The sequence below is a fragment of the Eleutherodactylus coqui genome, chromosome 6 (assembly GCF_035609145.1).
Source record: "Eleutherodactylus coqui strain aEleCoq1 chromosome 6, aEleCoq1.hap1, whole genome shotgun sequence".
In the NCBI taxonomy this organism is placed as follows: Eukaryota; Metazoa; Chordata; class Amphibia; order Anura; family Eleutherodactylidae; genus Eleutherodactylus; species Eleutherodactylus coqui.
Window position 1 is genome coordinate 113,143,094 of NC_089842.1, and position 72,089 is coordinate 113,215,182.

Consider the following 72,089-nt stretch of genomic DNA (forward strand, 5'->3'; position numbering starts at 1 on the left):
TCCAGGCCTAGTTACCACTTAAGCCACATTAACCAAAGCGATTCACCTGCCATCTTGGTTGGGCATGGCCAATTTTTACTGAGGTACATTAGTACTGTTGGTACACCAATTTTTTGGGGCCCTCACCTACAGTGTAATCATAGTAATTTCTATGTTCTTCGCCTGCACTCATGGTACAGAAAGGTGTGTGGGGTTGGCCTACAGTTTAGCTACATAAATGTCACTTGTGCCTTGGCTATACTAAGGCTACTGAAATGGAACGAAGACTGCGCTCCCACTATACTGCTGCTTCAGAATTGTTACTGGGGCCTGTCTTGAGTGCTACTATTGCTTACATGGAACGAAGACTGCGCTCCCGCTATACTGCTGCTTCAGAATTGTTACTGGGGCCTGTCTTGAGTGCTACTATTGCTTACATGGAACGAAGACTGCGCTCCCGCTATACTGCTGCTTCAGAATTGTTACTGGGGCCTGTCTTGAGTGCTACTATTGCTTACATGGAACGAAGACTGCGCTCCCGCTATACTGCTGCTTCAGAATTGTTACTGGGGCCTGTCTTGAGTGCTACTATTGCTTACATGGAACGGACACGTGGAGAGGACACGTAGTGCCTCAAAAACATCCCCCTCCTCCTCCAACAGGGAAAACATTGTTGGCAAATGCCTTTGCATTGGTTCGTCTGGCGGCAGTCCAAGAATTTCACCTTTACCGACACTACAAGAGAGCCCCCCCACCATCCCCCCGCCACGGCCCACTTAATCCTGGCCACATTCCGAAAACCAACAAAATACAACCGTGGTACTAGGTCCGCAGTCACCACCACATTACCACCAACACGGTTACTGTTAAGGTGCATATAACCACGGACACGTGGAGAGGACACGTAGTGCCTCAAAAACATCCCCCTCCTCCTCCAACAGGGAAAACATTGTTGGCAAATGCCTTTGCATTGGTTCGTCTGGCGGCAGTCCAAGAATTTCACCTTTACCGACACTACAAGAGAGCCCCCCCACCATCCCCCCGCCACGGCCCACTTAATCCTGGCCACATTCCGAAAACCAACAAAATACAACCGTGGTACTAGGTCCGCAGTCACCACCACATTACCACCAACGCGGTTACTGTTAAGGTGCATATAACCAGTCTGACTGGGGCATGCAGACACCTTGACAGAATGAATAGTGTGTGGCACATAGGTTCCCCATTGCTATGCCCACGTGTGCAGCTCCTGATGGCGGTGGCACAGGATTCTATTTCTCATTGCTTCTGTACAGCATTGTGGGCTATCGCCCCGCCCCTATTAAAGAGGGTCGCTACCTAGCCGTGCCAACCCTGTGCAGTGTGTGCCTGCGGTCCCTCGTCGTGGCAGACGCACTTCTAAATAGACATGAGGGTGGTGTGGCATGAGGGCAGCTGAAGGCTGCGCAGGGACAGTTTGGTGTGCGCTGTGGGGGGGAGGGGGTGCGGTTGGGCAGCATGTAACTCAGGAGAAGTGGCAGTAGAGTGTCATGCAGGCAGTGATTGTGCTTTGTTGGAGGTAGTGTGGTGCTTAGCAAAGGTATGCCATGCTAATGAGCGCTTTTCAGAAGTAAAAGTTGTTGGGAGGGGGGGGGGCCCACTCTTGCCGCTATTGTGGCTTAATAGTGGGACCTGTGAACTTAGGATGCAGCCCAACATGTAGCCCCTCGCCTGCCCTATCCGTCACTGTGTCATTCCCATCACTTTCCTGAATTGCCCAGATTTTCACACATGAAAACCTTAGCGAGCATCGGCGAAATACAAAAATGTTCTGGTCGCCCATTGACTTCAATGGGGTTCGTTGTTCGAAACGAACCCTCGAGCATCACGGGAAGTTCGTTACGAATAACGAACACCCGAACATTTTGGTGTTCGCTCATCTCTAGTCATAATGCAAAATTACATTATGATGTCATAATGTAACATTCCATTATGATGTCATAATGCAACATTCCATTATGATGTCATAATGTAAAATTCCATTATGATGTCATAATGCAACATTCCATTAAGATGTCATAATGCAACATTCCATTATGATGTCATAATGCAACATTCCATTAAGATGTCATAATGCAACATTCCATTATGATGTCATAATGCAAAATCCCATTATGATGTCATAATGTAACATTCTATTATGATGTCATAATGTAACATTCCATTATGATGTCATACTGTAAAAATTCCATTATGATGTCATAATGCAAAATTCCATTATGAAGTCATAATGTAAAATTCCATTATGATGTCAAAATGAAAAATTCCATTATGATGTCATAATATAAAATTCTATTATGATGTCAAAATGCAAGATTTCATTATGATGTCATAATGTAAAACTCCATTATGATGTCATAATGCAACATTCCATTATGATGTCATAATGTAACATTCCATTATGATGTCATAATGCAAAATTACATTATGATGTCATAATGTAACATTCCATTATGATGTCATAATGCAACATTCCATTATGATGTCATAATGTAAAATTCCATTATGATGTCATTATGCAACATTCCATTAAGATGTCATAATGCAACATTCCATTATGATGGCATAATGCAAAATTCCATTATGATGTCATAATGTAAAAATTCCATTATTATGGCATAATGCAAAATTCCATTATGATGTCATAATGTAAAAATTCCATTATTATGGCATTATGTAAAATTCCATTATGATGTCACAATGCAACATTCCATTATGATGTCATAATGCAAAATTCCATTATGATGTCATAAAGTAAAATTCAATTATGTCATAATGTAAAAATTCCATTATGATGTCATAATGCAAAATTCCATTATGATGTCATAATGCAAAATTCCATTATGATGTCATAATGCAACATTCCATTATGATGTCATAATGCAATATTCCATTATGATGTCATAATGCAACATTACATTATGATGTCATAATGTAAAATTCCATTATGATGTAATCATGCAACATTCCATTATGATGTCATAATGTAAAATTCCATTATGATGTCATAATGCAACATTCCATTATGATGTCATAATGTAACATTCCATTATGATGTCATAATGCAAAATTCCATTATGATGTCATAATGTAAAAATTTTATTATGATATCAAATTGCAAAATTCCATTATGATGTCATAATGCAACATTCCATTATGATGTCATAATGCAAAATTCCATTATGATGTAATAATGCAACATTCCATTATGATGTCATAATGCAACATTCCATTATGATGTCATAATGCAAAATTCCATTATGATGTCATAATGAAACATTCCATTCTGATGTCATAATGCAAAATTCCATTATGATGTCATAATGCAAAATTCCATTATGATGTCATAATGCAACATTCCATTATGATGTCATAATGTAAAATTCCATTATGATGTCATAATGCAAAATTCCATTATGATGTCGTAATGTAAAATTTCCATTATGATGTCATAATGCAACATTACATTATGATGTCATAATGTAAAATTCCATTATGATGTCATAATGCAACATTCCATTATGATGTCATAATGTAAAATTCCATTATGATGTCATAATGCAAAATTCCATTATGATGTCATAATGCAAAATTCCATTATGATGGCATAATGTAACATTCTATTATGATGTCATAATGTAACATTCCATTATGATGTCATACTGTAAAAATTTCATTATGATGTCATAACGCAAAATTCCATTATGAAGTCATAATGTAAAATTCCATTATGATGTCAAAATGAAAAATTCCATTATGATGTCATAATATAAAATTCCATTATGATGTCATAATGCAAAATTTCATTATGATGTCATAATGTAAAACTCCATTATGATGTCATAATGCAACATTCCATTATGATGTCATAATGTAACATTCCATTATGATGTCATAATGCAAAATTACATTATGATGTCATAATGTAACATTCCATTATGATGTCATAATGCAACATTCCATTATGATGTCATAATGCAACATTCCATTATGATGTCATAATGTAAAAATTCCATTATGATGTCATAATGCAAAATTCCATTATGATGTCATAATGCAAAATTCCATTATGATGTCATAATGTAACATTCTATTATGATGTCATAATGTAACATTCCATTATGATGTCATACTGTAAAAATTCCATTATGATGTCATAATGCAAAATTCCATTATGAAGTCATAATGTAAAATTCCATTATGATGTCAAAATGAAAAATTCCATTATGATGTCATAATATAAAATTCCATTATGATGTCATAATGCAAAATTTCATTATGATGTCATTATGTAAAACTCCATTATGATGTCATAATGCAACATTCCATTATGATGTCATAATGTAACATTCCATTATGATGTCATAATGCAAAATTACATTATGATGTCATAATGTAACATTCCATTATGATGTCATAATGCAACATTCCATTATGATGTCATAATGTAAAATTCCATTATGATGTCATTATGCAACATTCCATTAAGATGTCATAATGCAACATTCCATTATGATGTCATAATGCAACATTCCATTAAGATGTCATAATGCAACAGTCCATTATGATGTCATAATGCAAAATCCCATTATGATGTCATAATGCAACATTCCATTATGATGTCATAATGTAAAAATTCCATGACGATGTCATAATGCAAAATTCCATTATGATGTCATAATGTAAAAATTCCATTACGATGTCATAATGCAAAATTCCATTATGATGTCATAATGTAAAATTCCATTACGATGTCATAATGCAAAATTCCATTATGATGTCATAATGCAAAATTCCATTATGATGTCATAATGTAAAATTCCATTATGATGTCATAATGCAAAATTCCATTATGATGTCATAATGTAAAATTCCATTATGATGTCATAATGTAACATTCCATTATGATGGCATAATGCAAAATTCCATTATGATGTCATAATGTAAAAATTCCATTATTATGGCATAATGCAAAATTCCATTATGATGTCATAATGTAAAAATTCCATTATTATGGCAATATGTAAAATCCCATTATGATGTCATAATGCAACATTCCATTATGATGTCATAATGCAAAATTCCATTATCATGTCATAATGCAACATTCCATTATGATGTCATAATGCAAAATTCCATTATGATGTCATAATGTGACATTCCATTATGATGTCATAATGTAACATTCCATTATGATGTCATAATGCAAAATTCCATTATGATGTCATAAAGTAAAATTCAATTATGATGTCATAATGTAAAAATTCCATTATGATGTCATAATGCAAAATTCCATTATGATGTCATAATGCAAAATTCCATTATGATGTCATAATGCAACATTCCATTATGATGTCATAATGCAAAATTCCATTATGATGTCATAATGCAACATTACATTATGATGTCATAATGTAAAATTCCATTATGATGTAATCATGCAACATTCCATTATGATGTCATAATGTAAAATCCCATTATGATGTCATAATGTAACATTCCATTATGATGTCATAATGCAACATTCCATTATGATGTCATAATGCAAAATTCCATTATGATGTCATAATGCAACATTCCATTAAGATGTCATAATGCAACATTCCATTATGATGTCATAATGCAACATTCCATTAAGATGTCATAATGTAACATTCCATTATGATGTCATAATGCAACATTCCATTAAGATGTCATAATGCAACATTCCATTATGATGTCATAATGCAAAATCCCATTATGATGTCATAATGCAACATTCCATTATGATGTCATAATGTAAAAATTCCATTATGATGTCATAATGCAAAATTACATTATGATGTCATAATGTAACATTCTATTATGATGTCATAATGTAACATTCCATTATGATGTCATACTGTAAAAATTCCATTATGATGTCATAATGCAAAATTCCATTATGAAGTCATAATGTAAAATTCCATTATGATGTCAAGATGAAAAATTCCATTATGATGTCATAATATAAAATTCTATTATGATGTCATAATGCAAAATTTCATTATGATGTCATAATGTAAAACTCCATTATGATGTCATAATGCAACATTCCATTATGATGTCATAATGTAACATTCCATTATGATGTCATAATGCAAAATTACATTATGATGTCATAATGTAACATTCCATTATGATGTCATAATGCAACATTCCATTATGATGTCATAATGTAAAATTCCATTATGATGTCATTATGCAACATTCCATTAAGATGTCATAATGCAACATTCCATTATGATGTCATAATGCAAAATTCCATTATGATGTCATAATGTAAAAATTCCATTATGATGTCATAATGCAAAATGCCATTATGATGTCATAATGCAACATTCCATTATGATGTCATAATGTAAAAATTCCATTATGATGTCATAATGCAACATTCTATTATGAAGTCATAATGTAACATTCCATTATGATGTCATAATGCAAAATTCCATTATGATGTCATAATGCAACATTCCATTATGATGTCATAATGCAACATTCCATTATGATGTCATAATGTAAAAATGACATTATGATGTCATAATGCAACATTCCGTTATGATGTCATAATGTAAAAATTCCATTATGATGTCATAATGCAACATTCCGTTATGATGTCATAATGCAAAAATCCATTATGATGTCATAATGTAAAAATTCCATTATGATGTCATAATGCAAAATTCCATTATGATGTCATAATGCAAAAATTCTATTATGATGTCATAATGTAAAAATTCAATTATGATGTCATAATGCAAAATGCCATTATGATGTCATAATGTAAAAATTGAATTATGATGTCATAATGCAAAATTCCATTATGATGTCATAATGCAAAATTCCATTATGATGTCATAATGCAAAATTCCATTATGATGTCATAATGTAAAAATTCCATTATGATGTCATAATGCAACATTCCGTTATGATGTCATAATGCAACATTCCATTATGATGTCATAATGCAAAATTCCATTATGATGTCATAATGTAAAAATTCCATTATGATGTCATAATGCAAAATTCCATTATGATGTCATAATGTAAAAATTCAATTATGATGTCATAATGCAAAATGCCATTGAGATGTCATAATGTAAAAATTGAATTATGATGTCATAATGCAAAGTTCCATTATGATGTCATAATGTAACATTCCATTATGATGGCCTAATGCAAAATTCCATTATGATGTCATAATGCAAAATTCCATTATGATGTCATAATGCAACATTCCATTATGATGTCATAATGCAAAATTCCATTATGATGTCATAATGTAAAAATTCCATTATGATGTCATAATGCAAAATTCCATTATGATGTCATAATGTAAAAATTCCATTATTATGGCATAATGCAAAATTCCATTATGATGTCATAATGTAAAAATTCCATTATTATGGCATTATGTAAAATTCCATTATGATGTCACAATGCAACATTCCATTATGATGTCATAATGCAAAATTCCATTATCATGTCATAATGCAACATTCCATTATGATGTCATAATGCAAAATTCCATTATGATGTCATAATGTGACATTCCATTATGATGTCATAATGTAACATTCCATTATGATGTCATAATGCAAAATTCCATTATGATGTCATAAAGGAAATTCAATTATGTCATAATGTAAAAATTCCATTATGATGTCATAATGCAAAATTCCATTATGATGTCATAATGCAAAATTCCATTATGATGTCATAATGCAACATTCCATTATGATGTCATAATGCAATATTCCATTATGATGTCATAATGCAACATTACATTATGATGTCATAATGTAAAATTCCATTATGATGTAATCATGCAACATTCCATTATGATGTCATAATGTAAAATTCCATTATGATGTCATAATGCAACATTCCATTATGATGTCATAATGTAACATTCCATTATGATGTCATAATGCAAAATTCCATTATGATGTCATAATGTAAAAATTTTATTATGATATCAAATTGCAAAATTCCATTATGATGTCATAATGCAACATTCCATTATGATGTCATAATGCAAAATTCCATTATGATGTAATAATGCAACATTCCATTTTGATGTCATAATGCAACATTCCATTATGATGTCATAATGCAAAATTCCATTATGATGTCATAATGAAACATTCCATTCTGATGTCATAATGCAAAATTCCATTATGATGTCATAATGCAAAATTTCATTATGATGTCATAATGCAACATTCCATTATGATGTCATAATGTAAAATTCCATTATGATGTCATAATGCAAAATTCCATTATGATGTCGTAATGTAAAATTTCCATTATGATGTCATAATGCAACATTACATTATGATGTCATAATGTAAAATTCCATTATGATGTCATAATGCAACATTCCATTATGATGTCATAATGTAAAATTCCATTATGATGTCATAATGCAAAATTCCATTATGATGTCATAATGCAAAATTCCATTATGATGGCATAATGTAACATTCTATTATGATGTCATAATGTAACATTCCATTATGATGTCATACTGTAAAAATTTCATTATGATGTCATAATGCAAAATTCCATTATGAAGTCATAATGTAAAATTCCATTATGATGTCAAAATGAAAAATTCCATTATGATGTCATAATATAAAATTCCATTATGATGTCATAATGCAAAATTTCATTATGATGTCATAATGTAAAACTCCATTATGATGTCATAATGCAACATTCCATTATGATGTCATAATGTAACATTCCATTATGATGTCATAATGCAAAATTACATTATGATGTCATAATGTAATATTCCATTATGATGTCATAATGCAACATTCCATTATGATGTCATAATGCAACATTCCATTATGATGTCATAATGTAAAAATTCCATTATGATGTCATAATGCAAAATTCCATTATGATGTCATAATGCAAAATTCCATTATGATGTCATAATGTAACATTCTATTATGATGTCATAATGTAACATTCCATTATGATGTCATACTGTAAAAATTCCATTATGATGTCATAATGCAAAATTCCATTATGAAGTCAAAATGTAAAATTCCATTATGATGTCAAAATGAAAAATTCCATTATGATGTCATAATATAAAATTCCATTATGATGTCATAATGCAAAATTTCATTATGATGTCATAATGTAAAACTCCATTATGATGTCATAATGCAACATTCCATTATGATGTCATAATGTAACATTCCATTATGATGTCATAATGCAAAATTACATTATGATGTCATAATGTAACATTCCATTATGATGTCATAATGCAACATTCCATTATGATGTCATAATGTAAAATTCCATTATGATGTCATTATGCAACATTCCATTAAGATGTCATAATGCAACATTCCATTATGATGTCATAATGCAACATTCCATTAAGATGTCATAATGCAACAGTCCATTATGATGTCATAATGCAAAATCCCATTATGATGTCATAATGCAACATTCCATTATGATGTCATAATGTAAAAATTCCATGACGATGTCATAATGCAAAATTCCATTATGATGTCATAATGTAAAAATTCCATTACGATGTTATAATGCAAAATTCCATTATGATGTCATAATGTAAAATTCCATTACGATGTCATAATGCAAAATTCCATTATGATGTCATAATGCAAAATTCCATTATGATGTCATAATGTAAAATTCCATTATGATGTCATAATGCAAAATTCCATTATGATGTCATAATGTAAAATTCCATTATGATGTCATAATGTAACATTCCATTATGATGGCATAATGCAAAATTCCATTCTGATGTCATAATGTAAAAATTCCATTATTATGGCATAATGCAAAATTCCATTATGATGTCATAATGTAAAAATTCCATTATTATGGCATTATGTAAAATCCCATTATGATGTCATAATGCAACATTCCATTATGATGTCATAATGCAAAATTCCATTATCATGTCATAATGCAACATTCCATTATGATGTCATAATGCAAAATTCCATTATGATGTCATAATGTGACATTCCATTATGATGTCATAATGTAACATTCCATTATGGTGTTATAATGCAAAATTCCATTATGATGTCATAAAGTAAAATTCAATTATGATGTCATAATGTAAAAATTCCATTATGATGTCATAATGCAAAATTCCATTATGATGTCATAATGCAAAATTCCATTATGATGTCATAATGCAACATTCCATTATGATGTCATAATGCAAAATTCCATTATGATGTCATAATGCAACATTACATTATGATGTCATAATGTAAAATTCCATTATGATGTAATCATGCAACATTCCATTATGATGTCATAATGTAAAATCCCATTATGATGTCATAATGCAACATTCCATTATGATGTCATAATTAGAGATGAGCGAACACGTTCGGCCCCGCCCCTTTTTCTCCCGAACACCGAACTTTGCGAACACTTCAGTGTTCGGGCGAAAAAGTTTGGGGGCCGCCGTGGCAGCGCGGGGGGGTGCGGCGGGGAGTGGGGGGGAGAGGGAGAGAGAGAGGGCTCCCCCCTGTTCCCCGCTACTGCCGCCCGCGCCGCCGCGTATCTCCCCGCCCCCCGGCGGCACCCGAACTTTTTCGCTCCGAACACTGAAGTGTTCGCAAAGTTCGGTGTTCGGAGCGAAAAAGGGGCGGGGCCGAACGTGTTCGCTCATCTCTAGTCATAATGTAAAATTCTATTATGATGTCATAATGCAAAATTCCATTATGATGTCATAATGTAACATTCCATTATGATGTCATAATGCAAAATTCCATTATGATGTCATAATGTAAAAAATTTATTATGATATCATAATGCAAAATTCCATTATGATGTCATAATGCAACATTCCATTATGATGTCATAATGCAAAATTCCATTATGATGTAATAATGCAACATTCCATTATGATGTCATAATGCAAAATTCCATTATGATGTCATAATGCAAAATTCCATTATGATGTCATAATGCAACATTCCATTATGATGTCATAATGTAAAATTCCATTATGATGTCATAATGCAAAATTCCATTATGATGTCGTAATGTAAAATTTCCATTATGATGTCATAATGCAACATTACATTATGATGTCATAATGTAAAATTCCATTATGATGTCATAATGCAACATTCCATTATGATGTCATAATGTAAAATTCCATTATGATGTCATAATGCAAAATTCCATTATGATGTCATAATGCAAAATTCCATTATGATGGCATAATGTAACATTCTATTATGATGTCATAATGTAACATTCCATTATGATGTCATACTGTAAAAATGTCATTATGATGTCATAATGCAAAATTCCATTATGAAGTCATAATGTAAAATTCCATTATGATGTCAAAATGAAAAATTCCATTATGATGTCATAATATAAAATTCCATTATGATGTCATAATGCAAAATTTCATTATGATGTCATAATGTAAAACTCCATTATGATGTCATAATGCAACATTCCATTATGATGTCATAATGTAACATTCCATTATGATGTCATAATGCAAAATTACATTATGATGTCATAATGTAACATTCCATTATGATGTCATAATGCAACATTCCATTATGATGTCATAATGCAACATTCCATTATGATGTCATAATGTAAAAATTCCATTATGATGTCATAATGCAAAATTCCATTATGATGTCATAATGCAAAATTCCATTATGATGTCATAATGTAACATTCTATTATGATGTCATAATGTAACATTCCATTATGATGTCATACTGTAAAAATTCCATTATGATGTCATAATGCAAAATTCCATTATGAAGTCATAATGTAAAATTCCATTATGATGTCAAAATGAAAAATTCCATTATGATGTCATAATATAAAATTCCATTATGATGTCATAATGCAAAATTTCATTATGATGTCATAATGTAAAACTCCATTATGATGTCATAATGCAACATTCCATTATGATGTCATAATGTAACATTCCATTATGATGTCATAATGCAAAATTAAATTATGATGTCATAATGTAACATTCCATTATGATGTCATAGTGCAACATTCCATTATGATGTCATAATGTAAAATTCCATTATGATGTCATTATGCAACATTCCATTAAGATGTCATAATGCAACATTCCATTATGATGTCATAATGCAACATTCCATTAAGATGTCATAATGCAACAGTCCATTATGATGTCATAATGCAAAATCCCATTATGATGTCATAATGCAAAATTCCATTATGATGTAATAATGCAACATTCCATTATGATGTCATAATGCAAAATTCCATTATGATGTCATAATGCAAAATTCCATTATGATGTCATAATGCAACATTCCATTATGATGTCATAATGTAAAATTCCATTATGATGTCATAATGCAAAATTCCATTATGATGTCGTAATGTAAAATTTCCATTATGATGTCATAATGCAACATTACATTATGATGTCATAATGTAAAATTCCATTATGATGTCATAATGCAACATTCCATTATGATGTCATAATGTAAAATTCCATTATGATGTCATAATGCAAAATTCCATTATGATGTCATAATGCAAAATTCCATTATGATGGCATAATGTAACATTCTATTATGATGTCATAATGTAACATTCCATTATGATGTCATACTGTAAAAATGTCATTATGATGTCATAATGCAAAATTCCATTATGAAGTCATAATGTAAAATTCCATTATGATGTCAAAATGAAAAATTCCATTATGATGTCATAATATAAAATTCCATTATGATGTCATAATGCAAAATTTCATTATGATGTCATAATGTAAAACTCCATTATGATGTCATAATGCAACATTCCATTATGATGTCATAATGTAACATTCCATTATGATGTCATAATGCAAAATTACATTATGATGTCATAATGTAACATTCCATTATGATGTCATAATGCAACATTCCATTATGATGTCATAATGCAACATTCCATTATGATGTCATAATGTAAAAATTCCATTATGATGTCATAATGCAAAATTCCATTATGATGTCATAATGCAAAATTCCATTATGATGTCATAATGTAACATTCTATTATGATGTCATAATGTAACATTCCATTATGATGTCATACTGTAAAAATTCCATTATGATGTCATAATGCAAAATTCCATTATGAAGTCATAATGTAAAATTCCATTATGATGTCAAAATGAAAAATTCCATTATGATGTCATAATATAAAATTCCATTATGATGTCATAATGCAAAATTTCATTATGATGTCATAATGTAAAACTCCATTATGATGTCATAATGCAACATTCCATTATGATGTCATAATGTAACATTCCATTATGATGTCATAATGCAAAATTACATTATGATGTCATAATGTAACATTCCATTATGATGTCATAATGCAACATTCCATTATGATGTCATAATGTAAAATTCCATTATGATGTCATTATGCAACATTCCATTAAGATGTCATAATGCAACATTCCATTATGATGTCATAATGCAACATTCCATTAAGATGTCATAATGCAACAGTCCATTATGATGTCATAATGCAAAATCCCATTATGATGTCATAATGCAACATTCCATTATGATGTCATAATGTAAAAATTCCATGACGATGTCATAATGCAAAATTCCATTATGATGTCATAATGTAAAATTCCATTACGATGTCATAATGCAAAATTCCATTATGATGGCATAATGCAAAATTCCATTATGATGTCATAATGTAAAAATTCCATTATTATGGCATAATGCAAAATTCCATTATGATGTCATAATGTAAAAATTCCATTATTATGGCATTATGTAAAATTCCATTATGATGTCATAATGCAACATTCCATTATGATGTCATAATGCAAAATTCCATTATCATGTCATTATGCAACATTCCATTATGATGTCATAATGCAAAATTCCATTATGATGTCATAATGTGACATTCCATTATGATGTCATAATGTAACATTCCATTATGATGTCATAATGCAAAATTCCATTATGATGTCATAAAGTAAAATTCAATTATGATGTCATAATGTAAAAATTCCATTATGATGTCATAATGCAAAATTCCATTATGATGTCATAATGCAAAATTCCATTATGATGTCATAATGCAACATTCCATTATGATGTCATAATGCAAAATTCCATTATGATGTCATAATGCAACATTACATTATGATGTCATAATGTAAAATTCCATTATGATGTAATCATGCAACATTCCATTATGATGTCATAATGTAAAATCCCATTATGATGTCATAATGCAACATTCCATTATGATGTCATAATTAGAGATGAGCGAACACGTTCGGCCCCGCCCCTTTTTCTCCCGAACACCGAACTTTGCGAACACTTCAGTGTTCGGAGCGAAAAAGTTCGGGGGCCGCCGTGGCAGCGCGGGGGGGTGCGGCGGGGAGTGGGGGGGAGAGGGAGAGAGAGAGGGCTCCCCCCTGTTCCCCGCTACTGCCGCCCGCGCCGCCGCGTATCTCCCCGCCCCCCGGCGGCACCCGAACTTTTTCGCCCGAACACTGAAGTGTTCGCAAAGTTCGGTGTTCGGGCGAAAAAGGGGCGGGGCTGAACGTGTTCGCTCATCTCTAGTCATAATGTAAAATTCTATTATGATGTCATAATGCAAAATTCCATTATGATGTCGTAATGTAAAATTTCCATTATGATGTCATAATGCAACATTCCATTATGATGTCATAATGTAAAATTCCATTATGATGTCATAATGCAACATTCCATTATGATGGCATAATGTAAAATTCCATTATGAAGTCATAATGCAACATTTTATTATGATGTCATAATGTAAAATTCCATTATGATGTCATAATGCAAAATTCCATTATGATGTCATAATGCAAAATTCCATTATGATGTCATAATGCAAAATTCCATTATGATGTCATAATGTAACATTCTATTATGATGTCATAATGTAACATTCCATTATGATGTCATACTGTAAAAATTTCATTATGATGTCATAATGCAAAATTCCATTATGAAGTCATAATGTAAAATTCCATTATGATGTCAAAATGAAAAATTCCATTATGATGTCATAATATAAAATTCCATTTTGATGTCATAATGCAAAATTTCATTATGATGTCATAATGTAAAATTCCATTATGATGTCACAATGAAAAATTCCATTATGATGTCATAATATAAAATTCCATTATGATGTCATAATGCAAAATTTCATTATGATGTCATAATGTAAAACTCCATTATGATGTCATAATGCAACATTCCATTATGATGTCATAATGTAACATTCCATTATGATGTCATAATGCAAAATTACATTATGATGTCATAATGTAACATTCCATTATGATGTCATAATGCAACATTCCATTATGATGTCATAATGTAAAATTCCATTATGATGCCATAATGCAACATTCCATTAAGATGTCATAATGCAACATTCCATTATGATGTCATAATGCAACATTCCATTAAGATGTCATAATGCAACATTCCATTATGATGTCATAATGCAAAATCCCATTATGATGTCATAATGCAACATTCCATTATGATGTCATAATGTAAAAATTCCATTATGATGCCATAATGCAAAATTCCATTATGATGTCATAATGTAAAATTCCATTATGATGTCATAATGCAACATTCCATTATGATGTCATAATGCAAAATTCCATTACGATGTCATAATGTAAAAATTCCATTATGATGGCATAATGCAAAATTCCATTATGATGTCATAATGTAAAATTCCATTATGATGTCATAATGTAAAATTCCATTATGATGTCATAATGCAACATTCCATTATGATGTCATAATGCAAAATTCCATTATCATGTCATAATGCAACATCCCATTATGATGTCATAATGCAAAAGTCCATTATGATGTCATAATGCAACATTCCATTATGATGTCATAATGTAAAATTCCATTATGATGTAATAATGCAAAATTCCATTATGATGTAATAATGTAACATTCCATTATTTTGTCATAATACAAAATGCCATTATGATGTAATAATGTAACATTCCATTATGATATCATAATGTAACATTCCATTATGATGTCATAATGCAACATTCCATTATGATGTCATAATGTAACATTCCATTATGATGTCATAATGCAAAATTCCATTATGATGTCATAATGCAACATTCCATTATGATGTCATAATGCAAAATTCCATTATGATGTCATAATGCAACATTCCATTATGATGTCATAATGTAACATTCCATTATGATGTCATAATGCAAAATTCCATTATGATGTCATAATGTAAAAATTTTATCATGATGTCATAATGCAAAATTCCATTACGATGTCATAATGTAAAATTTCCATTATGATGGCATAATGCAAAATTCCATTATGATGTCATAATGTAAAATTCCATTATGATGTCATAATGTAACATTCCATTATGATGGCACAATGCAAAATTCCATTATGATGTCATAATGTAAAAATTCCATTATTATGGCACAATGCAAAATTCCATTATGATGTCATAATGTAAAAATTCCATTATTATGGCATTATGTAAAATTCCATTATGATGTCATAATGCAACATTCCATTATGATGTCATAATGCAAAATTCCATTATGATGTCATAATGTGACATTCCATTATGATGTCATAATGTAACATTCCATTATGATGTCATAATGCAAAATTCCATTATGATGTCATAAAGTAAAATTCAATTATGATGTCATAATGTAAAAAATCCATTATGATGTCATAATGCAAAATTCCATTATGATGTCATAATGCAAAATTCCATTATGATGTCATAATGCAACATTCCATTATGATGTCATAATGCAAAATTCCATTATGATGTCATAATGCAACATTACATTATGATGTCATAATGTAAAATTCCATTATGATGTAATCATGCAACATTCCATTATGATGTCATAATGTAAAATTCCATTATGATGTCATAATGCAACATTCCATTATGATGTCATAATGTAACATTCCATTATGATGTCATAATGCAAAATTCCATTATGATGTCATAATGTAAAAATTTTATTATGATATCATAATGCAAAATTCCATTATGATGTCATAATGCAAAATTCAATTATGATGTCATAATGCAACATTCCATTATGATGTCATAATGCAACATTCCATTCTGATGTCAGAAAGTAAAATTCCATTATGATGTCATAATGCAAAATTCCATTATGATGTCATAATGTAACATTCTATTATGATGTCATAATGTAACATTCCATTATGATGTCATACTGTAAAAATTCCATTATGATGTCATAATGTAACATTCCATTATGATGTCATAATGCAACATTCTATTATGATGTCATAATGTAAAATTCCATTATGATGTCATTATGCAACATTCCATTAAGATGTCATAATGCAACATTCCATTATGATGTCATAATGCAACATTCCATTAAGATGTCATAATGCAACATTCCATTATGATGTCATAATGCAAAATCCCATTATGATGTCATAATGCAACATTCCATTATGATGTCATAATGTAAAATTCCATTATGATGTCATAATGCAACATTCCATTATGTTGTCATAATGCAAAATTCCATTATGATGTCATAATGTAACATTCCATTATGATGTCATAATGCAAAATTCCATTATGATGTCATAATGTAACATTCCATTAGGATGTCATAATGCAAAATTCCATAATGATGTCATAATGCAAAATTCCATTATGATGTCATAATGTAAAAATTCCATTATGATGGCATAATGCAAAATTCCATTATGATGTCATAATGTAAAAATTCCATTATTATGGCATTATGTAAAATTCCATTATGATGTCATAATGCAACATTCCATTATGATGTCATAATGCAAAATTCCATTATCATGTCATAATGCAACATTCCATTATGATGTCATAATGCAAAATTCCATTATGATGTCATAATGTGACATTCCATTATGATGTCATAATGTAACATTCCATTATGATGTCATAATGCAAAATTCCATTATGATGTCATAAAGTAAAATTCAATTATGATGTCATAATGTAAAAATTCCATTATGATGTCATAATGCAAAATTCCATTATGATGTCATAATGCAAAATTCCATTATGATGTCATAATGCAACATTCCATTATGATGTCATAATGCAAAATTCCATTATGATGTCATAATGCAACATTACATTATGATGTCATAATGTAAAATTCCATTATGATGTAATCATGCAACATTCCATTATGATGTCATAATGTAAAATTCCATTATGATGTCATAATGCAACATTCCATTATGATGTCATAATGTAACATTCCATTATGATGTCATAATGCAAAATTCCATTATGATGTCATAATGTAAAAATTTTATTATGATATAATAATGCAAAATTCCATTATGATGTCATAATGCAAAATTCAATTATGATGTAATAATGCAACATTCCTTTATGATGTCATAATGCAACATTCCATTCTGATGTCATAATGTAAAATTCCATTATGATGTCATAATGCAAAATTCCATTATGATGTCATAATGTAACATTCTATTATGATGTCATAATGTAACATTCCATTATGATGTCATACTGTAAAAATTCCATTATGATGTCATAATGTAACATTCCATTATGATGTCATAATGCAACATTCTATTATGATGTCATAATGTAAAATTCCATTATGATGTCATTATGCAACATTCCATTAAGATGTCATAATGCAACATTCCATTATGATGTCATAATGCAACATTCCATTAAGATGTCATAATGCAACATTCCATTATGATGTCATAATGCAAAATCCCATTATGATGTCATAATGCAACATTCCATTATGATGTCATAATGTAAAATTCCATTATGATGTCATAATGCAACATTCCATTATGTTGTCATAATGCAAAATTCCATTATGATGTCATAATGTAACATTCCATTATGATGTCATAATGCAAAATTCCATTATGATGTCATAATGTAACATTCCATTAGGATGTCATAATGCAAAATTCCATTATGATGTCATAATGTAAAAATTCCATTATGATGGCATAATGCAAAATTCCATTATGATGTCATAATGTAAAAATTCCATTATTATGGCATTATGTAAAATTCCATTATGATGTCATAATGCAACATTCCATTATGATGTCATAATGCAAAATTCCATTATCATGTCATAATGCAACATTCCATTATGATGTCATAATGCAAAATTTCATTATGATGTCATAATGTAAAACTCCATTATGATGTCATAATGCAACATTCCATTATGATGTCATAATGTAACATTCCATTATGATGTCATAATGCAAAATTACATTATGATGTCATAATGTAACATTCCATTATGATGTCATAATGCAACATTCCATTATGATGTCATAATGTAAAATTCCATTATGATGCCATAATGCAACATTCCATTAAGATGTCATAATGCAACATTCCATTATGATGTCATAATGCAACATTCCATTAAGATGTCATAATGCAACATTCCATTATGATGTCATAATGCAAAATCCCATTATGATGTCATAATGCAACATTCCATTATGATGTCATAATGTAAAAATTCCATTATGATGTCATAATGCAAAATTCCATTATGATGTCATAATGTAAAATTCCATTATGATGTCATAATGCAACATTCCATTATGATGTCATAATGCAAAATTCCATTACGATGTCATAATGTAAAAATTCCATTATGATGGCATAATGCAAAATTCCATTATGATGTCATAATGTAAAATTCCATTATGATGTCATAATGTAAAATTCCATTATGATGTCATAATGCAACATTCCATTATGATGTCATAATGCAAAATTCCATTATCATGTCATAATGCAACATCCCATTATGATGTCATAATGCAAAAGTCCATTATGATGTCATAATGCAACATTCCATTATGATGTCATAATGTAAAATTCCATTATGATGTAATAATGCAAAATTCCATTATGATGTAATAATGTAACATTCCATTATTTTGTCATAATACAAAATGCCATTATGATGTAATAATGTAACATTCCATTATGATGTCATAATGCAAAATTCCATTATGATGTCATAATGCAACATTCCATTATGATGTCATAATGCAAAATTCCATTATGATGTCATAATGCAACATTCCATTATGATGTCATAATGTAACATTCCATTATGATGTCATAATGCAAAATTCCATTATGATGTCATAATGTAAAAATTTTATCATGATGTCATAATGCAAAATTCCATTACGATGTCATAATGTAAAATTTCCATTATGATGGCATAATGCAAAATTCCATTATGATGTCATAATGTAAAATTCCATTATGATGTCATAATGTAACATTCCATTATGATGGCACAATGCAAAATTCCATTATGATGTCATAATGTAAAAATTCCATTATTATGGCATAATGCAAAATTCCATTATGATGTCATAATGTAAAAATTCCATTATTATGGCATTATGTAAAATTCCATTATGATGTCATAATGCAACATTCCATTATGATGTCATAATGCAAAATTCCATTATGATGTCATAATGTGACATTCCATTATGATGTCATAATGCAAAATTCCATTATGATGTCATAAAGTAAAATTCAATTATGATGTCATAATGTAAAAAATCCATTATGATGTCATAATGCAAAATTCCATTATGATGTCATAATGCAAAATTCCATTATGATGTCATAATGCAACATTCCATTATGATGTCATAATGCAAAATTCCATTATGATGTCATAATGCAACATTACATTATGATGTCATAATGTAAAATTCCATTATGATGTAATCATGCAACATTCCATTATGATGTCATAATGTAAAATTCCATTATGATGTCATAATGCAACATTCCATTATGATGTCATAATGCAAAATTCCATTATGATGTCATAATGTAAAAATTTTATTATGATATCATAATGCAAAATTCCATTATGATGTCATAATGCAAAATTCAATTATGATGTCATAATGCAACATTCCATTATGATGTCATAATGCAACATTCCATTCTGATGTCATAATGTAAAATTCCATTATGATGTCATAATGCAAAATTCCATTATGATGTCATAATGTAACATTCTATTATGATGTCATAATGTAACATTCCATTATGATGTCATACTGTAAAAATTCCATTATGATGTCATAATGCAACATTCCATTATGATGTCATAATGCAAAATTCCATTATGATGTAATAATGCAACATTCCATTATGATGTCATAATGCAACATTCCATTATGATGTCATAATGCAAAATTCCATTATGATGTCATAATGCAAAATTCCATTATGATGTCATAATGCAACATTCCATTATGATGTCATAATGTAAAATTCCATTATGATGTCATAATGCAAAATTCCATTATGATGTCGTAATGTAAAATTTCCATTATGATGTCATAATGCAACATTACATTATGATGTCATAATGTAAAATTCCATTATGATGTCATAATGCAACATTCCATTATGATGTCATAATGTAAAATTCTATTATGATGTCATAATGCAAAATTCCATTATGATGTCATAATGCAAAATTCCATTATGATGGCATAATGTAACATTCTATTATGATGTCATAATGTAACATTCCATTATGATGTCATACTGTAAAAATGTCATTATGATGTCATAATGCAAAATTCCATTATGAAGTCATAATGTAAAATTCCATTATGATGTCAAAATGAAAAATTCCATTATGATGTCATAATATAAAATTCCATTATGATGTCATAATGCAAATTTCATTATGATGTCATAATGTAAAACTCCATTATGATGTCATAATGCAACATTCCATTATGATGTCATAATGTAACATTCCATTATGATGTCATAATGCAAAATTACATTATGATGTCATAATGTAACATTCCATTATGATGTCATAATGCAACATTCCATTATGATGTCATAATGCAACATTCCATTATGATGTCATAATGTAAAAATTCCATTATGATGTCATAATGCAAAATTCCATTATGATGTCATAATGTAAAAATTCCATTATGATGTCATAATGCAAAATTCCATTATGATGTCATAATGCAAAATTCCATTATGATGTCATAATGTAACATTCTATTATGATGTCATAATGTAACATTCCATTATGATGTCATACTGTAAAAATTCCATTATGATGTCATAATGCAAAATTCCATTATGAAGTCATAATGTAAAATTCCATTATGATGTCAAAATGAAAAATTCCATTATGATGTCATAATATAAAATTCCATTATGATGTCATAATGCAAAATTTCATTATGATGTCATAATGTAAAACTCCATTATGATGTCATAATGCAACATTCCATTATGATGTCATAATGTAACATTCCATTATGATGTCATAATGCAAAATTACATTATGATGTCATAATGTAACATTCCATTATGATGTCATAATGCAACATTCCATTATGATGTCATAATGTAAAATCCCATTATGATGTCATAATGCAACATTCCATTATGATGTCATAATGTAAAAATTCCATGACGATGTCATAATGCAAAATTCCATTATGATGTCATAATGTAAAATTCCATTACGATGTCATAATGCAAAATTCCATTATGATGGCATAATGCAAAATTCCATTATGATGTCATAATGTAAAAATTCCATTATTATGGCATAATGCAAAATTCCATTATGATGTCATAATGTAAAAATTCCATTATTATGGCATTATGTAAAATTCCATTATGATGTCATAATGCAACATTCCATTATGATGTCATAATGCAAAATTCCATTATCATGTCAATATGCAACATTCCATTATGATGTCATAATGCAAAATTCCATTATGATGTCATAATGTGACATTCCATTATGATGTCATAATGCAAAATTCCATTATGATGTCATAAAGTAAAATTCAATTATGATGTCATAATGTAAAAATTCCATTATGATGTCATAATGCAAAATTCCATTATGATGTCATAATGCAAAATTCCATTATGATGTCATAATGCAACATTCCATTATGATGTCATAATGCAAAATTCCATTATGATGTCATAATGCAACATTACATTATGATGTCATAATGTAAAATTCCATTATGATGTAATCATGCAACATTCCATTATGATGTCATAATGTAAAATCCCATTATGATGTCATAATGCAACATTCCATTATGATGTCATAATTAGAGATGAGCGAACACGTTCGGCCCCGCCCCTTTTTCTCCCGAACACCGAACTTTGCGAACACTTCAGTGTTCGGGCGAAAAAGTTCGGGGGCCGCCGTGGCAGCGCGGGGGGGTGCGGCGGGGAGTGGGGGGGAGAGGGAGAGAGAGAGGGCTCCCCCCTGTTCCCCGCTACTGCCGCCCGCGCCGCCGCATATCTCCCCGCCCCCCGGCGGCACCCGAACTTTTTCGCCCGAACACTGAAGTGTTCGCAAAGTTCGGTGTTCGGGCGAAAAAGGGGCGGGGCCGAACGTGTTCGCTCATCTCTAGTCATAATGTAAAATTCTATTATGATGTCATAATGCAAAATTCCATTATGATGTCGTAATGTAAAATTTCCATTATGATGTCATAATGCAACATTCCATTATGATGTCATAATGTAAAATTCCATTATGATGTCATAATGCAACATTCCATTATGATGGCATAATGTAAAATTCCATTATGATGTCATAATGCAACATTCCATTATGATGTCATAATGTAAAATTCCATTATGATGTCATAATGCAAAATTCCATTATGATGTCATAATGCAAAATTCCATTATGATGTCATAATGCAAAATTCCATTATGATGTCATAATGTAACATTCTATTATGATGTCATAATGTAACATTCCATTATGATGTCATAATGTAACATTCCATTATGATGTCATACTGTAAAAATTTCATTATGATGTCATAATGCAAAATTCCATTATGAAGTCATAATGTAAAATTCCATTATGATGTCAAAATGAAAAATTCCATTATGATGTCATAATATAAAATTCCATTATGATGTCATAATGCAAAATTTCATTATGATGTCATAATGTAAAATTCCATTATGATGTCACAATGAAAAATTCCATTATGATGTCATAATATAAAATTCCATTATGATGTCATAATGCAAAATTTCATTATGATGTCATAATGTAAAACTCCATTATGATGTCATAATGCAACATTCCATTATGATGTCATAATGTAACATTCCATTATGATGTCATAATGCAAAATTCCATTATCATGTCAATATGCAACATTCCATTATGATGTCATAATGCAAAATTCCATTATGATGTCATAATGTGACATTCCATTATGATGTCATAATGTAACATTCCATTATGATGTCATAATGCAAAATTCCATTATGATGTCATAAAGTAAAATTCAATTATGATGTCATAATGTAAAAATTCCATTATGATGTCATAATGCAAAATTCCATTATGATGTCATAATGCAAAATTCCATTATGATGTCATAATGCAACATTCCATTATGATGTCATAATGCAAAATTCCATTATGATGTCATAATGCAACATTACATTATGATGTCATAATGTAAAATTCCATTATGATGTAATCATGCAACATTCCATTATGATGTCATAATGTAAAATCCCATTATGATGTCATAATGCAACATTCCATTATGATGTCATAATTAGAGATGAGCGAACACGTTCGGCCCCGCCCCTTTTTCTCCCGAACACCGAACTTTGCGAACACTTCAGTGTTCGGGCGAAAAAGTTCGGGGGCCGCCGTGGCAGCGCGGGGGGGTGCGGCGGGGAGTGGGGGGGAGAGGGAGAGAGAGAGGGCTCCCCCCTGTTCCCCGCTACTGCCGCCCGCGCCGCCGCGTATCTCCCCGCCCCCCGGCGGCACCCGAACTTTTTCGCCCGAACACTGAAGTGTTCGCAAAGTTCGGTGTTCGGGCGAAAAAGGGGCGGGGCCGAACGTGTTCGCTCATCTCTAGTCATAATGTAAAATTCTATTATGATGTCATAATGCAAAATTCCATTATGATGTCGTAATGTAAAATTTCCATTATGATGTCATAATGCAACATTCCATTATGATGTCATAATGTAAAATTCCATTATGATGTCATAATGCAACATTCCATTATGATGGCATAATGTAAAATTCCATTATGATGTCATAATGCAACATTCCATTATGATGTCATAATGTAAAATTCCATTATGATGTCATAATGCAAAATTCCATTATGATGTCATAATGCAAAATTCCATTATGATGTCATAATGCAAAATTCCATTATGATGTCATAATGTAACATTCTATTATGATGTCATAATGTAACATTCCATTATGATGTCATAATGTAACATTCCATTATGATGTCATACTGTAAAAATTTCATTATGATGTCATAATGCAAAATTCCATTATGAAGTCATAATGTAAAATTCCATTATGATGTCAAAATGAAAAATTCCATTATGATGTCATAATATAAAATTCCATTATGATGTCATAATGCAAAATTTCATTATGATGTCATAATGTAAAATTCCATTATGATGTCACAATGAAAAATTCCATTATGATGTCATAATATAAAATTCCATTATGATGTCATAATGCAAAATTTCATTATGATGTCATAATGTAAAACTCCATTATGATGTCATAATGCAACATTCCATTATGATGTCATAATGTAACATTCCATTATGATGTCATAATGCAAAATTACATTATGATGTCATAATGTAACATTCCATTATGATGTCATAATGCAACATTCCATTATGATGTCATAATGTAAAATTCCATTATGATACCATAATGCAACATTCCATTAAGATGTCATAATGCAACATTCCATTATGATGTCATAATGCAACATTCCATTAAGATGTCATAATGCAACATTCCATTATGATGTCATAATGCAAAATCCCATTATGATGTCATAATGCAACATTCCATTATGATGTCATAATGTAAAAATTCCATTATGATGCCATAATGCAAAATTCCATTATGATGTCATAATGTAAAATTCCATTATGATGTCATAATGCAACATTCCATTATGATGTCATAATGCAAAATTCCATTACGATGTCATAATGTAAAAATTCCATTATGATGGCATAATGCAAAATTCCATTATGATGTCATAATGTAAAATTCCATTATGATGTCATAATGTAAAATTCCATTATGATGTCATAATGCAACATTCCATTATGATGTCATAATGCAAAATTCCATTATCATGTCATAATGCAACATCCCATTATGATGTCATAATGCAAAAGTCCATTATGATGTCATAATGCAACATTCCATTATGATGTCATAATGTAAAATTCCATTATGATGTAATAATGCAAAATTCCATTATGATGTAATAATGTAACATTCCATTATTTTGTCATAATACAAAATGCCATTATGATGTTATAATGTAACATTCCATTATGATATCATAATGTAACATTCCATTATGATGTCATAATGCAACATTCCATTATGATGTCATAATGTAACATTCCATTATGATGTCATAATGCAAAATTCCATTATGATGTCATAATGCAACATTCCATTATGATGTCATAATGCAAAATTCCATTATGATGTCATAATGCAACATTCCATTATGATGTCATAATGTAACATTCCATTATGATGTCATAATGCAAAATTCCATTATGATGTCATAATGTAAAAATTTTATCATGATGTCATAATGCAAAATTCCATTACGATGTCATAATGTAAAATTTCCATTATGATGGCATAATGCAAAATTCCATTATGATGTCATAATGTAAAATTCCATTATGATGTCATAATGTAACATTCCATTATGATGGCACAATGCAAAATTCCATTATGATGTCATAATGTAAAAATTCCATTATTATGGCATAATGCAAAATTCCATTATGATGTCATAATGTAAAAATTCCATTATTATGGCATTATGTAAAATTCCATTATGATGTCATAATGCAACATTCCATTATGATGTCATAATGCAAAATTCCATTATGATGTCATAATGTGACATTCCATTATGATGTCATAATGTAACATTCCATTATGATGTCATAATGCAAAATTCCATTATGATGTCATAAAGTAAAATTCAATTATGATGTCATAATGTAAAAAATCCATTATGATGTCATAATGCAAAATTCCATTATGATGTCATAATGCAAAATTCCATTATGATGTCATAATGCAACATTCCATTATGATGTCATAATGCAAAATTCCATTATGATGTCATAATGCAACATTACATTATGATGTCATAATGTAAAATTCCATTATGATGTAATCATGCAACATTCCATTATGATGTCATAATGTAAAATTCCATTATGATGTCATAATGCAACATTCCATTATGATGTCATAATGTAACATTCCATTATGATGTCATAATGCAAAATTCCATTATGATGTCATAATGTAAAAATTTTATTATGATATCATAATGCAAAATTCCATTATGATGTCATAATGCAAAATTCAATTATGATGTCATAATGCAACATTCCATTATGATGTCATAATGCAACATTCCATTCTGATGTCAGAAAGTAAAATTCCATTATGATGTCATAATGCAAAATTCCATTATGATGTCATAATGTAACATTCTATTATGATGTCATAATGTAACATTCCATTATGATGTCATACTGTAAAAATTCCATTATGATGTCATAATGTAACATTCCATTATGATGTCATAATGCAACATTCTATTATGATGTCATAATGTAAAATTCCATTATGATGTCATTATGCAACATTCCATTAAGATGTCATAATGCAACATTCCATTATGATGTCATAATGCAACATTCCATTAAGATGTCATAATGCAACATTCCATTATGATGTCATAATGCAAAATCCCATTATGATGTCATAATGCAACATTCCATTATGATGTCATAATGTAAAATTCCATTATGATGTCATAATGCAACATTCCATTATGTTGTCATAATGCAAAATTCCATTATGATGTCATAATGTAACATTCCATTATGTTGTCATAATGCAAAATTCCATTATGATGTCATAATGTAACATTCCATTATGATGTCATAATGCAAAATTCCATTATGATGTCATAATGTAACATTCCATTAGGATGTCATAATGCAAAATTCCATAATGATGTCATAATGCAAAATTCCATTATGATGTCATAATGTAAAAATTCCATTATGATGGCATAATGCAAAATTCCATTATGATGTCATAATGCAACATTCCATTATGATGTCATAATGCAAAATTCCATTATCATGTCATAATGCAACATTCCATTATGATGTCATAATGCAAAATTCCATTATGATGTCATAATGTGACATTCCATTATGATGTCATAATGTAACATTCCATTATGATGTCATAATGCAAAATTCCATTATGATGTCATAAAGTAAAATTCAATTATGATGTCATAATGTAAAAATTCCATTATGATGTCATAATGCAAAATTCCATTATGATGTCATAATGCAAAATTCCATTATGATGTCATAATGCAACATTCCATTATGATGTCATAATGCAAAATTCCATTATGATGTCATAATGCAACATTACATTATGATGTCATAATGTAAAATTCCATTATGATGTAATCATGCAACATTCCATTATGATGTCATAATGTAAAATTCCATTATGATGTCATAATGCAACATTCCATTATGATGTCATAATGTAACATTCCATTATGATGTCATAATGCAAAATTCCATTATGATGTCATAATGTAAAAATTTTATTATGATATAATAATGCAAAATTCCATTATGATGTCATAATGCAAAATTCAATTATGATGTAATAATGCAACATTCCTTTATGATGTCATAATGCAACATTCCATTCTGATGTCATAATGTAAAATTCCATTATGATGTCATAATGCAAAATTCCATTATGATGTCATAATGTAACATTCTATTATGATGTCATAATGTAACATTCCATTATGATGTCATACTGTAAAAATTCCATTATGATGTCATAATGTAACATTCCATTATGATGTCATAATGCAACATTCTATTATGATGTCATAATGTAAAATTCCATTATGATGTCATTATGCAACATTCCATTAAGATGTCATAATGCAACATTCCATTATGATGTCATAATGCAATATTCCATTAAGATGTCATAATGCAACATTCCATTATGATGTCATAATGCAAAATCCCATTATGATGTCATAATGCAACATTCCATTATGATGTCATAATGTAAAATTCCATTATGATGTCATAATGCAACATTCCATTATGTTGTCATAATGCAAAATTCCATTATGATGTCATAATGTAACATTCCATTATGATGTCATAATGCAAAATTCCATTATGATGTCATAATGTAACATTCCATTAGGATGTCATAATGCAAAATTCCATTATGATGTCATAATGTAAAAATTCCATTATGATGGCATAATGCAAAATTCCATTATGATGTCATAATGTAAAAATTCCATTATTATGGCATTATGTAAAATTCCATTATGATGTCATAATGCAACATTCCATTATGATGTCATAATGCAAAATTCCATTATCATGTCATAATGCAACATTCCATTATGATGTCATAATGCAAAATTCCATTATGATGTCATAATGTGACATTCCATTATGATGTCATAATGTAACATTCCATTATGATGTCATAATGCAAAATTCCATTATGATGTCATAAAGTAAAATTCAATTATGATGTCATAATGTAAAAATTCCATTATGATGTCATAATGCAAAATTCCATTATGATGTCATAATGCAAAATTCCATTATGATGTCATAATGCAACATTCCATTATGATGTCATAATGCAAAATTCCATTATGATGTCATAATGCAACATTACATTATGATGTCATAATGTAAAATTCCATTATGATGTAATCATGCAACATTCCATTATGATGTCATAATGTAAAATTCCATTATGATGTCATAATGCAACATTCCATTATGATGTCATAATGTAACATTCCATTATGATGTCATAATGCAAAATTCCATTATGATGTCATAATGTAAAAATTTTATTATGATATAATAATGCAAAATTCCATTATGATGTCATAATGCAAAATTCAATTATGATGTAATAATGCAACATTCCTTTATGATGTCATAATGCAACATTCCATTCTGATGTCATAATGTAAAATTCCATTATGATGTCATAATGCAAAATTCCATTATGATGTCATAATGTAACATTCTATTATGATGTCATAATGTAACATTCCATTATGATGTCATACTGTAAAAATTCCATTATGATGTCATAATGTAACATTCCATTATGATGTCATAATGCAACATTCTATTATGATGTCATAATGTAAAATTCCATTATGATGTCATTATGCAACATTCCATTAAGATGTCATAATGCAACATTCCATTATGATGTCATAATGCAACATTCCATTAAGATGTCATAATGCAACATTCCATTATGATGTCATAATGCAAAATCCCATTATGATGTCATAATGCAACATTCCATTATGATGTCATAATGTAAAATTCCATTATGATGTCATAATGCAACATTCCATTATGTTGTCATAATGCAAAATTCCATTATGATGTCATAATGTAACATTCCATTATGATGTCATAATGCAAAATTCCATTATGATGTCATAATGTAACATTCCATTAGGATGTCATAATGCAAAATTCCATTATGATGTCATAATGTAAAAATTCCATTATGATGGCATAATGCAAAATTCCATTATGATGTCATAATGTAAAAATTCCATTATTATGGCATTATGTAAAATTCCATTATGATGTCATAATGCAACATTCCATTATGATGTCATAATGCAAAATTCCATTATCATGTCATAATGCAACATTCCATTATGATGTCATAATGCAAAATTCCATTATGATGTCATAATGTGACATTCCATTATGATGTCATAATGTAACATTCCATTATGATGTCATAATGCAAAATTCCATTATGATGTCATAAAGTAAAATTCAATTATGATGTCATAATGTAAAAATTCCATTATGATGTCATAATGCAAAATTCCATTATGATGTCATAATGCAAAATTCCATTATGATGTCATAATGCAACATTCCATTATGATGTCATAATGCAAAATTCCATTATGATGTCATAATGCAACATTACATTATGATGTCATAATGTAAAATTCCATTATGATGTAATCATGCAACATTCCATTATGATGTCATAATGTAAAATTCCATTATGATGTCATAATGCAACATTCCATTATGATGTCATAATGTAACATTCCATTATGATGTCATAATGCAAAATTCCATTATGATGTCATAATGTAAAAATTTTATTATGATATCATAATGCAAAATTCCATTATGATGTCATAATGCAAAATTCCATTATGATGTCATAATGCAACATTCCATTATGATGTCATAATGCAACATTCCATTCTGATGTCATAATGTAAAATTCCATTATGATGTCATAATGCAAAATTCCATTATGATGTCATAATGTAACATTCTATTATGATGTCATAATGTAACATTCCATTATGATGTCATACTGTAAAAATTCCATTATGATGTCATAATGCAAAATTCCATTATGAAGTCATAATGTAAAATTCCATTATGATGTCAAAATGAAAAATTCCATTATGATGTCATAATATAAAATTCCATTATGATGTCATAATGCAAAATTTCATTATGATGTCATAATGTAAAACTCCATTATGATGTCATAATGCAACATTCCATTATGATGTCATATTGTAACATTCCATTATGATGTCATAATGCAAAATTACATTATGATGACATAATGTAACATTCCATTATGATGTCATAATGCAACATTCCATTATGATGTCATAATGTAAAATTCCATTATGATGTCATAATGCAACATTCCATTAAGATGTCATAATGCAACATTCCATTATGATGTCATAATGCAACATTCCATTAAGATGTCATAATGCAACATTCCATTATGATGTCATAATGCAAAATCCCATTATGATGTCATAATGCAACATTCCATTATGATGTCATAATGTAAAAATTCCATTATGATGTCATAATGCAAAATTCCATTATGATGTCATAATGTAAAATTGCATTATGATGTCATAATGCAACATTCCATTATGATGTCATAATGCAAAATTCCATTACGATGTCATAATGTAAAAATTCCATTATGATGGCATAATGCAAAATTCCATTATGATGTCATAATGTAAAATTCCATTATGATGTCATAATGCAAAATTCCATTATCATGTCATAATGCAACATCCCATTATGATGTCATAATGCAAAAGTCCATTATGATGTCATAATGCAACATTCCATTATGATGTCATAATGTAAAATTCCATTATGATGTAATAATGCAAAATTCCATTATGATGTAATAATGTAACATTCCATTATTTTGTCATAATACAAAATTCCATTATGATGTAATAATGTAACATTCCATTATGATATCATAATGTAACATTCCATTATGATGTCATAATGCAACATTCCATTATGATGTCATAATGTAACATTCCATTATGATGTCATAATGCAAAATTCCATTATGATGTCATAATGCAAAATTCCATTATGATGTCATAATGCAACATTCCATTATGATGTCATAATGCAAAATTCCATTATGATGTCATAATGCAACATTCCATTATGATGTCATAATGTAACATTCCATTATGATGTCATAATGCAAAATTCCATTATGATGTCATAATGTAAAAATTTTATCATGATGTCATAATTAGGGATGAGCGAACGTGTCCGTTACGGACACATCCGCACCCGGACACCGGCTTTGCCGAACACTGCAGTGTTCGCGCGTAAGTGTCCGGGTGCCGCCGGGGGGCGTGGAGATGCGCGGCGGCGCGGGCGGCAGTAGCGGGGAACAGGGGGGAGCCCTCTCTCTCTTCTCCCCCCCACTCCCCGCCGCACCCCCCCGCGCTGCCACGGCGGCCCCCGAACTTTTTCGCCCGAACACTGAAGTGTTCGCAAAGTTCGGTGTTCGGGCGAAAAAGGGGCGGAGCCGAACGTGTCCGCTCATCTCTAGTCATAATGCAAAATTCCATTATGATGTCATAATGTAAAATTCTATTATGATGTCATAATGTAAAATTCCATTATGATGTCATAATGCAACATTCCATTATGATGTCATAATGCAAAATTCCATTATGATGTCATAAAGTAAAATTCAATTATGATGTCATAATGTAAAAATTCCATTATGATGTCATAATGCAAAATTCCATTATGATGTCATAATGCAAAATTCCATTATGATGTCATAATGCAACATTCCATTATGATGTCATAATGCAAAATTCCATTATGATGTCATAATGCAACATTACATTATGATGTCATAATGTAAAATTCCATTATGATGTAATCATGCAACATTCCATTATGATGTCATAATGTAAAATTCCATTATGATGTCATAATGCAACATTCCATTATGATGTCATAATGTAACATTCCATTATGATGTCATAATGCAAAATTCCATTATGATGTCATAATGTAAAAATTTTATTATGATATCATAATGCAAAATTCCATTATGATGTCATAATGCAAAATTCCATTATGATGTCATAATGCAAAATTCCATTATGATGTCAAAATGAAAAATTCCATTATGATTAGAGATGAGCGAACACCAAAATGTTCGGGTGTTCGTTATTCGTAACGAACTTCCCGTGATGCTCGAGGGTTCGTTTCGAACAACGAACCCCATTGAAGTCAATGGGCGACCAGAACATTTTTGTATTTTGCCGATGCTCGCTAAGGTTTTCATGTGTGAAAATCTGGGCAATTCAGGAAAGTGATGGGAATGACACAGTGACGGATAGGGCAGGCGAGGGGCTACATGTTGGGCTGCATCCTAAGTTCACAGGTCCCACTATTAAGCCACAATAGCGGCAAGAGTGGCCCCCCCCCCCTCCCAACAACTTTTACTTCTGAAAAGCGCTCATTAGCATGGCATACCTTTGCTAAGCACCACACTACCTCCAACAAAGCACAATCACTGCCTGCATGACACTCTACTGCCACTTCTCCTGAGTTACATGCTGCCCAACCGCACCCCCTCCCCCCCACAGCGCACACCAAACTGTCCCTGCGCAGCCTTCAGCTGCCCTCATGCCACACCACCCTCATGTCTATTTAGAAGTGCGTCTGCCACGACGAGGGACCGCAGGCACACACTGCACAGGGTTGGCACGGCTAGGTAGCGACCCTCTTTAATAGGGGCGGGGCGATAGCCCACAATGCTGTACAGAAGCAATGAGAAATAGAATCCTGTGCCACCGCCATCAGGAGCTGCACACGTGGGCATAGCAATGGGGAACCTATGTGCCACACACTATTCATTCTGTCAAGGTGTCTGCATGCCCCAGTCAGACTGGTTATATGCACCTTAACAGTAACCGCGTTGGTGGTAATGTGGTGGTGACTGCGGACCTAGTACCACGGTTGTATTTTGTTGGTTTTCGGAATGTGGCCAGGATTAAGTGGGCCGTGGCGGGGGGATGGTGGGGGGGCTCTCTTGTAGTGTCGGTAAAGGTGAAATTCTTGGACTGCCGCCAGACGAACCAATGCAAAGGCATTTGCCAACAATGTTTTCCCTGTTGGAGGAGGAGGGGGATGTTTTTGAGGCACTACGTGTCCTCTCCACGTGTCCGTGGTTATATGCACCTTAACAGTAACCGCGTTGGTGGTAATGTGGTGGTGACTGCGGACCTAGTACCACGGTTGTATTTTGTTGGTTTTCGGAATGTGGCCAGGATTAAGTGGGCCGTGGCGGGGGGATGGTGGGGGGGCTCTCTTGTAGTGTCGGTAAAGGTGAAATTCTTGGACTGCCGCCAGACGAACCAATGCAAAGGCATTTGCCAACAATGTTTTCCCTGTTGGAGGAGGAGGGGGATGTTTTTGAGGCACTACGTGTCCTCTCCACGTGTCCGTTCCATGTAAGCAATAGTAGCACTCAAGACAGGCCCCAGTAACAATTCTGAAGCAGCAGTATAGCGGGAGCGCAGTCTTCGTTCCATGTAAGCAATAGTAGCACTCAAGACAGGCCCCAGTAACAATTCTGAAGCAGCAGTATAGCGGGAGCGCAGTCTTCGTTCCATGTAAGCAATAGTAGCACTCAAGACAGGCCCCAGTAACAATTCTGAAGCAGCAGTATAGCGGGAGCGCAGTCTTCGTTCCATGTAAGCAATAGTAGCACTCAAGACAGGCCCCAGTAACAATTCTGAAGCAGCAGTATAGTGGGAGCGCAGTCTTCGTTCCATTTCAGTAGCCTTAGTATAGCCAAGGCACAAGTGACATTTATGTAGCTAAACTGTAGGCCAACCCCACACACCTTTCTGTACCATGAGTGCAGGCGAAGAACATAGAAATTACTATGATTACACTGTAGGTGAGGGCCCCAAAAAATTGGTGTACCAACAGTACTAATGTACCTCAGTAAAAATTGGCCATGCCCAACCAAGATGGCAGGTGAATCGCTTTGGTTAATGTGGCTTAAGTGGTAACTAGGCCTGGAGGCAGCCCAGTGTAACGAAAAATTGGTTCAAGTTAAAGTTCCAACGCTTTTAAGCTAATTGAAACTTATAAAAATTGTTCTGAAAAATTATTTGAGTGAGCCTTGTGGCCCTAAGAAAAATTGCCCGTTCAGCGTGATTACGTGAGGTTTCAGGAGGAGGAGCAGGAGGAGGAGGAGGAGGAATATTAGACACAGATTGATGAAGCACAAATGTCCCCGTTTTGGATGGTGAGAGAGAACGTAGCTTCCATCCGCGGGTGCAGCCTACGTATTGCTTACGTATCGCTGCTGTCCGCTGGTGGAGAACAGAAGTCTGGCGAAATCCAGCCTTTGTTCATCTTGATGAGTGTTAGCCTGTCGGCACTGTCGGTTGACAAGCGGCTACGCTTATCGGTGATGATTCCCCCAGCCGCACTAAACACCCTCTCCGACAAGACGCTAGCCGCAGGACAAGCAAGCACCTCAAGGGCATACAGGGCTAGTTCAGGCCACGTGTCCAGCTTCGACACCCAGTAGTTGTAGGGGGCAGAGGCGTCACCAAGGATGGTCGTGCGATCCGCTACGTACTCCCTCACCATCCTTTTACAGTGCTCCCGCCGACTCAGCCGTGACTGGGGAGCGGTGACACAGTCTTGGTGGGGAGCCATAAAGCTGGCCAGGCCCTTAAAGACTGTTGCACTGCCTGGGATGTACATGCTGCTCGATCTACGCACATCCCCTGCTACCTTGCCCTCGGTACTGCGCCTTCTGCCACTAGCGCTGTCGGCTGGGAATTTTACCATCAGCTTGTCCGCAAGGGTCCTGTGGTATAGCAACACTCTCGAACCCCTTTCCTCTTCGGGAATCAGAGTGGGCAGGTTCTCCTTATACCGTGGATCGAGCAGTGTGTACACCCAGTAATCCGTCGTGGCCAGAATGCGTGCAACGCGAGGGTCACGAGAAAGGCATCCTAACATGAAGTCAGCCATGTGTGCCAGGGTACCTGTACGCAACACATGGCTGTCTTCACTAGGAAGATCACTATCAGGATCCTCCTCCTCCTCCTCCTCCTCCTCCTCAGGCCATACACGCTGAAAGGATGACAGGCAATCAGCCGGTGTACCGTCAGCAGCGGGCCAAGCTGTCTCTTCCCCCTCCTCCTCATCCTCCTCATGCTCCTCCTCCTCCTCCTGTACGCGCTGAGAAATAGACAGGAGGGTGCCCTGACTATCCAGCGGCATACTGTCTTCCCCCGCCCCCGTTTCCGAGCGCAAAGCAGCTGCCTTTATGGTTTGCAGGGAATTTCTCAAGATGCATAGCAGAGGAATGGTGACGCTAATGATTGTAGCATCGCCGCTCACCACCTGGGTAGACTCCTCAAAATTACCAAGGACATGGCAGATGTCTGCCAACCAGGCCCACTCTTCTGAAAGGAATTGAGGAGGCTGACTCCCACTGCGCCGCCCATGTTGGAGTTGGTATTCGACTATAGCTCTACGCTGTTCATAGAGCCTGGCCAACATGTGGAGCGTAGAGTTCCACCGTGTGGGCACGTCGCACAGCAGTCGGTGCACTGGCAGCTTAAAGTGATGTTGCAGGGTGCGCAGGGTGGCAGCGTCCGTGTGGGACTTGCGGAAATGTGCGCAGAGCCGGCGCGCCTTTACGAGCAGGTCTGACAAGCGTGGGTAGCTTTTCAGAAACCGCTGAACCACCAAATTAAAGACGTGGGCCAGGCATGGCACGTGCGTGAGGCTGCCGAGCTGCAGAGCCGCCACCAGGTTACGGCCGTTGTCACACACGACCATGCCCGGTTGGAGGCTCAGCGGCGCAAGCCAGCGGTCGGTCTGCTGTGTCAGACCCTGCAGCAGTTCGTGGGCCGTGTGCCTCTTATCGCCTAAGCTGAGTAGTTTCAGCACGGCCTGCTGACGCTTGCCCACCGCTGTGCTGCCACACCGCGCGACACCGACTGCTGGCGACATGCTGCTGCTAACACATCTTGATTGTGAGACAGAGGAGGAGGAGGAGGAGGAGGGTGCTTTAGTGGAGGAAGCATACACCTCCGCAGAAACCACCACCGAGCTGGGGCCCGCAATTCTGGGGGTGGGTAGGACGTGAGCGGTCCCAGGCTCTGACTCTGTCCCAGCCTCCACTAAATTCACCCAATGTGCCGTCAGGGAGATGTAGTGGCCCTGCCCGCCTGTGCTTGTCCACGTGTCCGTAGTTAAGTGGACCGTGGCAGTAACCGCGTTGGTGAGGGCGCGCACAATGTTGCGGGAGACGTGGTCGTGCAGGGCTGGGACGGCACATCGGGAAAAGTAGTGGCGACTGGGAACTGAGTAGCGCGGGGCCGCCGCCTCCATGATACTTTTGAAGGACTCCGTTTCCACAACCCTATACGGCAGCATCTCAAGGCTGATGAATTTTGCGATGCGGACGGTTAACGTTTGAGCGTGCGGGTGCGTGGCGGCGTACTTGCGCTTGCGCTCGAACACTTGCGCAAGCGACGGCTGAACGGTGCGCTGAACTACACTGCTGGATGGGGCCGAGGACAGCGGAGATGAGGGTGTGGGTGCAGGCCATGAGGCGGTAGTGCCTGTGTCCTGAGAGGGGGGTTGCATCTCAGTGGCAGGTTGGGGCACAGGGGGAGAGGCAGGGGTGCAAACCGGAGGCGGTGAACGGCCTTTGTCCCACCTTGCGGGGTGCTTGGCCATCATATGTCTGCGCATGGTGGTGGTGGTGAGGCTGTTGGTGTTGGCTCCCCGGCTGAGCTTTGCGCGACAAAGGTTGCACACCACTGTTCGTCGGTCGTCAGGCGTCTCTGTGAAAAACTGCCAGACCTTAGAGCACCTCGGCCTCCGCAGGGTGGCATGGCGCGAGGGGGCGCTTTGGGAAACACTTGGTGGATTATTCGGTCTGGCCCTGCCTCTACCCCTGGCCACTGCACTGCCTCTTGCAACCTGCCCTGCTGATGCCCTTGACTCCCCCTCTGAAGACCTGTCCTCCTGAGTAAGCGTTGCACACCAGGTGGGGTCAGTCACCTCATCGTCCTGCTGCTCTTCCTCCGAATCCTCTGTGCGCTGCTCCCTGGGACTTACTGCCCTTACTACTACCTCACTGCAAGACAACTGTGTCTGATCGTCATCGTCCTCCTCACCCACAGAAAGTTGTTGAGACAGTTGGCGGAAGTCCCCAGCCTCTTCCCCCGGACCCCGGGAACTTTCGAATGGTTGGGCATCACTGACGATAAACTCCTCTGGTGGGAGAGGAACCGCTGCTGCCCAATCTAAGCAGGGGCCCGAGAACAGTTCCTGGGAGTGTTCCCGCTCCTGAGCAGGTGTCATTGTAGTGGAGTGAGGAGGCTGGGAGGAAGGAGGAGCAGCAGACAGAGGATTCGGATTGGCAGCAGTGGACGGCGCAGAACTGCGGGTAGACGATAGGTTGCTCGAAGCACTTTCTGCCATCCAGGACAGGACCTGCTCACACTGCTCATTTTCTAATAACCGTCTCCCGCGTGGACCCATTAATTGGGCGATGAATGTGGGGACGCCAGAAACGTGCCTCTCTCCTAATCGCGCAGCAGACAGCTGCGACACACCTGGATCAGGAGCTTGGCCTGTGCCCACACCCTCACTTGGCCCTCCGCGTCCTCGGCCACGTCCACGTCCACGTCCTCTAGGCTTACCCCTACCCCTCAGCATGCTGTATTACCAGTGATTAGATTTCCCAGGCAGGAAATAAATTGGCGCAAGACTGCAGGCCAAATATAATTTTTGCCCTTTTTGGAAAACGAAAGGCCCCACTGCCTCTAGTGAATGAATTATCTAAGTTTAATAACTGTGCTGTGTCCCTGCTTATGTGTCACAGAACGTGAGGGTAGCAGAGTTATTAACTGTGGCAGAGCAGGTATTTTTTTTCCCAATTAAGGAAAGCAAATGGCGAACCCAGCAGTAAAGCGTAGCTGGCTGCGTATGATTTAGCAATGTTTTTCACGCAGCTCACACGTCTCCACAGGCGTAAGGACGGACACAGGCTGGACAAATAGATTTCTTTTCAGTTTTTTCCCACCAACAGGCAGCACTGCGTATATTCAATGAACCTGCGAAGTTTAATAACTGCGCTGTGTCCCTGCTTATGTGTCACAGAACGTGAGGGTAGCAGAGTTATTAACTGTGGCAGAGCAGGTATTTTTTTTCCCAATTAAGGAAAGCAAATGGCGAACCCAGCAGTAAAGCGTAGCTGGCTGCGTATGATTTAGCAATGTTTTTCACGCAGCTCACACGTCTCCACAGGCGTAAGGACGGACACAGGCTGGACAAATAGATTTCTTTTCAGTTTTTTCCCACCAACAGGCAGCACTGCGTATATTCAATGAACCTGCGAAGTTTAATAACTGCGCTGTGTCCCTGCTTATGTGTCACAGAACGTGAGGGTAGCAGAGTTATTATAACTCTTGGAGAGCAGGTATTTTTTTTCCCAATTAAGGAAAGCAAATGGCGAACCCAGCAGTAAAGCGTAGCTGGCTGCGTATGATTTAGCAATGTTTTTCACGCAGCTCACACGTCTCCACCGCCCATAAGGACGGACACAGGCTGGACAAATAGATTTCTTTTCAGTTTTTTCCCACCAACAGGCAGCACTGCGTATATTCAATGAACCTGCGAAGTTTAATAACTGCGCTGTGTCCCTGCTTATGTGTCACAGAACGTGAGGGTAGCAGAGTTATTATAACTCTTGGAGAGCAGGTATTTTTTTTCCCAATTAAGGAAAGCAAATGGCGAACCCAGCAGTAAAGCGTAGCTGGCTGCGTATGATTTAGCAATGTTTTTCACGCAGCTCACACGTCTCCACCGCCCGTAAGGACGGACACAGGCTGGACAAATAGATTTCTTTTCAGTTTTTTCCCACCAACAGGCAGCACTGCGTATATTCTATGAATAATAACTGTGTTGTGGCCCTGCCTATACAATTCTTTCCCTGCAGTATCAATGGAGGGTGGAATGCTCTGCAGAGGCGATTTTGAGAAGCCCAAAAAAAATGCAGCACAGCCAACAGCAGCCTGGACAGTACTGCACACGGATAAATATGGCCCTAGAAAGGACCGTTGAGGTTCTTGAAGGCTACACTCACTCCTAACACTCTCCCTGCCTATGCAGCACTTCTGTCCCTAATGCCAGGTGCAACGCTCTGCAGAGCCGATTTTGAGAAGAAAAAAAAATCCCACTGCTAACAGCAGCCAACACACAGCTATCAGTGGCCCTAATAAGGACCTTTGGGGGTCTTGAAGCCTACACTAACTACCAATTCTTTCCCTACAGCAGCTCCGGTACAAACAGCACTGTCCCTCATCTAACTCACACCGCATCTGAGGCGAGCCGCGGGAGGGGCCGACTTTTATATTAGGCGAACACCTGATCTCGCCAGCCACTCACAGCAGGGGGGTGGTATAGGGCTTAAACGTTGCAGGGGGAAGTTGTAATGCCTTCCCTGTCTTTCAATTGGCCAGAAAAGCGCGCTAACGTCTCAGGGAAGGAAGTGAAAGTAACCAGAACACCGCATGGTGTTCGTCACGAATAACGAACATCCCGAACACCCTAATATTCGCACGAATATCAAGCTCGGACGAACGCGTTCGCTCATCTCTAATTATGATGTCATAATATAAAATTCCATTATGATGTCATAATGCAAAATTTCATTATGATGTCATAATGTAAAACTCCATTATGATGTCATAATGCAACATTCCATTATGATGTCATAATGTAACATTCCATTATGATGTCATAATGCAAAATTACATTATGATGTCATAATGTAACATTCCATTATGATGTCATAATGCAACATTCCATTATGATGTCATAATGTAAAATTCCATTATGATGTCATAATGCAACATTCCATTATGATGTCATAATGCAACATTCCATTAAGATGTCATAATGCAACATTCCATTATGATGTCATAATGCAAAATCCCATTATGATGTCATAATGCAACATTCCATTATGATGTCATAATGTAAAAATTCCATTATGATGTCATAATGCAAAATTCCATTATGATGTCATAATGTAAAATTCCATTATGATGTCATAATGCAACATTCCATTATGATGTCATAATGCAAAATTCCATTACGATGTCATAATGTAAAAATTCCATTAAGATGGCATAATGCAAAATTCCATTATGATGTCATAATGTAAAATTCCATTATGATGTCATAATGTAAAATTCCATTATGATGTCATAATGCAACATTCCATTATGATGTCATAATGCAAAATTCCATTATCATGTCATAATGCAACATCCCATTATGATGTCATAATGCAAAAGTCCATTATGATGTCATAATGCAACATTCCATTATGATGTCATAATGTAAAATTCCATTATGATGTAATAATGCAAAATTCCATTATGATGTAATAATGTAACATTCCATTATTTTGTCATAATACAAAATTCCATTATGATGTAATAATGTAACATTCCATTATGATATCATAATGTAACATTCCATTATGATGTCATAATGCAACATTCCATTATGATGTCATAATGTAACATTCCATTATGATGTCATAATGCAAAATTCCATTATGATGTCATAATGCAAAATTCCATTATGATGTCATAATGCAACATTCCATTATGATGTCATAATGCAAAATTCCATTATGATGTCATAATGCAACATTCCATTATGATGTCATAATGTAACATTCCATTATGATGTCATAATGCAAAATTCCATTATGATGTCATAATGTAAAAATTTTATCATGATGTCATAATGCAAAATTCCATTATGATGTCATAATGTAAAATTCTATTATGATGTCATAATGTAAAATTCCATTATGATGTCATAATGCAACATTCCATTATGATGTCATAATGCAAAATTCCATTATGATGTCATAATGTAACATTCCATTATGATGTCATAATGCAAAATTCCATTATGATGTCATAATGTAACATTCCATTAGGATGTCATAATGCAAAATTCCATAATGATGTCATAATGCAAAATTCCATTATGATGTCATAATGTAAAATTCCATTATGATGTCATAATGTAACATTCCATTATGATGTCATAATGTAAAATTCCATTATGATGTCATAATGTAACATCCCATTATGATGTCATAATGTAAAATTCCATTATGATGTCATAATGCAAAATTCCATTATGATGTCATAATGTAAAATTCCATTATGATGTCATAATGCAACATTCCATTATGATGTCATAATGTAAAAATTTTATTATGATGTCATAATGCAAAATTCCATTTTGATGTCATAATGCAAAATTCCATTATGATGTCATAATGTAAAATTCCACTATGATGTCATAATGCAACATTCCATTATGATGTCATAATGCAAAATTCCATTATGATGTAATAATGCAACATTCCATTATGATGTCATAATGCAACATTCCATTATGATGTCATAATGCAAAATTCCATTATGATGTCATAATGAAACATTCCATTCTGATGTCATAATGCAAAATTCCATTATGATGTCATAATGCAAAATTCCATTATGATGTCATAATGCAACATTCCATTATGATGTCATAATGCAACATTCCATTATGATGTCATAATGTAAAATTCCATTATGATGTCATAATGCAAAATTCCATTATGATGTCGTAATGTAAAATTTCCATTATGATGTCATAATGCAACATTCCATTATGATGTCATAATGTAAAATTCCATTATGATGTCATAATGCAACATTCCATTATGATGTCATAATGTAAAATTCCATTATGATGTCATAATGCAACATTCCATTATGATGTCATAATGTAAAATTCCATTATGATGTCATAATGTAACATTCCATTATGATGTCATAATGCAACATTCCATTATGATGTCATAATGTAAAATTCCATTATGATGTCATAAAGTAAAATTCAATTATGATGTCATAATGTAAAAATTCCATTATGATGTCATAATGCAAAATTCCATTATGATGTCATAATGTAAAATTCCATTATGATGTAATCATGCAACATTCCATTATGATGTCATAATGTAAAATTCTATTATGATGTCATAATGTAAAATTCCATTATGATGTCATAATGCAACATTCCATTATGATGTCATAATGCAAAATTCCATTATGATGTCATAATGTAACATTCCATTATGATGTCATAATGCAAAATTCCATTATGATGTCATAATGTAACATTCCATTAGGATGTCATAATGCAAAATTCCATAATGATGTCATAATGCAAAATTCCATTATGATGTCATAATGTAAAATTCCATTATGATGTCATAATGTAACATTCCATTATGATGTCATAATGTAAAATTCCATTATGATGTCATAATGTAACATCCCATTATGATGTCATAATGTAAAATTCCATTATGATGTCATAATGCAAAATTCCATTATGATGTCATAATGTAAAATTCCATTATGATGTCATAATGCAACATTCCATTATGATGTCATAATGTAAAAATTTTATTATGATGTCATAATGCAAAATTCCATTTTGATGTCATAATGCAAAATTCCATTATGATGTCATAATGTAAAATTCCACTATGATGTCATAATGCAACATTCCATTATGATGTCATAATGCAAAATTCCATTATGATGTAATAATGCAACATTCCATTATGATGTCATAATGCAACATTCCATTATGATGTCATAATGCAAAATTCCATTATGATGTCATAATGAAACATTCCATTCTGATGTCATAATGCAAAATTCCATTATGATGTCATAATGCAAAATTCCATTATGATGTCATAATGCAACATTCCATTATGATGTCATAATGCAACATTCCATTATGATGTCATAATGTAAAATTCCATTATGATGTCATAATGCAAAATGCCATTATGATGTCGTAATGTAAAATTTCCATTATGATGTCATAATGCAACATTCCATTATGATGTCATAATGTAAAATTCCATTATGATGTCATAATGCAACATTCCATTATGATGTCATAATGTAAAATTCCATTATGATGTCATAATGCAACATTCCATTATGATGTCATAATGTAAAATTCCATTATGATGTCATAATGTAACATTCCATTATGATGTCATAATGCAACATTCCATTATGATGTCATAATGTAAAATTCCATAATGATGTCATAAAGTAAAATTCAATTATGATGTCATAATGTAAAAATTCCATTATGATGTCATAATGCAAAATTCCATTATGATGTCATAATGCAAAATTCCATTATGATGTCATAATGCAACATTCCATTATGATGTCATAATGCAAAATTCCATTATGATGTCATAATGCAACATTACATTATGATGTCATAATGTAAAATTCCATTATGATGTAATCATGCAACATTCCATTATGATGTCATAATGTAAAATTCTATTATGATGTCATAATGTAAAATTCCATTATGATGTCATAATGCAACATTCCATTATGATGTCATAATGCAAAATTCCATTATGATGTCATAATGTAACATTCCATTATGATGTCATAATGCAAAATTCCATTATGATGTCATAATGTAACATTCCATTAGGATGTCATAATGCAAAATTCCATAATGATGTCATAATGCAAAATTCTATTATGATGTCATAATGTAAAATTCCATTATGATGTCATAATGTAACATTCCATTATGATGTCATAATGTAAAATTCCATTATGATGTCATAATGTAACATCCCATTATGATGTCATAATGTAAAATTCCATTATGATGTCATAATGCAAAATTCCATTATGATGTCATAATGTAAAATTCCATTATGATGTCATAATGCAACATTCCATTATGATGTCATAATGTAAAAATTTTATTATGATGTCATAATGCAAAATTCCATTTTGATGTCATAATGCAAAATTCCATTATGATGTCATAATGTAAAATTCCACTATGATGTCATAATGCAACATTCCATTATGATGTCATAATGCAAAATTCCATTATGATGTAATAATGCAACATTCCATTATGATGTCATAATGCAACATTCCATTATGATGTCATAATGCAAAATTCCATTATGATGTCATAATGAAACATTCCATTCTGATGTCATAATGCAAAATTCCATTATGATGTCATAATGCAAAATTCCATTATGATGTCATAATGCAACATTCCATTATGATGTCATAATGCAACATTCCATTATGATGTCATAATGTAAAATTCCATTATGATGTCATAATGCAAAATTCCATTATGATGTCGTAATGTAAAATTTCCATTATGATGTCATAATGCAACATTCCATTATGATGTCATAATGTAAAATTCCATTATGATGTCATAATGCAACATTCCATTATGATGTCATAATGTAAAATTCCATTATGATGTCATAATGCAACATTCCATTATGATGTCATAATGTAAAATTCCATTATGATGTCATAATGTAACATTCCATTATGATGTCATAATGCAACATTCCATTATGATGTCATAATGTAAAATTCCATTATGATGTCATAAAGTAAAATTCAATTATGATGTCATAATGTAAAAATTCCATTATGATGTCATAATGCAAAATTCCATTATGATGTCATAATGCAAAATTCCATTATGATGTCATAATGCAACATTCCATTATGATGTCATAATGCAAAATTCCATTATGATGTCATAATGCAACATTACATTATGATGTCATAATGTAAAATTCCATTATGATGTAATCGTGCAACATTACATTATGATGTCATAATGTAAAATTCCATTATGATGTCATAATGCAACATTCCATTATGATGTCATAATGTAACATTCCATTATGATGTCATAATGCAAAATTCCATTATGATGTCATAATGTAAAAATTTTATTATGATATCATAATGCAAAATTCCATTATGATGTCATAATGCAACATTCCATTATGATGTCATAATGCAAAATTCCATTATGATGTCATAATGCAACATTCCATTATGATGTCATAATGCAACATTCCATTCTGATGTCATAATGTAAAATTCCATTATGATGTCATAATGCAAAATTCCATTATGATGTCATAATGTAACATTCTATTATGATGTCATAATATAACATTGCATTATGATGTCATACTGTAAAAATTCCATTATGATGTCATAATGCAAAATTCCATTATGAAGTCATAATGTAAAATTCCATTATGATGTCAAAATGAAAAATTCCATTATGATGTCATAATATAAAATTCCATTATGATGTCATAATGCAAAATTTCATTATGATGTCATAATGTAAAACTCCATTATGATGTCATAATGCAACATTCCATTATGATGTCATATTGTAACATTCCATTATGATGTCATAATGCAAAATTACATTATGATGACATAATGTAACATTCCATTATGATGTCATAATGCAACATTCCATTATGATGTCATAATGTAAAATTCCATTATGATGTCATAATGCAACATTCCATTAAGATGTCATAATGCAACATTCCATTATGATGTCATAATGCAACATTCCATTAAGATGTCATAATGCAACATTCCATTATGATGTCATAATGTAAAATTCCATTATGATGTCATAATGCAACATTCCATTATGATGTCATAATGCAAAATTCCATTATGATGTCATAAAGTAAAATTCAATTATGATGTCATAATGTAAAAATTCCATTATGATGTCATAATGCAAAATTCCATTATGATGTCATAATGCAAAATTCCATTATGATGTCATAATGCAACATTACATTATGATGTCATAATGTAAAATTCCATTATGATGTAATCATGCAACATTCCATTATGATGTCATAATGTAAAATTCCATTATGATGTCATAATGCAACATTCCATTATGATGTCATAATGTAACATTCCATTATGATGTCATAATGCAAAATTCCATTATGATGTCATAATGTAAAAATTTTATTATGATATCATAATGCAAAATTCCATTATGATGTCATAATGCAACATTCCATTATGATGTCATAATGCAAAATTCCATTATGATGTCATAATGCAACATTCCATTATGATGTCATAATGCAACATTCCATTCTGATGTCATAATGTAAAATTCCATTATGATGTCATAATGCAAAATTCCATTATGATGTCATAATGTAACATTCTATTATGATGTCATAATGTAACATTCCATTATGATGTCATACTGTAAAAATTCCATTATGATGTCATAATGCAAAATTCCATTATAAAGTCATAATGTAAAATTCCATTATGATGTCAAAATGAAAAATTCCATTATGATGTCATAATATAAAATTCCATTATGATGTCATAATGCAAAATTTCATTATGATGTCATAATGTAAAACTCCATTATGATGTCATAATGCAACATTCCATTATGATGTCATATTGTAACATTCCATTATGATGTCATAATGCAAAATTACATTATGATGACATAATGTAACATTCCATTATGATGTCATAATGCAACATTCCATTATGATGTCATAATGTAAAATTCCATTATGATGTCATAATGCAACATTCCATTAAGATGTCATAATGCAACATTCCATTATGATGTCATAATGCAACATTCCATTAAGATGTCATAATGCAACATTCCATTATGATGTCATAATGCAAAATCCCATTATGATGTCATAATGCAACATTCCATTATGATGTCATAATGCAAAATTCCATTACGATGTCATAATGTAAAAATTCCATTATGATGGCATAATGCAAAATTCCATTATGATGTCATAATGTAAAATTCCATTATGATGTGATAATGTAAAATTCCATTATGATGTCATAATGCAACATTCCATTATGATGTCATAATGCAAAATTCCATTATCATGTCATAATGCAACATCCCATTATGATGTCATAATGCAAAAGTCCATTATGATGTCATAATGCAACATTCCATTATGATGTCATAATGTAAAATTCCATTATGATGTAATAATGCAAAATTCCATTATGATGTAATAATGTAACATTCCATTATTTTGTCATAATACAAAATTCCATTATGATGTAATAATGTAACATTCCATTATGATATCATAATGTAACATTCCATTATGATGTCATAATGCAACATTCCATTATGATGTCATAATGTAACATTCCATTATGATGTCATAATGCAACATTCCATTATGATGTCATAATGCAAAATTCCATTATGATGTCATAATGCAACATTCCATTATGATGTCATAATGTAACATTCCATTATGATGTCATAATGCAAAATTTCATTATGATGTCATAATGTAAAAATTTTATCATGATGTCATAATTAGGGATGAGCGAAAGTGTCCGTTACGGACACATCCGCACCCGGACACCGGCTTTGCCGAACACTGCAGTGTTCGCGCGTAAGTGTCCGGGTGCCGCCGGGGGGCGGGGAGATGCGCGGCGGCGCGGGCGGCAGTAGCGGGGAACAGGGGGGAGCCCTCTCTCTCTTCTCCCCCCACTCCCCGCCGCACCCCCCCCGCGCTGCCACGGCGGCCCCCGAACTTTTTCGCCCGAACACTGAAGTGTTCGCAAAGTTCGGTGTTCGGGCGAAAAAGGGGCGGAGCCGAACGTGTTCGCTCATCTCTAGTCATAATGCAAAATTCCATTATGATGTCATAATGTAAAATTCTATTATGATGTCATAATGTAAAATTCCATTATGATGTCATAATGCAACATTCCATTATGATGTCATAATGCAAAATTCCATTATGATGTCATAAAGTAAAATTCCATTATGATGTCATAATGTAAAAATTCCATTATGATGTCATAATGCAAAATTCCATTATGATGTCATAATGCAAAATTCCATTATGATGTCATAATGCAACATTCCATTATGATGTCATAATGCAAAATTCCATTATGATGTCATAATGCAACATTACATTATGATGTCATAATGTAAAATTCCATTATGATGTAATCATGCAACATTCCATTATGATGTCATAATGTAAAATTCCATTATGATGTCATAATGCAACATTCCATTATGATGTCATAATGTAACATTCCAATATGATGTCATAATGCAAAATTCCATTATGATGTCATAATGTAAAAATTTTATTATGATATCATAATGCAAAATTCCATTATGATGTCATAATGCAAAATTCCATTATGATGTAATAATGCAACATTCCATTATGATGTCATAATGCAACATTCCATTCTGATGTCATAATGTAAAATTCCATTATGATGTCATAATGCAAAATTCCATTATGATGTCATAATGTAACATTCTATTATGATGTCATAATGTAACATTCCATTATGATGTCATACTGTAAAAATTCCATTATGATGTCATAATGCAAAATTCCATTATGAAGTCATAATGTAAAATTCCATTATGATGTCAAAATGAAAAATTCCATTATGATGTCATAATATAAAATTCCATTATGATGTCATAATGCAAAATTTCATTATGATGTCATAATGTAAAACTCCATTATGATGTCATAATGCAACATTCCATTATGATGTCATAATGTAACATTCCATTATGATGTCATAATGCAAAATTACATTATGATGTCATAATGTAACATTCCATTATGATGTCATAATGCAACATTCCATTATGATGTCATAATGTAAAATTCCATTATGATGTCATAATGCAACATTCCATTATGATGTCATAATGCAACATTCCATTATGATGTCATAATGCAACATTCCATTAAGATGTCATAATGCAACATTCCATTATGATGTCATAATGCAAAATCCCATTATGATGTCATAATGCAACATTCCATTATGATGTCATAATGTAAAAATTCCATTATGATGTCATAATGCAAAATTCCATTATGATGTCATAATGTAAAATTCCATTATGATGTCATAATGCAACATTCCATTATGATGTCATAATGCAAAATTCCATTACGATGTCATAATGTAAAAATTCCATTATGATGGCATAATGCAAAACTCCATTATGATGTCATAATGTAAAATTCCATTATGATGTCATAATGTAAAATTCCATTATGATGTCATAATGCAACATTCCATTATGATGTCATAATGCAAAATTCCATTATCATGTCATAATGCAACATCCCATTATGATGTCATAATGCAAAAGTCCATTATGATGTCATAATGCAACATTCCATTATGATGTCATAATGTAAAATTCCATTATGATGTAATAATGCAAAATTCCATTATGATGTAATAATGTAACATTCCATTATTTTGTCATAATACAAAATTCCATTATGATGTAATAATGTAACATTCCATTATGATATCATAATGTAACATTCCATTATGATGTCATAATGCAACATTCCATTATGATGTCATAATGTAACATTCCATTATGATGTCATAATGCAAAATTCCATTATGATGTCATAATGCAAAATTCCATTATGATGTCATAATGCAAAATTCCATTATGATGTCATAATGCAACATTCCATTATGATGTCATAATGTAACATTCCATTATGATGTCATAATGCAAAATTCCATTATGATGTCATAATGTAAAAATTTTATCATGATGTCATAATGCAAAATTCCATTATGATGTCATAATGTAACATTCCATTATGATGTCATAATGCAAAATTCCATTATGATGTCATAATGTAACATTCCATTAGGATGTCATAATGCAAAATTCCATAATGATGTCATAATGCAAAATTCCATTATGATGTCATAATGTAAAATTCCATTATGATGTCATAATGTAACATTCCATTATGATGTCATAATGTAAAATTCCATTATGATGTCATAATGTAACATCCCATTATGATGTCATAATGTAAAATTCCATTATGATGTCATAATGCAAAATTCCATTATGATGTCATAATGTAAAATTCCATTATGATGTCATAATGCAACATTCCATTATGATGTCATAATGAAAAAATTTTTTTATGATGTCATAATGCAAAATTCCATTTTGATGTCATAATGCAAAATTCCATTATGATGTCATAATGTAAAATTCCACTATGATGTCATAATGCAACATTCCATTATGATGTCATAATGCAAAATTCCATTATGATGTAATAATGCAACATTCCATTATGATGTCATAATGCAACATTCCATTATGATGTCATAATGCAAAATTCCATTATGATGTCATAATGAAACATTCCATTCTGATGTCATAATGCAAAATTCCATTATGATGTCATAATGCAAAATTCCATTATGATGTCATAATGCAACATTCCATTATGATGTCATAATGTAAAATTCCATTATGATGTCATAATGCAAAATTCCATTATGATGTCGTAATGTAAAATTTCCATTATGATGTCATAATGCAACATTCCATTATGATGTCATAATGTAAAATTCCATTATGATGTCATAATGCAACATTCCATTATGATGTCATAATGTAAAATTCCATTATGATGTCATAATGCAACATTCCATTATGATGTCGTAATGTAAAATTCCATTATGATGTCATAATGTAACATTCCATTATGATGTCATAATGCAACATTCCATTATGATGTCATAATGTAAAATTCCATTATGATGTCATTATGCAACATTCCATTAAGATGTCATAATGCAACATTCCATTATGATGTCATAATGCAACATTCCATTAAGATGTCATAATGCAACATTCCATTATGATGTCATAATGCAAAATCCCATTATGATGTCATAATGCAACATTCCATTATGATGTCATAATGTAAAAATTCCATGACGATGTCATAATGCAAAATTCCATTATGATGTCATAATGTAAAAATTCCATGACGATGTCATAATGCAAAATTCCATTATGATGTCATAATGTAAAAATTCCATTACGATGTCATAATGCAAAATTCCATTATGATGTCATAAAGTAAAAATTCCATTATTATGGCATTATTTAAAATTCCATTATGATGTCATAATGTAAAAATTCCATGACGATGTCATAATGCAAAATTCCATTATGATGTCATAATGTAAAAATTCCATTACGATGTCATAATGCAACATTCCATTATGATGTCATAATGCAAAATTCCATTATCATGTCATAATGCAACATTCCATTATGATGTCATAATGCAAAATTCCATTATGATGTCATAATGTGACATTCCATTATGATGTCATAATGTAACATTCCATTATGATGTCATAATGCAAAATTCCATTATGATGTCATAAAGTAAAATTCAATTATGATGTCATAATGTAAAAATTCCATTATGATGTCATAATGCAAAATTCCATTATGAGGTCATAATGCAAAATTCCATTATGATGTCATAATGCAACATTCCATTATGATGCCATAATGCAAAATTCCATTATGATGTCATAATGCAACATTACATTATGATGTCATAATGTAAAATTCCATTATGATGTAATCATGCAACATTCCATTATGATGTCATAATGTAAAATTCCATTATGATGTCATAATGCAACATTCCATTATGATGTCATAATGTAACATTCCATTATGATGCCATAATGCAAAATTCCATTATGATGTCATAATGTAAAAATTTTATTATGATATCATAATGCAAAATTCCATTATGATGTCATAATGCAACATTCCATTATGATGTCATAATGCAAAATTCCATTATGATGTCATAATGCAACATTCCATTATGATGTCATAATGCAACATTCCATTCTGATGTCATAATGTAAAATTCCATTATGATGTCATAATGCAAAATTCCATTATGATGTCATAATGTAACATTCTATTATGATGTCATAATGTAACATTCCATTATGATGTCATACTGTAAAAATTCCATTATGATGTCATAATGCAAAATTCCATTATGAAGTCATAATGTAAAATTCCATTATGATGTCAAAATGAAAAATCCCATTATGATGTCATAATATAAAATTCCATTATGATGTCATAATGCAAAATTTCATTATGATGTCATAATGTAAAACTCCATTATGATGTCATAATGCAACATTCCATTATGATGTCATATTGTAACATTCCATTATGATGTCATAATGCAAAATTACATTATGATGACATAATGTAACATTCCATTATGATGTCATAATGCAACATTCCATTATGATGTCATAATGTAAAATTCCATTATGATGTCATAATGCAACATTCCATTAAGATGTCATAATGCAACATTCCATTATGATGTCATAATGCAACATTCCATTAAGATGTCATAATGCAACATTCCATTATGATGTCATAATGCAAAATCCCATTATGATGTCATAATGCAACATTCCATTATGATGTCATAATGTAAAAATTCCATTATGATGTCATAATGCAAAATTCCATTATGATGTCATAATGTAAAACTCCATTATGATGTCATAATGCAACATTCCATTATGATGTCATAATGCAAAATTCCATTACGATGTCATAATGTAAAAATTCCATTATGATGGCATAATGCAAAATTCCATTATGATGTCATAATGTAAAATTCCATTATGATGTCATAATGTAAAATTCCATTATGATGTCATAATGCAACATTCCATTATGATGTCATAATGCAAAATTCCATTATCATGTCATAATGCAACATCCCATTATGATGTCATAATGCAAAAGTCCATTATGATGTCATAATGCAACATTCCATTATGATGTCATAATGTAAAATTCCATTATGATGTAATAATGCAAAATTCCATTATGATGTAATAATGTAACATTCCATTATTTTGTTAAAATACAAAATTCCATTATGATGTAATAATGTAACATTCCATTATGATATCATAATGTAACATTCCATTATGATGTCATAATGCAACATTCCATTATGATGTCATAATGTAACATTCCATTATGATGTCATAATGCAAAATTCCATTATGATGTCATAATGCAAAATTCCATTATGTTGTCATAATGCAACATTCCATTATGATGTCATAATGCAAAAATTCCATTATGATGTCATAATGAAACATTCCATTATGATGTCATAATGTAACATTCCATTATGATGTCATAATGCAAAATTCCATTATGATGTCATAATGTAAAAATTTTATCATGATGTCATAATTAGGGATGAGCGAACGTGTCCGTTACGGACACATCCGCACCCGGACACCGGCTTTGCCGAGCACTGCAGTGTTCGCGCGTAAGTGTCCGGGTGCCGCCGGGGGGCGGGGAGATGCGCGGCGGCGCGGGCGGCAGTAGCGGGGAACAGGGGGGGAGCCCTCTCTCTCTCCCTCTCCCCCCCACTCCCCGCCGCACCCCCCCGCGCTGCCACGGCGGCCCCCGAACTTTTTCGCCCGAACACTGAAGTGTTCGCAAAGTTCGGTGTTCGGGCGAAAAAGGGGCGGAGCCGAACGTGTTCGCTCATCTCTAGTCATAATGCAAAATTCCATTATGATGTCATAATGTAAAATTCTATTATGATGTCATAATGTAAAATTCCATTATGATGTCATAATGCAACATTCCATTATGATGTCATAATGCAAAATTCCATTATGATGTCATAATGTAACATTCCATTATGATGTCATAATGCAAAATTCCATTATGATGTCATAATGTAACATTCCATTAGGATGTCATAATGCAAAATTCCATAATGATGTCATAATGCAAAATTCCATTATGATGTCATAATGTAAAATTCCATTATGATGTCATAATGTAACATTCCATTATGATGTCATAATGTAAAATTCCATTATGATGTCATAATGTAACATTCCATTATGATGTCATAATGTAAAATTCCATTATGATGTCATAATGCAAAATTCCATTATGATGTCATAATGAAAAATTCCATTATGATGTCATAATGCAACATTCCATTATGATGTCATAATGTAAAAATTTTATTATGATGTCATAATGCAAAATTCCATTTTGATGTCATAATGCAAAATTCCATTATGATGTCATAATGTAAAATTCCACTATGATGTCATAATGCAACATTCCATTATGATGTCATAATGCAAAATTCCATTATGATGTAATAATGCAACATTCCATTATGATGTCATAATGCAACATTCCATTATGATGTCATAATGCAAAATTCCATTATGATGTCATAATGAAACATTCCATTCTGATGTCATAATGCAAAATTCCATTATGATGTCATAATGCAAAATTCCATTATGATGTCATAATGCAACATTCCATTATGATGTCATAATGTAAAATTCCATTATGATGTCATAATGCAAAATTCCATTATGATATCGTAATGTTAAATTTCCATTATGATGTCATAATGCAACATTCCATTATGATGTCATAATGTAAAATTCCATTATGATGTCATAATGCAACATTCCATTATGATGTCATAATGTAAAATTCATTTATGATGTCATAATGCAACATTCCATTATGATGTCATAATGCAAAATTCCATTATGATGTCATAATGCAAACTTCCATTATGATGTCATAATGTAACATTCTATTATGATGTCATAATGTAACATTCCATTATGATGTCATACTGTAAAAATTCCATTATGATGTCATAATGCAAAATTCCATTATGAAGTCATAATGTAAAATTCCATTATGATGTCAAAATGAAAAATTCCATTATGATGTCATAATATAAAATTCCATTATGATGTCATAATGCAAAATTCCATTATGATGTCATAATGTAACATTCCATTAGGATGTCATAATGCAAAATTCCATAATGATGTCATAATGCAAAATTCCATTATGATGTCATAATGTAAAAATTCCATTATGATGGCATAATGCAAAATTCCATTATGATGTCATAATGTAAAAATTCCATTATTATGGCATTATGTAAAATTCCATTATGATGTCATAATGCAACATTCCATTATGATGTCATAATGCAAAATTCCATTATCATGTCATAATGCAACATTCCATTATGATGTCATAATGCAAAATTCCATTATGATGTCATAATGTGACATTCCATTATGATGTCATAATGTAACATTCCATTATGATGTCATAATGCAAAATTCCATTATGATGTCATAAAGTAAAATTCAATTATGATGTCATAATGTAAAAATTCCATTATGATGTCATAATGCAAAATTCCATTATGATGTCATAATGCAAAATTCCATTATGATGTCATAATGCAACATTCCATTATGATGTCATAATGCAAAATTCCATTATGATGTCATAATGCAACATTACATTATGATGTCATAATGTAAAATTCCATTATGATGTAATCATGCAACATTCCATTATGATGTCATAATGTAAAATTCCATTATGATGTCATAATGCAACATTCCATTATGATGTCATAATGTAACATTCCATTATGATGTCATAATGCAAAATTCCATTATGATGTCATAATGTAAAAATTTTATTATGATATCATAATGCAAAATTCCATTATGATGTCATAATGCAACATTCCATTATGATGTCATAATGCAAAATTCCATTATGATATCATAATGTGACATTCCACAATGATGTCATAATGTAAAATTCCATTATGATGTAATCATGCAACATTCCATTATGATGTCATAATGTAAAATTCCATTATGATGTCATAATGCAACATTCCATTATGATGTCATAATGTAACATTCCATTATGATATCATAATGCAAAATTCCATTATGATGTCATAATGTAAAATTCCATTTTGATGTCATAATGTAAAATTCCATTATGATGTCATAATGCAACATTCCATTATGATGTCATAATGTAACATTCCATTATGATGTCATACTGTAAAAATTCCATTATGATGTCATAATGCAAAATTCCATTATGAAGTCATAATGTAAAATTCCATTATGATGTCAAAATGAAAAATTCCATTATGATGTCATAATATAAAATTCCATTATGATGTCATAATGCAAAATTTCATTATGATGTCATAATGTAAAACTCCATTATGATGTCATAATGCAACATTCCATTATGATGTCATAATGCAACATTCCATTATGATGTCATAATGCAACATTCCATTAAGATGTCATAATGCAACATTCCATTATGATGTCATAATGCAAAATCCCATTATGATGTCATAATGCAACATTCCATTATGATGTCATAATGTAAAAATTCCATTATGATGTCATAATGCAAAATTCCATTATGATGTCATAATGTAAAATTCCATTATGATGTCATAATGCAACATTCCATTATGATGTCATACTGTAAAAATTCCATTATGATGTCATAATGCAAAATTCCATTATGAAGTCATAATGTAAAATTCCATTATGATGTCAAAATGAAAAATCCCATTATGATGTCATAATATAAAATTCCATTATGATGTCATAATGCAAAATTTCATTATGATGTCATAATGTAAAACTCCATTATGATGTCATAATGCAACATTCCATTATGATGTCATATTGTAACATTCCATTATGATGTCATAATGCAAAATTACATTATGATGACATAATGTAACATTCCATTATGATGTCATAATGCAACATTCCATTATGATGTCATAATGTAAAATTCCATTATGATGTCATAATGCAACATTCCATTAAGATGTCATAATGCAACATTCCATTATGATGTCATAATGCAACATTCCATTAAGATGTCATAATGCAACATTCCATTATGATGTCATAATGCAAAATCCCATTATGATGTCATAATGCAACATTCCATTATGATGTCATAATGTAAAAATTCCATTATGATGTCATAATGCAAAATTCCATTATGATGTCATAATGTAAAATTCCATTATGATGTCATAATGCAACATTCCATTATGATGTCATAATGCAAAATTCCATTACGATGTCATAATGTAAAAATTCCATTATGATGGCATAATGCAAAATTCCATTATGATGTCATAATGTAAAATTCCATTATGATGTCATAATGTAAAATTCCATTATGATGTCATAATGCAACATTCCATTATGATGTCATAATGCAAAATTCCATTATCATGTCATAATGCAACATCCCATTATGATGTCATAATGCAAAAGTCCATTATGATGTCATAATGCAACATTCCATTATGATGTCATAATGTAAAATTCCATTATGATGTAATAATGCAAAATTCCATTATGATGTAATAATGTAACATTCCATTATTTTGTTAAAATACAAAATTCCATTATGATGTAATAATGTAACATTCCATTATGATATCATAATGTAACATTCCATTATGATGTCATAATGCAACATTCCATTATGATGTCATAATGTAACATTCCATTATGATGTCATAATGCAAAATTCCATTATGATGTCATAATGCAAAATTCCATTATGTTGTCATAATGCAACATTCCATTATGATGTCATAATGCAAAAATTCCATTATGATGTCATAATGCAACATTCCATTATGATGTCATAATGTAACATTCCATTATGATGTCATAATGCAAAATTCCATTATGATGTCATAATGTAAAAATTTTATCATGATGTCATAATTAGGGATGAGCGAACGTGTCCGTTACGGACACATCCGCACCCGGACACCGGCTTTGCCGAGCACTGCAGTGTTCGCGCGTAAGTGTCCGGGTGCCGCCGGGGGGCGGGGAGATGCGCGGCGGCGCGGGCGGCAGTAGCGGGGAACAGGGGGGGAGCCCTCTCTCTCTCCCTCTCCCCCCCACTCCCCGCCGCACCCCCCCGCGCTGCCACGGCGGCCCCCGAACTTTTTCGCCCGAACACTGAAGTGTTCGCAAAGTTCGGTGTTCGGGCGAAAAAGGGGCGGAGCCGAACGTGTTCGCTCATCTCTAGTCATAATGCAAAATTCCATTATGATGTCATAATGTAAAATTCTATTATGATGTCATAATGTAAAATTCCATTATGATGTCATAATGCAACATTCCATTATGATGTCATAATGCAAAATTCCATTATGATGTCATAATGTAACATTCCATTATGATGTCATAATGCAAAATTCCATTATGATGTCATAATGTAACATTCCATTAGGATGTCATAATGCAAAATTCCATAATGATGTCATAATGCAAAATTCCATTATGATGTCATAATGTAAAATTCCATTATGATGTCATAATGTAACATTCCATTATGATGTCATAATGTAAAATTCCATTATGATGTCATAATGTAACATTCCATTATGATGTCATAATGTAAAATTCCATTATGATGTCATAATGCAAAATTCCATTATGATGTCATAATGAAAAATTCCATTATGATGTCATAATGCAACATTCCATTATGATGTCATAATGTAAAAATTTTATTATGATGTCATAATGCAAAATTCCATTTTGATGTCATAATGCAAAATTCCATTATGATGTCATAATGTAAAATTCCACTATGATGTCATAATGCAACATTCCATTATGATGTCATAATGCAAAATTCCATTATGATGTAATAATGCAACATTCCATTATGATGTCATAATGCAACATTCCATTATGATGTCATAATGCAAAATTCCATTATGATGTCATAATGAAACATTCCATTCTGATGTCATAATGCAAAATTCCATTATGATGTCATAATGCAAAATTCCATTATGATGTCATAATGCAACATTCCATTATGATGTCATAATGTAAAATTCCATTATGATGTCATAATGCAAAATTCCATTATGATGTCGTAATGTTAAATTTCCATTATGATGTCATAATGCAACATTCCATTATGATGTCATAATGTAAAATTCCATTATGATGTCATAATGCAACATTCCATTATGATGTCATAATGTAAAATTCATTTATGATGTCATAATGCAACATTCCATTATGATGTCATAATGCAAAATTCCATTATGATGTCATAATGCAAACTTCCATTATGATGTCATAATGTAACATTCTATTATGATGTCATAATGTAACATTCCATTATGATGTCATACTGTAAAAATTCCATTATGATGTCATAATGCAAAATTCCATTATGAAGTCATAATGTAAAATTCCATTATGATGTCAAAATGAAAAATTCCATTATGATGTCATAATATAAAATTCCATTATGATGTCATAATGCAAAATTCCATTATGATGTCATAATGTAACATTCCATTAGGATGTCATAATGCAAAATTCCATAATGATGTCATAATGCAAAATTCCATTATGATGTCATAATGTAAAAATTCCATTATGATGGCATAATGCAAAATTCCATTATGATGTCATAATGTAAAAATTCCATTATTATGGCATTATGTAAAATTCCATTATGATGTCATAATGCAACATTCCATTATGATGTCATAATGCAAAATTCCATTATCATGTCATAATGCAACATTCCATTATGATGTCATAATGCAAAATTCCATTATGATGTCATAATGTGACATTCCATTATGATGTCATAATGTAACATTCCATTATGATGTCATAATGCAAAATTCCATTATGATGTCATAAAGTAAAATTCAATTATGATGTCATAATGTAAAAATTCCATTATGATGTCATAATGCAAAATTCCATTATGATGTCATAATGCAAAATTCCATTATGATGTCATAATGCAACATTCCATTATGATGTCATAATGCAAAATTCCATTATGATGTCATAATGCAACATTACATTATGATGTCATAATGTAAAATTCCATTATGATGTAATCATGCAACATTCCATTATGATGTCATAATGTAAAATTCCATTATGATGTCATAATGCAACATTCCATTATGATGTCATAATGTAACATTCCATTATGATGTCATAATGCAAAATTCCATTATGATGTCATAATGTAAAAATTTTATTATGATATCATAATGCAAAATTCCATTATGATGTCATAATGCAACATTCCATTATGATGTCATAATGCAAAATTCCATTATGATATCATAATGTGACATTCCACAATGATGTCATAATGTAAAATTCCATTATGATGTAATCATGCAACATTCCATTATGATGTCATAATGTAAAATTCCATTATGATGTCATAATGCAACATTCCATTATGATGTCATAATGTAACATTCCATTATGATGTCATAATGCAAAATTCCATTATGATGTCATAATGTAAAAATTTTATTATGATATCATAATGCAAAATTCCATTATGATGTCATAATGTAAAATTCCATTTTGATGTCATAATGTAAAATTCCATTATGATGTCATAATGCAACATTCCATTATGATGTCATAATGTAACATTCCATTATGATGTCATACTGTAAAAATTCCATTATGATGTCATAATGCAAAATTCCATTATGAAGTCATAATGTAAAATTCCATTATGATGTCAAAATGAAAAATTCCATTATGATGTCATAATATAAAATTCCATTATGATGTCATAATGCAAAATTTCATTATGATGTCATAATGTAAAACTCCATTATGATGTCATAATGCAACATTCCATTATGATGTCATAATGCAACATTCCATTATGATGTCATAATGCAACATTCCATTAAGATGTCATAATGCAACATTCCATTATGATGTCATAATGCAAAATCCCATTATGATGTCATAATGCAACATTCCATTATGATGTCATAATGTAAAAATTCCATTATGATGTCATAATGCAAAATTCCATTATGATGTCATAATGTAAAATTCAATTATGATGTCATAATGCAACATTCCATTATGATGTCATAATGCAAAATTCCATTACGATGTCATAATGTAAAAATTCCATTATGATGGCATAATGCAAAATTCCATTATGATGTCATAATGTAAAATCCCATTATGATGTCATAATGTAAAATTCCATTATGATGTCATAATGCAACATTCCATTATGATGTCATAATGCAAAATTCCATTATCATGTCATAATGCAACATCCCATTATGATGTCATAATGCAAAAGTCCATTATGATGTCATAATGCAACATTCCATTATGATGTCATAATGTAAAATTCCATTATGATGTAATAATGCAAAATTCCATTATGATGTAATAATGTAACATTCCATTATTTTGTCATAATACAAAATTCCATTATGATGTAATAATGTAACATTCCATTATGATATCATAATGTAACATTCCATTATGATGTCATAATGCAACATTCCATTATGATGTCATAATGTAACATTCCATTATGATGTCATAATGCAAAATTCCATTATGATGTCATAATGCAAAATTCCATTATGATGTCATAATGCAACATTCCATTATGATGTCATAATGCAACATTCCATTATGATGTCATAATGTAACATTCCATTATGATGTCATAATGCAAAATTCCATTATGATGTCATAATGTAAAAATTTTATCATGATGTCATAATTAGGGATGAGCGAACGTGTCCGTTACGGACACATCCGCACCCGGACACCGGCTTTGCCGAACACTGCAGTGTTCGCGCGTAAGTGTCCGGGTGCCGCCGGGGGGCGGGGAGATGCGCGGCGGCGCGGGCGGCAGTAGCGGGGAAAAGGGGGGAGCCCTCTCTCTCTCCCTCTACCCCCCACTCCCCGCCGCACCCCCCCGCGCTGCCACGGCGGCCCCCGAACTTTTTCGCCCGAACACTGAAGTGTTCGCAAAGTTCGGTGTTCGGGCGAAAAAGGGGTGGAGCCGAACGTGTTCGCTCATCTCTAGTCATAATGCAAAATTCCATTATGATGTCATAATGTAAAATTCTATTATGATGTCATAATGTAAAATTCCATTATGATGTCATAATGCAACATTCCATTATGATGTCATAATGCAAAATTCCATTATGATGTCATAATGTAACATTCCATTATGATGTCATAATACAAAATTCCATTATGATGTCATAATGTAACATTCCATTAGGATGTCATAATGCAAAATTCCATAATGATGTCATAATGCAAAATTCCATTATGATGTCATAATGTAAAATTCCATTATGATGTCATAATGTAACATTCCATTATGATGTCATAATGTAAAATTCCATTATGATGTCATAATGTAACATTCCATTATGATGTCATAATGTAAAATTCCATTATGATGTCATAATGCAAAATTCCATTATGATGTCATAATGTAAAATTCCATTATGATGTCATAATGCAACATTCCATTATGATGTCATAATGTAAAAATTTTATTATGATGTCATAATGCAAAATTCAATTTTGATGTCATAATGCAAAATTCCATTATGATGTCATAATGTAAAATTCCACTATGATGTCATAATGCAACATTCCATTATGATGTCATAATGCAAAATTCCATTATGATGTAATAATGCAACATTCCATTATGATGTCATAATGCAACATTCAATTATGATGTCATAATGCAAAATTCCATTATGATGTCATAATGAAACATTCCATTCTGATGTCATAATGCAAAATTCCATTATGATGTCATAATGCAAAATTCCATTATGATGTCATAATGCAACATTCCATTATGATGTCATAATGTAAAATTCCATTATGATGTCATAATGCAAAATTCCATTACGATGTCGTAATGTTAAATTTCCATTATGATGTCATAATGCAACATTCCATTATGATGTCATAATGTAAAATTCCATTATGATGTCATAATGCAACATTCCATTATGATGTCATAATGTAAAATTCCATTATGATGTCATAATGCAACAATCCATTATGATGTCATAATGTAAAATTCCATTATGATGTCATTATGCAAACTTCCATTATGATGTCATAATGTAACATTCTATTATGATGTCATAATGTAACATTCCATTATGATGTCATACTGTAAAAATTCCATTATGATGTCATAATGCAAAATTCCATTATGAAGTCATAATGTAAAATTCCATTATGATGTCAAAATGAAAATTTCCATTATGATGTCATAATATAAAATTCCATTATGATGTCATAATGCAAAATTTCATTATGATGTCATAATGTAAAACACCATTATGATGTCATAATGCAAAATTACATTATGATGTCATAATGTAACATTCCATTATGATGTCATAATGCAACATTCCATTATGATGTCATAATGCAAAATTCCATTATCATGTCATAATGCAACATTCCATTATGATGTCATAATGCAAAATTCCATTATGATGTCATAATGTGACATTCCATTATGTAGTCATAATGTAAAATTCCATTATGATGTAATCATGCAACATTCCATTATGATGTCATAATGTAAAATTCCATTATGATGTCATAATGCAACATTCCATTATGATGTCATAATGTAACATTCCATTATGATGTCATAATGCAAAATTCCATTATGATGTCATAATGTAAAAATTTTATTATGATATCATAATGCAAAATTCCATTATGATGTCATAATGCAAAATTTCATTATGATGTCATAATGTAAAACTCCATTATGATGTCATAATGCAACATTCCATTATGATGTCATAATGCAACATTCCATTATGATGTCATAATGCAACATTCCATTAAGATGTCATAATGCAACATTCCATTATGATGTCATAATGCAAAATCCCATTATGATGTCATAATGCAACATTCCATTATGATGTCATAATGTAAAAATTCCATTATGATGTCATAATGCAAAATTCCATTATGATGTCATAATGTAAAATTCCATTATGATGTCATAATGCAACATTCCATTATGATGTCATAATGCAAAATTCCATTACGATGTCATAATGTAAAAATTCCATTATGATGGCATAATGCAAAATTCCATTATGATGTCATAATGTAAAATTCCATTATGATGTCATAATGTAAAATTCCATTATGATGTCATAATGCAACATTCCATTATGATGTCATAATGCAAAATTCCATTATCATGTCATAATGCAACATCCCATTATGATGTCATAATGCAAAAGTCCATTATGATGTCATAATGCAACATTCCATTATGATGTCATAATGTAAAATTCCATTATGATGTAATAATGCAAAATTCCATTATGATGTAATAATGTAACATTCCATTATTTTGTCATAATACAAAATTCCATTATGATGTAATAATGTAACATTCCATTATGATATCATAATGTAACATTCCATTATGATGTCATAATGCAACATTCCATTATGATGTCATAATGTAACATTCCATTATGATGTCATAATGCAAAATTCCATTATGATGTCATAATGCAAAATTCCATTATGATGTCATAATGCAACATTCCATTATGATGTCATAATGGAAAATTCCATTATGATGTCATAATGCAACATTCCATTATGATGTCATAATGTAAAATTCAATTATGATGTCATAATGCAACATTCCATTATGATGTCATAATGCAAAATTCCATTACGATGTCATAATGTAAAAATTCCATTATGATGGCATAATGCAAAATTCCATTATGATGTCATAATGTAAAATCCCATTATGATGTCATAATGTAAAATTCCATTATGATGTCATAATGCAACATTCCATTATGATGTCATAATGCAAAATTCCATTATCATGTCATAATGCAACATCCCATTATGATGTCATAATGCAAAAGTCCATTATGATGTCATAATGCAACATTCCATTATGATGTCATAATGTAAAATTCCATTATGATGTAATAATGCAAAATTCCATTATGATGTAATAATGTAACATTCCATTATTTTGTCATAATACAAAATTCCATTATGATGTAATAATGTAACATTCCATTATGATATCATAATGTAACATTCCATTATGATGTCATAATGCAACATTCCATTATGATGTCATAATGTAACATTCCATTATGATGTCATAATGCAAAATTCCATTATGATGTCATAATGCAAAATTCCATTATGATGTCATAATGCAACATTCCATTATGATGTCATAATGCAACATTCCATTATGATGTCATAATGTAACATTCCATTATGATGTCATAATGCAAAATTCCATTATGATGTCATAATGTAAAAATTTTATCATGATGTCATAATTAGGGATGAGCGAACGTGTCCGTTACGGACACATCCGCACCCGGACACCGGCTTTGCCGAACACTGCAGTGTTCGCGCGTAAGTGTCCGGGTGCCGCCGGGGGGCGGGGAGATGCGCGGCGGCGCGGGCGGCAGTAGCGGGGAAAAGGGGGGAGCCCTCTCTCTCTCCCTCTACCCCCCACTCCCCGCCGCACCCCCCCGCGCTGCCACGGCGGCCCCCGAACTTTTTCGCCCGAACACTGAAGTGTTCGCAAAGTTCGGTGTTCGGGCGAAAAAGGGGTGGAGCCGAACGTGTTCGCTCATCTCTAGTCATAATGCAAAATTCCATTATGATGTCATAATGTAAAATTCTATTATGATGTCATAATGTAAAATTCCATTATGATGTCATAATGCAACATTCCATTATGATGTCATAATGCAAAATTCCATTATGATGTCATAATGTAACATTCCATTATGATGTCATAATACAAAATTCCATTATGATGTCATAATGTAACATTCCATTAGGATGTCATAATGCAAAATTCCATAATGATGTCATAATGCAAAATTCCATTATGATGTCATAATGTAAAATTCCATTATGATGTCATAATGTAACATTCCATTATGATGTCATAATGTAAAATTCCATTATGATGTCATAATGTAACATTCCATTATGATGTCATAATGTAAAATTCCATTATGATGTCATAATGCAAAATTCCATTATGATGTCATAATGCAAAATTCCATTATGATGTCATAATGTAAAATTCCATTATGATGTCATAATGCAACATTCCATTATGATGTCATAATGTAAAAATTTTATTATGATGTCATAATGCAAAATTCAATTTTGATGTCATAATGCAAAATTCCATTATGATGTCATAATGTAAAATTCCACTATGATGTCATAATGCAACATTCCATTATGATGTCATAATGCAAAATTCCATTATGATGTAATAATGCAACATTCCATTATGATGTCATAATGCAACATTCAATTATGATGTCATAATGCAAAATTCCATTATGATGTCATAATGAAACATTCCATTCTGATGTCATAATGCAAAATTCCATTATGATGTCATAATGCAAAATTCCATTATGATGTCATAATGCAACATTCCATTATGATGTCATAATGTAAAATTCCATTATGATGTCATAATGCAAAATTCCATTATGATGTCGTAATGTTAAATTTCCATTATGATGTCATAATGCAACATTCCATTATGATGTCATAATGTAAAATTCCATTATGATGTCATAATGCAACATTCCATTATGATGTCATAATGTAAAATTCCATTATGATGTCATAATGCAACAATCCATTATGATGTCATAATGTAAAATTCCATTATGATGTCATTATGCAAACTTCCATTATGATGTCATAATGTAACATTCTATTATGATGTCATAATGTAACATTCCATTATGATGTCATACTGTAAAAATTCCATTATGATGTCATAATGCAAAATTCCATTATGAAGTCATAATGTAAAATTCCATTATGATGTCAAAATGAAAAATTCCATTATGATGTCATAATATAAAATTCCATTATGATGTCATAATGCAAAATTTCATTATGATGTCATAATGTAAAACTCCATTATGATGTCATAATGCAAAATTACATTATGATGTCATAATGTAACATTCCATTATGATGTCATAATGCAACATTCCATTATGATGTCATAATGCAAAATTCCATTATCATGTCATAATGCAACATTCCATTATGATGTCATAATGCAAAATTCCATTATGATGTCATAATGTGACATTCCATTATGTAGTCATAATGTAAAATTCCATTATGATGTAATCATGCAACATTCCATTATGATGTCATAATGTAAAATTCCATTATGATGTCATAATGCAACATTCCATTATGATGTCATAATGTAACATTCCATTATGATGTCATAATGCAAAATTCCATTATGATGTCATAATGTAAAAATTTTATTATGATATCATAATGCAAAATTCCATTATGATGTCATAATGCAAAATTTCATTATGATGTCATAATGTAAAACTCCATTATGATGTCATAATGCAACATTCCATTATGATGTCATAATGCAACATTCCATTAAGATGTCATAATGCAACATTCCATTATGATGTCATAATGCAAAATCCCATTATGATGTCATAATGCAACATTCCATTATGATGTCATAATGTAAAAATTCCATTATGATGTCATAATGCAAAATTCCATTATGATGTCATAATGTAAAATTCCATTATGATGTCATAATGCAACATTCCATTATGATGTCATAATGCAAAATTCCATTACGATGTCATAATGTAAAAATTCCATTATGATGGCATAATGCAAAATTCCATTATGATGTCATAATGTAAAATTCCATTATGATGTCATAATGTAAAATTCCATTATGATGTCATAATGCAACATTCCATTATGATGTCATAATGCAAAATTCCATTATCATGTCATAATGCAACATCCCATTATGATGTCATAATGCAAAAGTCCATTATGATGTCATAATGCAACATTCCATTATGATGTCATAATGTAAAATTCCATTATGATGTAATAATGCAAAATTCCATTATGATGTAATAATGTAACATTCCATTATTTTGTCATAATACAAAATTCCATTATGATGTAATAATGTAACATTCCATTATGATATCATAATGTAACATTCCATTATGATGTCATAATGCAACATTCCATTATGATGTCATAATGTAACATTCCATTATGATGTCATAATGCAAAATTCCATTATGATGTCATAATGCAAAATTCCATTATGTTGTCATAATGCAACATTCCATTATGATGTCATAATGCAAAAATTCCATTATGATGTCATAATGCAACATTCCATTATGATGTCATAATGTAACATTCCATTATGATGTCATAATGCAAAATTCCATTATGATGTCATAATGTAAAAATTTTATCATGATGTCATAATTAGGGATGAGCGAACGTGTCCGTTACGGACACATCCGCACCCGGACACCGGCTTTGCCGAGCACTGCAGTGTTCGCGCGTAAGTGTCCGGGTGCCGCCGGGGGGCGGGGAGATGCGCGGCGGCGCGGGCGGCAGTAGCGGGGAACAGGGGGGGAGCCCTCTCTCTCTCCCTCTCCCCCCCACTCCCCGCCGCACCCCCCCGCGCTGCCACGGCGGCCCCCGAACTTTTTCGCCCGAACACTGAAGTGTTCGCAAAGTTCGGTGTTCGGGCGAAAAAGGGGCGGAGCCGAACGTGTTCGCTCATCTCTAGTCATAATGCAAAATTCCATTATGATGTCATAATGTAAAATTCTATTATGATGTCATAATGTAAAATTCCATTATGATGTCATAATGCAACATTCCATTATGATGTCATAATGCAAAATTCCATTATGATGTCATAATGTAACATTCCATTATGATGTCATAATGCAAAATTCCATTATGATGTCATAATGTAACATTCCATTAGGATGTCATAATGCAAAATTCCATAATGATGTCATAATGCAAAATTCCATTATGATGTCATAATGTAAAATTCCATTATGATGTCATAATGTAACATTCCATTATGATGTCATAATGTAAAATTCCATTATGATGTCATAATGTAACATTCCATTATGATGTCATAATGTAAAATTCCATTATGATGTCATAATGCAAAATTCCATTATGATGTCATAATGAAAAATTCCATTATGATGTCATAATGCAACATTCCATTATGATGTCATAATGTAAAAATTTTATTATGATGTCATAATGCAAAATTCCATTTTGATGTCATAATGCAAAATTCCATTATGATGTCATAATGTAAAATTCCACTATGATGTCATAATGCAACATTCCATTATGATGTCATAATGCAAAATTCCATTATGATGTAATAATGCAACATTCCATTATGATGTCATAATGCAACATTCCATTATGATGTCATAATGCAAAATTCCATTATGATGTCATAATGAAACATTCCATTCTGATGTCATAATGCAAAATTCCATTATGATGTCATAATGCAAAATTCCATTATGATGTCATAATGCAACATTCCATTATGATGTCATAATGTAAAATTCCATTATGATGTCATAATGCAAAATTCCATTATGATGTCGTAATGTTAAATTTCCATTATGATGTCATAATGCAACATTCCATTATGATGTCATAATGTAAAATTCCATTATGATGTCATAATGCAACATTCCATTATGATGTCATAATGTAAAATTCATTTATGATGTCATAATGCAACATTCCATTATGATGTCATAATGCAAAATTCCATTATGATGTCATAATGCAAACTTCCATTATGATGTCATAATGTAACATTCTATTATGATGTCATAATGTAACATTCCATTATGATGTCATACTGTAAAAATTCCATTATGATGTCATAATGCAAAATTCCATTATGAAGTCATAATGTAAAATTCCATTATGATGTCAAAATGAAAAATTCCATTATGATGTCATAATATAAAATTCCATTATGATGTCATAATGCAAAATTCCATTATGATGTCATAATGTAACATTCCATTAGGATGTCATAATGCAAAATTCCATAATGATGTCATAATGCAAAATTCCATTATGATGTCATAATGTAAAAATTCCATTATGATGGCATAATGCAAAATTCCATTATGATGTCATAATGTAAAAATTCCATTATTATGGCATTATGTAAAATTCCATTATGATGTCATAATGCAACATTCCATTATGATGTCATAATGCAAAATTCCATTATCATGTCATAATGCAACATTCCATTATGATGTCATAATGCAAAATTCCATTATGATGTCATAATGTGACATTCCATTATGATGTCATAATGTAACATTCCATTATGATGTCATAATGCAAAATTCCATTATGATGTCATAAAGTAAAATTCAATTATGATGTCATAATGTAAAAATTCCATTATGATGTCATAATGCAAAATTCCATTATGATGTCATAATGCAAAATTCCATTATGATGTCATAATGCAACATTCCATTATGATGTCATAATGCAAAATTCCATTATGATGTCATAATGCAACATTACATTATGATGTCATAATGTAAAATTCCATTATGATGTAATCATGCAACATTCCATTATGATGTCATAATGTAAAATTCCATTATGATGTCATAATGCAACATTCCATTATGATGTCATAATGTAACATTC